Source organism: Ptychodera flava, chromosome 3 (assembly GCF_041260155.1).
Source record: "Ptychodera flava strain L36383 chromosome 3, AS_Pfla_20210202, whole genome shotgun sequence".
NCBI lineage: Eukaryota > Metazoa > Hemichordata > Enteropneusta > Ptychoderidae > Ptychodera > Ptychodera flava.
In genome coordinates this window covers 49,334,388-49,406,476 of record NC_091930.1, presented here as the reverse complement: position 1 = coordinate 49,406,476, position 72,089 = coordinate 49,334,388, and the positions used below count along the sequence as shown (strand labels likewise).

Below are 72,089 nucleotides of genomic sequence, written 5' to 3'. Positions count from 1 at the left end.
TTTTGGGTGCCCATTGAGCACTGCACTGAACTCTCGTGAGCAGACTGGGAACTGACACAGCGCGTCCGCTAAGCACACAGAACGAAATTTCAACCCGCGCAGCACAGTGCTTGAGGTAGAAATTGTAGGTCAGCAGCGTCACTTCACTCAAGTTCAAGGTTTTGAATTCACCAATATTCACCTCGTGAAGTATTGAATATTTAGAAGTATGTTTTTTTTTAAAATTTAAAATCATCCTTCAATTTTCTGCACGTTGACTTAAAGATGTTTTGAGGTCAAAGGTCAAATAGCGTCCAATAACACCTTAAGTTACTGTACTCCACATCAAAGTTATTGGACTCCTCTGATACCAAAACTTACTGTACGATGAAACTCCCTAGGTTACAGACGCAGCCGTATAATAATATTTATTATTTAGGCCCTATGACTTTAATCATGGAGTATGCATCGTATGGTAATTTGAAGACCTACCTGAAAGATAATCGTCAGCATTTTACACCTGGTAAAAACGAGTCTGCGAGGAGACAAATACTGGGATTTGCTACAGACGTTGCTAGTGGGATGAAACATCTACAAAGAAACAAGGTAGTGTCATGAGGACATGTTCTGTTTGTGTTATGTGAATTATCATGACCGACATGTTATATATTGAAACGCGAGTCGACTAATAAAAGAGAAACGCCATGTTTATTACATGCCTCGAGGTGAATGCAAATCAGTGCATTGATTTGAATAGGAACATCCTGGATGTTAGCGGGCCGGTGAACGATATACTACACACCAGTGCTAACCAAATAACCCGAAGAGAGTGAAACGTGCAAACGGTGGATAATTTTTGGTTTGCAAATCTTGACTTCACCAGTATTGCTTCAAAAAAGTCCTACCTAAAGTTGTAATCCTTGATGAGAACACCTTGATATCTTAATTAAAGCTACATCATTTTCTGATTGATATTGTTTGACCCGATTTTTGTTTTTTTCCTATGGTAGATTGTACATCGATACCTGGCAGCCAAACATGTGTTGGTGTGTGAAGGAGGTGTCTGCAAGATATCTAACTTCAGTTACACCACCGGTGTGATGAGTGACAAAGCGTTTTTCGATACCAATACAGTAGGCATTTCTTTCTTTCTTTCTTTCTTTCTTTCTTTCTTTCTTTCTTTCTTTCTTTCTTTCTTTCTTTCTTTCTTTCTTTCTTTCTTTCTTTCTTTCTTTCTTTTTTTTCTTTTTTCTTTCGTTTTGTTTTTTCTTTCTTTTTCCTTCTTTCTTTTTTTCTCTTCTTTTCATTCTTTCTTTTATTTTTTTTATTTATATTTTTATTTTATTTATTCACTCATCCAGTTATTAGTTACCTATTAACTTGAATGTAGTAGCTGAAATACTTAAATGCACCATATTTAATTCGAAAATGTATGAAATTTGTTCATCACATCTATCTATTATAATATATTATAATCATTATTAATATTATCGTTCATCATCTTATTTGACGTATTCTTTTTTGTGTTCGAGAAACGTCACCGTACGGGCGTTTTATTGACAGAGCATTTGCAAATGACCGTTTTGTGACTAAATATTGAATGACTCAATACTAGACGATGAAGACGCTTAGTGTGATTTGTCCCAATCGAAGTAATGAAAAAAATTATGGTGTCAAGCAGAAAATGTAGTGGATAAAATAATTATTTCGTCAAAGAGACTAAACAGCGTGTGCGCATATATCTTTATTATTAGACACACAACTTTCCTCTGAAGGGAAGAAAAGCGTTACAAAAACAAATTAGGGCGTTACTCAAAAGAAACAAAAACAGTGTTTCAAAGTAATGATAAGGGAAAAAATATAAGTAATTGTCTGCATCAAGTTTTTTCTTTCTTTCTTTCTTTCTTTGTTTTTTTGTTTTTTTGTTTGTTTGTTTGTTTCTTTGTTTCTTTCTTTCTTTGTTTCTTTCTTTCTTTCTTTCATGCAGACAATTCCATACCAGTGGATGGCACCGGAAACGTTAATGAATAAAACGTTCACGCTTGAGACAGATGTGTGGTCGTTTGGCATCGTTGTTTGGGAGATATTTTCTCTTGGTAATAATCAATTACAGAAATGATGTTCTTGCATTCCGAATGTGGATTTTTTTCATAAGTCTGATGTGTCGTGAGAATCGGTCGGTAAAAATTAAGCACAGCTTGGCATTGCACTGCATACAATTGTATGAGTAGGATATTCTGCCGACATTGTGTGTAAAATATTCTGATATAGGTTGTTACAAAATATTTGCACAAAATTTACTCCAATTTGTTTGCTAAAGCTTAAGAGTCATGTTATTGTTCAATACCATGTTATAGCAAATCAACGTTGTGAAACACTTGGTTTCAAAGGCCATTCATTTGATCAAAAAGAGTAAGAGGTACACCTATTAAGAAAAGTAAAATCATTGCGACCTTTCATTCTCTTCGCATAAGTGTTGTTATCCACACGCTCACTTGATCCTTGGGGGAACTTTATGACGGCAAGAATAAGGACTTAAATCTCTCGCAATTTCTCTTTTACTGTAGGTCGATGTCCTTACAAAAATACACCGCAATGTGAGCTCATATCATTGTTGGAGAAAGGACATCGTATGGTGAGCCCGGACTGCTGTGAAGACAACATGTAAGAAATTAAAATACCAATCATTTTGATTTCATTCGTATGTTTATGCATGACAAATAATGTCTCCATTAAACATTGACATTATGCCCATTATTCAAACAGATACGAAATGATGTTGTCATGTTGGAAATGGCGTCCAAGTTTACGCCCATCCCTGCAATCCATGCACCAGGAGTTGAGGAACTTAAGAGACAATTGCAAGGTGTGGTAACTGTATTAATTATCGTTGTAATGGCAGATTAGACATTAACATATATAATGCATGGGAATATATGTTGGTGAATTATATTAGCATTATAGGAAAAAAATCATCACTGCATCGGTTGGGACAATAATGACGATGTCGAAACTATAATGGTAATGTTGTCGGTGTTGTTGTTTTTTACTATTTCTTAGTTTTGCCATAATTTTCTTTTTATCCTTTTTAGACAGTAAGGATCACAACTGTTGAAACTTTTGACAGGAGAATAACATCGCAGGAATGTTTTTGTTTCAGGATTACAAAGACGCAAAATAACGGCAAGCAAAACGAAAGATGCTAAAATGTGAATAGTTTCTTGCAAGTTAATTTAGAAGTATCTCATAAGTTTAAACCATGATAGTTTGTCCAATTACTGCAAAATGTTTACTCGGTTGAGTTTTTCCCGCTTTATACATGTCGCAAGAATCATTGCCCATGTTCTATGATATTTGTATCGAGTTTGAACTCACACCGTACGTGTTCAGGTATTAAGTAGATAATCGACCAAAACGAACAAAACCAGTACAGCAAATAGTAATAACGCAAAATCTGAACCACGTTATTACACTACTAGTCGATTGATTTTAAATCGGCTGCAGCTTATTCATGTATACACACGATGATTCCTAACAAATTGCAGAGATTATTATACATGTTAATGATTTCGTGGAAGAGAGAGACGTAAAAAGAAAAGAGTTCCCTTGGAAACGACAAATAAGGTTATCTAAGAAGCCTACCTTGTCTATGTAGATGTGACATTTAGACAATACGCAACCTTTTAAGGAAAGGATAAGCAGATGTGCATCTTGTCTCATGATTGTGATTCGCAATGGTCACTAAATTACCATGTTGTTTTGTAATGTTCGGGGATACTGTCATGTGAAGCGTACTAGTGGATACCTGCTACCAAATACCTAGCTGTACTATACCGTCTATCAGCTGTCCAGGAGTGTCATCAGCCTTCCATTTTCGTTATCTCCAGTCTCTAACATTATTAAAGCAATTAAATACATTAAAGAACACATCGGTAAGAAATTCTCTGCCATGGATACTTGGCTAGAATATAAATACATCGTTCACAATAGTTACTTTACACCATTTTCAGTACATTTGCTAGCAGAAAACCTTAGAAGTACGGGGCAGGATAACGTCGAAGTATTTCATTGATAACATATTAAATATTCATTCGTCTCCACCGCTCAATCAGACAAACTGATCAAGCGTTGTTTTTTGTAGAACTTCTAGGTAATACAAAAGACGCTATCAATTGGTTTAGCAATCTTGTTATTTCTTTTAAAAAAGATATTGAAATTAGCTATTTGCTATTATGATAAACAATTGTGCGATATTGAAAGAAATTGTTTTCTGAACATTAAAGCAACCAAGTTCTACTGCACATATTTAATTTGCTTTTAAGCTTGCTATGAAGGAGTATCTGCTTCATATTAAAAAGTAAAATTATTGGTCACTTAAAATGTAACCTTCCCGTTAGTGCTGTAGCGTTTGCTTTTTTGTATTACTTTTTAGAATAATGGTATATTTTATCGCCCATACAACGACTCTTTCTACTTAGGTCGTATAGCTACTTCATATACGTATGACATTACTGACTATAACTTCACCGTTTGAATTTAATTGTTTTTTTGGATGACTTTTATGGTATATTCGATCCTAAACATGTATATGGAAAATTCGCTGTTGTACGCTAGAAAATATAAACCTTCAAATTTGTCTGTCATTTCATTTTTATTCTATTATCGTGTTATTGTTTTGACTGTTCTATATTTTACTCCAACCTTCTGTTCATTGCTTTGTACCTGATCTTGTTTAGATGATTTCCACTGTTTTATAAACCTGATTATCTGTAGACTCTTTTATTGAGTAAAACGGATAAGTTATAATAAATGAATGAAATTAAATGAAGAATGTAATTTAATGTATATGATCATATCAAGTTAGCAAAACATTTAAAAACGATACTTACTATAATATAGAAATAACGGGACGCGCTGACCATTAACTTTTGTTTATGGGCAAGGGCGAGAAGAAAGCCAAAAAATAACGGGCGAGGGCTTAGCGAGTTAGTTAATTTTGGCTTTCCTGTCGCCCGCGCCCATAAGTAGACGTTAATTGTCAGCGCGGAGTCTGATATTTCAATTATATTATCAACAAACCCCCGAAACCGTCAAAATTTACGAACATTTCCCACGCGAAAGACGACGGGGTCCCAGAACTTGTCAGAGAGTAGTGCGCGCGCTGTAAAAATTTTGCAAATCCGGAGATTTTTTATAAAAGTGTCGAAACTTGGGCCAAAGGTGTTCAATTTTATTTTGTGATTGATTATGATCTTTGTACAATTTACAATTTACCCGTAAATTTACAATGTTTACGATATCATTCATATACATTGGCCAATAAACAAACCATTATTGCGTATTTGTGGTTGGTCACATGGTTCAGCTCGACCAATTAAAATGCGACGGACAGGGCATGGTAATATATTATATAACGATGCCTATCCATTGCGTTTAATTGGCGTAGCTGAACCACGTGACTGCCCACAAATACACAGTAATGGTTTGGTTCATGCCCGTGAATATGAGTAATATCGTAAACATGGTAACTTTACAGCTAAAACGAAAATTGTGATTTGTACAAAGATCATAATCAACCAAAATATAAAATGGAGCATTTGTTGGCCTAGTTAAGACGCAATTTTTTGCAGCGCGCACTACTCGCTGACAGATTCTGCCGCCCGGTTTTCGTTTGCACGAGAAATGTTCGTAAATTGTGACGATTTTTCGGGGTTCCTTGATAATATAATTGAAATAACAGACTCCGCACTGACCATTAACGTTTATTTGTGGGCGCGGCAAGCCGAGCCCGTTAATTTTTGGCTTTCCTCTCGCCCTTGCCAATAAATAAACGTTAATGGTCAACGCGTCGCCCGTTATTTCTATAATAAATTCAAAATTCTAAAACAGTGATGATAAATGGTGGAACTGTAAAATCTACACTTTGTGCACAACGAATATGGAGAGATGGACAGACAGAGACAGAGAGAGAGACAGAGAGAGACAGACAGACAGGTAGACAGACAGAGTGTGTGCGTGTCTGTGTGTAAGGGAGACAGACAGATAGATAGACATGCATGTTGTCAACGATTTATGATCGGCGACGTGAGATACTCACATCGTTAGACAAGATCATTTGTAACATTTGTGATGCTGCAGGTTTTCAATGTCTCGTATCGCCAATTGCATAAATGACACTCATGCTTATTCGACACAGGATCAGGCGATATTGGGTATTATATCATACTAGTATATTGATGGCGCAAATACAGCGATCTGAGTGGTCGAGACGCAAAAAAAACCGTGATATATTGGCGATATACCACGGCTAGCATACGCGCGAGCTCTCAGTTTGAGCAAAAATCCCTTTTTTGACGTTCCAAGCCAGAATTTCAATGTACTGTTAAGATATAATAGCAATAAATCACACCAAGCGACGGTATACCAATCGATTTTGACTAGTTCACTCCATCACTCCATATACGCACTCGCTATAGCTCGTGCACATATGTCATGAACTGGTCAACAGCTCGTGGTATACTATCGCTGGGTGTTCATTATTGCTTAGGCCGCGTTCAAAAAATATGGTGGGGGGTGGAGGAATTCAGGGGGGAATTTGATAATTTTTGGGGTAGTCGAAGGGGGACTTGAAAGTTTTGCTCTGCCTATAGAGGGGGGGGGACATGAACAAATTTTGACTCCTAACATTTTGATGTCATCCAATGGTTCTAAGGTTAGTAATAATTAAACAAAATCTAGAACAGTTTTGTCACATTTTATGTCTTTAATCTCAAAAAATCTAAAAATGTTTGAATGCCATTAAATTTTCATAAAACAAAGTGACCTTGTTAAGGGGTCTGAGATGCAACTTTTGATAATTTTTCAATATTTCTATGCAATGTATCAAACACAGTTTCTTGGTGTCTCTCTAGAGCAGGCTGACAAACACAATATTCAGTTTGTCAGCAAAGCCCGTTTGTCTACATATTGGTGATGTGATAATTGAATGATACAGATGCACGGTACACGTAGGCTGTGTTGGCAAGCTGAATACTTGACAGCTCAACATGCTAGAAAGCAATTGTATAAACTGAACAAAAATATTGTCAAAATAAAAAGTTAATACAACTACGGCCCTGCTACTACATACTGGCAGTGACAGTGATACATGTAGCTCTGACTCTGATGTAGTTTAAGAAGAGTTTCGGTCATAGGACGCTCAATTGACAGTGAAACATACATCTACTTGTACACAAGATCCAGCCAGAGAGCAACACATAGAAGGCTAGGGGACTAACAGTTACCATGTTTTTTAGAATTCTGGCATATGAGAACAATCAAATATTAGAGAAAAAAGATTGTGTCACCATACTTTATCTTATACAAATGTACGATGAAAAATCAGTTTTTCTAAAATCAATTAAAATCAATATATAAACCGTTCATTTCAAGTTCGTGCAGTGAATGCAATTTTCACATCTCATTGTACAATAACACAAAAGTAAAACTTTGAATGGTAAAGACTCTAATTTAAATGGAAAAATGTGTGACTATATAAATGAATCAATTTAAGAACTTGTCCTAGGTATATGGCTCTACAATCTGCTGATAAGAGGTAGTGTTGAACATCTGTATGCAGAACGACACATTACATGTTTATTTTTACTCTGCGTGTATTCCTAATAAATATCCGGTATATGGTAATTGGGGGGACTTGAAAATTTTTGAGGGTATTGAGGGGGGACTTGAAAATTTTTGAGGGTATGAAGGTTGATCTGAAAAAAAAAATCAATCGCGATTTCTCCAGCCCCCTCACCATTTTTTTTGAACGCGGCCTTAAATAACCTCTAAATATGATATGATATGAATTATACGGCTAGTTTTCAACCGGGTTCGAACCCACAACATACGGCAGGATAGAAAATACGGCTAGTTTTCAACCGGGTTCGAACCCACAACATACGTTGTGACGTTATGGAATGACGTTATATTGAGGTTATCACCAAATATCGTCTATTCCTATGTCGTATAAGCATGAGTGTCATTTGTGCTGTGTCAGAAACCAGACGAAGTCTACTGTCTGAGGCAGCACAAATGACACTCATTATTGCAGATACGACGCGAGGAACAGTCGACATTTGGTAATAACAGATTTATCATCCCCAGAATTTTACTAATGATAGAAAAACCATAAATTTTGAGGCTTTATTTTTATTACGCCATCCGCATAAATATGGAATTTTTTGTGCGAACGATACGAAGAAGTCAACATCACGATCGACATTGCGATGAATCCTCCAAAATTCACTGAAATCTAAGAGAAATAACACTGCGATTAAAAATATGGCTGGATGTTCTGTAATGTGATATCAAAAGATACACTGTAAGGAATTTTATCTATGCAAACGTCACCCTACAGCGCCATCTGTGGCATTGGTCACAGTTGTCCCAGTTCTGTCCTCTTTTTCACGAGCACGTCCGCCAGACAACATGGCCTTTAACCGGCTCTACCCTTGGTCAGTTTTAACATCACCCGCCTCCTCCCCACACCACCTCAGACGGCCTGTAGCCAAATTCCATACTTTGTATGAAATTATATGATATAATGTGGTTATGTGATACGTGGTTTTTACAGAGTGTCTTCGAACATTAACACCTAGCGATAATCTTGTGATAAACAAGGCATTTATAGAGTGAAAGACTTTTCCGTAATTTCTTTTTAGGATTTTTATTTTTTGCATGATTTGTAAAAAAAAAGAATTTTCTTGTGACCGTTTTTAAATCCCGGAATCATCAATTTGAGAACAGTTCTGGTTCATCCTCAATCAAGTGATAACTATGCGGCCCGCAACGTCATCAACAAGTTACCATTCGATCATTGAAGCCAACGATCTTTGATATACGAGGCAGTAAGCAAAATAATATGTATTTGTCATGTTGTGATTTCCGTTGGAAACAAAATCACCCTTCGAGAACACTGCGCTTTGCTGTCGTAGATAATTCTTTTTTTTTTTTTTGCTTTCGCCGAAGTACTAAGGTCGACAGCGATAATCGCGTACCGTAAACTACCCGTGGGCCGGACTTTCGATAAATCAAATTTGCATTCCATTGTACTGAGCTAAAAACATCACATTGTCTTCATGAAACATTACGGCCACGGTTGCATGTTATAGAGAAAGAATCCGGTATAACTGACAGGTATGTCTGCAAATTTATTCATTTCTTAGTCTTTTATCAACACATGAGTTCAACACGTTTGAATGAATCAAACCCATTGGCAACTCTTGTACTTGTAAAGACGTCCAGTAAAAATCAAAGCCAAAAGTTAAATAGTGTCCCTGGTAACAAATGAACCATAATTATGCGATTTTCAAATTGTAAATTGTCACACGGTACGACTACTAGCAACAGTTCTCACTTCGAGTATAGTAAAGTATCTCCTTTTTGATAATCGTTCGTAAAAGCAACAGATATGTAGAAGTGCTCGTAAGAGAGTTTGATCACGTAAAAGATTTATACAACGCAAGATGCGAGGTACATGACTATGCCAAATTGAATAAAGAATCATTCGTATAAAACCTTAATATCGAAACAATGCTCATTGATATAATTTGCATAAATAAAAACTAATATATCTAAGATCATTTTAGTGTTAAAGCGATTATGGAGACTACACTTAAGACGATTACAAAATAGCAGGAATGGTAAGCTATGCTTACATGCCGGGTTAATGGCTCTTTCTGTGACAGGTTTTACAGCTGCGAATTATAACAATAATTGGATCAATGCACCATTCCCTAGGGAATCTGTTAAGGTACGGTGGCCCAAAACTACCTGTTCTCCGCATTCAAAGTCTGCGTCGCAATCAAATGTTTTTCTCTCACATATGTCTCTGCATTCAAAGTCTGCGTCGCAATCAAATGTTTTTCTCTCACATATGTCTCTGCATTCAAAGTCTGCGTCGCAATCAATTGTTTTTCTCTCACATATGTCTCCGCATTCAAAGTCTGCGTCGCAATCAAATGTTTTTCTCTCACATAAGCTTATGTCTCCGCATTCAAAGTCTGCGTCGCAATCAATTGTTTTTCTCTCACATATGTCTCCGCATTCAAAGTCTGCGTCGCAATCAAATGTTTTTCTCTCACATATGTCTCCGCATTCAAAGTCTGCGTCGCAATCAAATGTTTTTCTCTCACATATGTCTCCGCATTCAAAGTCTGCGTCGCAATCAAATATTTTTCTCTCACATATGTCTCCGCATTCAAAGTCTGCGTCGCAATCAAATGTTTTTCTCTCACATATGTCTCCGCATTCAAAGTCTGCGTCGCAATCAAATGTTTTTCTCTCACACGTCTCCGCATTCAAAGTCTGCGTCGCAATCAAATGTTTTTCTCTCACATATATCTCCGCATTCAAAGTCTGCGTCGCAATCAAATGTTTTTCTCTCACATATATCTCCGCATTCAAAGTCTGCGTCGCAATCAAATGTTTTTCTCTCACATATGTCTCCGCATTCAAAGTCTGCGTCGCATTCAATTGTTTTTCTCTCACATATGTCTCCGCATTCAAAGTCTGCGTCGCAATCAAATGTTTTTCTCTCACATATGTCTCCGCATTCCAAGTCTGCGTCGCATTCAATTGTTTTTCTCTCACATATGTCTCCGAGGTATGCCTCAGTGTACGTTATTCCGCGAAGCATAATTTCTATCGAACAGCGCTCTCAGACGGTCGCTATTGACAACGACGAACATTGTATCAAGTTATTTTCAATAGATTATCGATCGAAAATTTGTTTGGACGGGCCGGGCGCTCGTGTGTTGAGGTCACGTCATAAACATTTCCACAATAACCCATATATTGACTTATACACTTAAATATCAACATTGAAGGTATCCGTTGGTTTCCTGTACTGAAATTAAATCGACGACAATTTTTTTAGTTTTGGTGATACTTTTACGTACGTTTCGGCACATTTTGGCGCACCTCGGCGTAGTTTGGCGCCATTGTGAACGGGGGGGGGGACTACACGCGAGTGAGCGAGACAACAATGTATCAATTTCGGACAAAAGGATATCGATCGATAACGTTCACTGCACGATTACAGTGGAGACTCTACGCCCGTTCGCCTCTGTTCTGTGTTATTCTTGCAGTTTACTGGGATTTTCATAGTTAATATTCGCCAAAATTTGGTATAAATTACAACAACCTGACTGGTATTTGGTCTGTATAATTTAAGAGACGCTAACCGATTAAAATGGGTCAATATTAGACCCTGATTCTGCATATGCAAACGCTGTAAGATCGCCATTTTATTGAGGGCAGGAGCAAAAATTCAGCGATCGGAAAATAAATAAAAATAAAATGCAACTAAAACAAGTTTCGTCGAGAAATTCAAAAAACTAAAACGACAGCAATTTTGTATATATATCAAGGAAACACCGTGCCACTTTTCACTATAATTGGTTCAGAATTGAGAAATTTGAACGAGCGATAGTTGTACGGTCTGTTCAGTACATTAAACGCAATTGTTTTCTATGGGAAATCGAGCAGAGTAGACACATCGTAAAATGAAAAATACATCTGAAAAAAACCGTTGGTTTAACTTTTTCATTTCGCTGTTATTTTTTATAATATTTGGTATGACACATATCATGAAGGGTAACTAAAACTATGGTTTTATTTTTTTTAGTTTCCCTCTTTTTTTATGAAATGACGAGTTGAAGATCGTTTTGCTGTTGACTGTGTTTTTACTTGATTTTGCATATGTCTCTTATCGCTTACGTATTTTTGGAATTCCCTTGTGAAATTCTTCCCAAAATATTATAATTGTAAGGGCAGCATATACGGGAAATAGGACCTGTTGCTCTTTCATTAATATTTAGATGTGCAGCAAGGAAATACGGCGAAATTTTCAACATGACGCGGGAGGTGAAATTGACTCTCCGAACGCGCACTCCACGTATGTGTGGCAAAAATTCGGGACGCTATATACCGTACAAAATGGGGCGCCTTTGGGCCGTAGTGCACTAGCGTCTCTTAAATTATACAGACCAAATACCAGTCAGGTTGTTGTAATTTATACCAAATTTTGGCGAATATTAACTATGAAAATCCCAGTAAACTGCAAGAATAACACAGAACAGAGGCGAACGGGCGTAGAGTCTCCACTGTAATCGTGCAGTGAACGTTATCGATCGATATCCTTTTGTCCGAAATTGATACATTGTTGTCTCGCTCACTCGCGTGTTGTCCCCCCCCCCCCGTTCACAATGGCGCCAAACTACGCCGAGGTGCGCCAAAATGTGCCGAAACGTACGTAAAAGTATCACCAAAACTAAAAAAATTGTCGTCGATTTAATTTCAGTACAGGAAACCAACGGATACCTTCAATGTTGATATTTAAGTGTATAAGTCAATATATGGGTTATTGTGGAAATGTTTATGACGTGACCTCAACACACGGGCGCCCGGCACAAGGCGTCCAAACAAATTTTCGATCGATAATCTATTGAAAATAACTTGATACATGTTCGTCGTTGTCAATAGCGACCGTCTGAGAGCGCTGTTCGATAGAAATTATGCTTCGCCACTGAGGCATACCTCGGAGACATATGTGAGAGAAAAACAATTGAATGCGACGCAGACTTGGAATGCGGAGACATATGTGAGAGAAAACATTTGATTGCGACGCAGACTTTGAATGCGGAGACATATGTGAGAGAAAAACATTTGATTGCGACGCAGACTTTGAATGCGGAGACATAAGCTTATGTGAGAGAAAAACATTTGATTGCGACGCAGACTTTGAATGCGGAGACATGTGTGAGAGAAAAACAATTGATTGCGACGCAGACTTTGAATGCAGAGACATATGTGAGAGAAAAACATTTGATTGCGACGCAGACTTTGAATGCAGAGACATATGTGAGAGAAAAACATTTGATTGCGACGCAGACTTTGAATGCGGAGAACATTTGATTGCGACGCAGACTTTGAATGCGGAGACATATGTGAGAGAAAAACAATTGATTGCGACGCAGACTTTGAATGCAGAGACATATGTGAGAGAAAAACATTTGATTGCGACGCAGACTTTGAATGCGGAGAACAGGTAGTTTTGGGCCACCGTAGTTAAGATTATCTTTATAACTTTGACTTGTTTTTATCCCGTTTACAAAAGCTGTTTCATAATTGTGGCAAGTTTTTCCAACAAATATTCTCGTCATTATTCATCATTCATGAAGCTGTCAAAATAACATATGGAACAATGTTTGAGGTTTCGACACTTAAATCTAGTCTTGCTGTTTATAATTGTAATTTGTTCAGTGTTTAATATTGACATACAAAGCCAACAGTGCTGTCTAAATGTTTGGTCATCAAGAATTGGCAATTTAAAAATGCTTTGCCTTGAATTTCAGATTCATGAAGTGACGCTGGTCGCCACCAATGTGAAACTTAGAACAGGAAGTGTAATAAATCCGTATTAACCGTGTTTACGTTATTAATGAAAACAATGCTATTTTGATACGAATACATTAATTCTGTTCCGATCGAAATTATTATACTGGTCGCATAGTACTGTACTACATAAAATTACGACAACAATGACATGGTACTGCAGTAAAATCAAATAATGCAAGGAATATCCAATGAAATTTGACGAACGCTTTATCTTAAAGTTTCCCTATTAATTTTCTTTATGTGCCTTAACCCGGCGTCCGACTCTATTAAACTTGATTGCTGAGACCATGGTCATGGTCAGCAGAATGCTTCACTTCATGTGCTATCGAACTAGCTCTACGTATAGCAGGGCTGTGTGTTGTTAACGCTCGAATCCGCATCAGTTTAGTGGAGGAAGGTTTTCATGCAGTAAACGGAAGTGTATCCAAAACCCGCGTCGACCTTCGTTTTCGAGCACAGTTACCTCGTCTAGGTACACTACGTGCTGTTAAAATGTCTTGTTAACTTATGTGTCGATGCACGGAAACCATCCGTATCCAATGCCGGTTATAAATTCAGTAAATTTACGATGGAACTCTAACTCTCTAGCGAACACAACACAGTCAAAACTATTCGGTTAATCCCCCCCTCTAAAGTTGTTCACTAACTGTCAGCCCAGCTACGCTGAGCTACTGTTGAATGGTTCTTTTTGGCTCATCATGGATGAAAACTTGATATGTTTTACAAAATGCAATACAACCTCTTAAATGAGTCAACAAACTGTTTCAGTGAAGTGAAGTGAAGAGAAGTCCAAAAGAGGATTGATTAAAATGACAGCACGCTTCGTAGTAAAGGATTGGACAGAAAATACTGGGAGTGTTTGGGTTTATTTTTTGATTGGTGGCCATTTTTCGCGCAAGCAAGTTGAAGAGAAATTCACGTGCATATGTTCTGCTATCGGCCGTTCCACTCATTGAAAAGAAGTTAATCCCGATAAATAATAACGTTGTTTTTCATTTAGATTCTAAGGAAATATTTTGTTATTCTTTGTTGTCAGACTAAAAATCAACTGTATGTTGTTCTACTTTGCCAAATAAAAAAATCCCACAACGTCAAACTCAGAAAACATTCATAAAATCGATATTTATGTTGAATTGCATAACAGACTTTCGGAATACACGTACACTTTGCCGTTTTTTATGATAACACATAGCAAAACCCTTATTGTGAAGTTTGACTGCTGCAATAATTAAGATATTAATAAAAAATACAAACAAAATAAAATGCAGTAAAAACCTCAAAAATCAAAAAGAAACAAAGTGCTGTGTATCGTTGTCTGTAAAGAAATTAGCAGGCCTCGCCGAGCTTCAGTCTGTAGCGTTAAGGATTGTAATGGATTAAACAATAACTCGATAAACAATCTCTGAACTACGTTGCACCATCATAAAGATCGAAAACATTGATAACATTTTTAATGAGAAAATAAGCCTTATCTTAAGTTACAGGCATATGCTCAGTACAAGCCGGCCATTGCCATTGAAATTAATTACCAAGGTTTCTCTCAGGAATGAAACAAACATTTACGTTGAAAAATGTTTCAGGCACTGCAGGTCAATGGTACCGTTTTCTATGTACAATTATCTGACAATTATCACTCATATGTGGCATTTCGGAAGAATACAAACATCCCTTTATCAAATAAAATGTGCAAAGACATTCACTGGAAGTAGATGACGTAAGAAAATCCACCCTTTGCTTAATTTCAACAGATTGTTTCCCAATGGATACTGTACATTTACCAAGCATAATATCACTGACATTACTTGTGTTAGTCTGTATCACCAGACCAGGTAAGCACTGTGTAAATTTTCTCTCTTTCGATACATTTTAGGTTCAGATGACACGGGGAAGCTTGCTCGTAGGCTTGGTTGCTAGACCTATACATACGGCTATAGGGCTGTTCAATCAAACACTGGTATCAAGTTTCTGGGACTTTGACTGTAGCGTTGGCTAGGCCTTCCGCATTTTTGAAGAATGTAAATAGTTTAGGAAGGTTAAACGGATTAAGATAATTTTAAATAAACAGCAGTTTCGAGAATTAGAGGATTATAATTAGATCAAATTAAATGAATAATAATATTATTAGACAATTCAGTAATTTGTCGATCGTATTCGAACTCACAAAGTATGGTACCAAGTAACTTGGCGAAGACATCATAGTCAAAACCACTCGGCCGTTACATTTTTGACCACGACCCGTCCACACGCTGTAAAGTTCATGAAGCACTCGCACTCACATACTCGCTATTACACATCTCACACACACTTTATCAGAGCAAAAAAATCAGAGAAAGGAAATGATTATTCTGCAATATTACAAAAAAGGAATTACAAACCTGCACGGTTACTACCCAATATATCCAATGCTATATTTGCATTTAGTTGCTCTCTTTAAGGGTGCATGTATGAGGAGCAAATGTATTGTCATAGCGATATATGCTGTGACACATCGTTTTCAGAATAGGTCGAAAAGGTAATGCTCTTATCAACAGTGTTCGGGGGAAGAAAAATATATATAATTGAAAAAACTAGTAACATTTAATCAAAATTAAAACAATTTTAATGTCTAACATGCTGTTTCTCACTCACACTGTTTTGAAAAGGCCGAATCCAAGGCTCTCAAGCAGATGAGAATAAATCGATATGATGATATCTCTATTCCTATAGTCTCTACTTCCGATTTGCATCAAGCATATGAGTATTGATTCGAGGGGAAAAGAAAAACCAAATGGACTTTTTGTAAATCTTTTCATCTCAAATATTTATTAACTAATTTTATAACAGTGACGAGTTCGGTTTCCTGGGCAGTTACACCAAAAGATGCATACGTCAGAGAAGGAGATGCATTAACACTGAATTGTTCGGTGCATGACTCTGAGCACAGATCGCAATTTCTACTTCCTGAATGGATAAAACGTTCACTGAATGGTAAACCAATTGACGATAAATTGTTAGCCATCAATGGTACATCAGTCAATGATTGCTGTGACGTAACTGGTGATAAATCAAAGGGAGAAAGTAATCTGGTCATCAAGAGAGTGACTAAAGAGAGTAGTGGACAATGGATTTGTGTACATCATGCACTGGGATCTGCTTTTGCAACCGTTACCGTAATTAGTAGGTACATCCTCTTCGTCTAATGTAAATTACTGGCAAACCGTAAAACTCCAAAGAGAGTAACACATTTTTAGCTCCGCTGTCAGCGACGTGGAGCTTATCAAATAGGTTGATTATCCGTCGTCGTCCGGCGTCCGGCGTCCGGCGTCCGTAGTCCGTCGTCGTCCGTCAACAATTGCCTTTTCCTCTGAAACCACAAGTCCAATTGCTTTGAAATTTTATATGCAGTTCACTTGGGGTGACCTTACTTCAGTTTGTTCAAATCATGGTGAAATTTGCATATTTGTATTTTTGGGGCATTTTTTGGCGTTTTTTGTAAAAAAATCTTCTGCTCTGAAACCACTCGTCCGATTGCTTTGAAATTTGATATGCAGTTGCTTAAGGTAACTTAAATCAGATTTGTTCAAATGGTGGTGAAATTTGCATATTTGTATTTTTAAGGCAATTTTTGTCATTTTGGTAAAAAAATCTTTAAAAATCTTCTTCTTCAAAACTACTGGTCAGATAGCTTTTTTATTTGGTACATATGTCCCTAGCGATGATCTATTTCAGATTTGTTCAAATTGCGCAGAAACATGCAAATTTGCATTTTTAAGGCAATTTTTGCCATTTTGGGTCAAAAAATGTATTTCTCAAAAAGTACTGGTCTGATAGTTTTGAAATTTGGTATACAGGTTTCTATAGATGAACTAAGTAATATATATTGAATTTCTGATGAAATCTGTAATTTTGTATTTTTTGGGACAATTTTGCCATTTTTGGTCAAAAAATGTGTATTTCCAAAACTACTCATCTGTTAGCTTTGAAATTTGGTATACAGGTTTCTACAGATGAACTAAATGATATATATGGAAATAATGATGAAATCTTCAATTTTGTAATTTTGGGGCAATTTTTGCCATTTTTGGTCAAAAAATGTTTTTCTCACAAAGTACTGGTCTGATAGCTTTGAAATTTGGTATACAGGTTTCTACAGATAAGCTTAGTAATATATTTTGAATTTCTGATGAAATCTGTGATTTTGTATTTTTTTGGCAATTTTTGCCATTTTTGTTCAAAAAATGTGTATTTCCAAAACTACTTATCTGATAGCTTTGAAATTTGGTATACAGGTTTCCAAAGATGAACTAAATGATATTTATTGAAATAATGATGACATCTGCAATTTTGAATTTTTGGGTCAATTTTCCCATTTTTGGTCAAAAAATGCGTTTCTCAAAAAGTACTGGTCGAACAGCTTTGGAATTTGGTATACAGGTTTCTATTTATGAACTAAGTGTGATATTTTGAAATTATGATGAAATCTGCAATTTTTAGCTCACATTTGGTTATACCAATGTGAGTTTATCGTATAAGCTGAAGTCGATGGCGTCTGTATGTATGTGTGTATGTATGTATGTATGTATGTACAGTATGTCCGTCAACATCAAAAACACGCAAACCGCTGCACATTTCAGCTTGGTATTTGCTGGGTGGAAGCATCCTGGGCTAAAGATGGGATTTTGTTCAAATAAAGTCTGCATTGCCACAATTATGCAAATGAGCTTACAAAACGTGAAAATGGTCAAGAATTAATATCTCGAGAACCTACTGTTTTGATTGCTTTGAAAATTTGTGTGCAAGTACCTTAGGTGAACCTTAGACAGTTTTATGAATATTGTGAAGATATCCTTAATTTTGTATTTATTACTGAATTTTTTGGTGAGTTTTCTCATTTTCAGTAAAAATTTTTCTACTCTGAAACCGCCAGCCCAATGGCTCTCAAATTTGGTTTAGATCTTTGCGAGGGTGTTACTCTTCTAATTTGTTGAAATTATGACAAAATTGGGAAAATCACTATTTTGGAGCAATTTTGTCATTTTTGGTCAAAAAATCTTAAACAGTATTTTGTTTTAAAAACCCCCTGGACAGACAGCTTTTGTATTTGGTACACAGATGTACAAAGATGACAATAGTTGGATATGTGGAAATTGTCCTGAAATATACAAATTTGTATTTTTAAGACAATATTGTCATTTGGTCAAGAAAACTTGATCTCAAAATTACTTTTTTGAAAAGCTTTGTAATTTGGTATAAAGTCCCGAGGGATGTTATTAGATACATTTTCTGCTCAAAGTGTTGGGAAACCCCCAAATTTGTATATTTTAGGTAATTTTCTCAGTTTGTGACCTTAAATGACCTACACCAACCAAGGATATGTTGTGAGACAGTTTTGAAGGCTGTGAACATAATTTTGTCATATATGGTATCAATTTGTAGGAAAATTTGATCCAGAAAACAAAGCTTAGGTGATTTTTTTCATTGTGGACCAATTTTTGCAACTTTTCTATGTAAGACATACAAGAACTGATGAGAAATTTGGATCCGGGATAATTCCAGATGTTGTAATCACCATCCACAGTGGAAGGCATTTCACCATCTGTAACTAACTTAAGTGCTGTTTACATTAGAATGATAACACTCATGGCATTAATTAAAAAATCCCCAAGGTTGTAAATATATTTCCTGTCATCTGGCGTTATGTAATACCAAGGGATGGAACATTTGATATTCAGGAGGGGGTAGGGTCTAGAAGATTGATGAGGTAGCATTACTTTTTTACCATGTTTACCAGATCCCTTGTACATTTTTTTACCCACTCCCACCTTTTCTTCTTATCAAACCTTCTCTGTCTATTTTTGTTGTTGACATTTGCTTATGTATTTAGGATCTGCTTGTCCCATTGCTATAGAAGTTGATATGCATGTTCCTGAAGATGACCTCCAGTACCTAAGTTGGAGACCTAATTTGCTGTTGTTATTCTTTGTTTTTCCTGGTTTAAATATTTCTTGAATGGACCAATTCAAACTGAATGTGAGCACACTGTCCTTGACAGTATTTTTATTTTTGGGGGCAATTGTTGCCATTTTTGGTCAGAATATTTTATTCTCAAAAAACTACTCATCAGATAGCTTTGGTTGACATGTTCTTAGGGATGATCAGATGTGATATATTCAAAGTATGATGAAATCTTCAATTTTGTATTTTTGCAGCTTATTTTAGCCACTTTTTTCTGGCCACTGCATTGAGTTATCAAAGATTCCCACCTTCTTCATCAACATGTGTCAAAAATAGTTATTCTGTACATAAACACAGCGGAGCTATATCGGCCGCTAGGTCGCTTGTTTCAAATATATGTCAGGGAAATATTTGATAAAACACGTCAAATACTATCAACGCAAACTTACTTTCGCTGCAAGTACTGGCTATCTCTATCAATGGACTTCATTAACTGACGAGTCACATATTTTCGTTAACAGATCCCGATGACCCTGTCTGTACAACAATCAATGGAATAGGTCAACATAATGAAGTCATCGAGAACACTGAGGTAACGTTACGGTGTCGCCTTCATACTGAAAGTATCATTCCAGTTGGCAAACTAGTGTGGTATAGAAACGCAGCTGAAATCGACAGTGGAAACAGTCCCCTCGATATCAAGACAACAATAACAAGAGACGATCATGGTGTTCCTTTCAGCTGCAGATTAGAACACAGTAGAAGTTCCTCGTCCATTTCATGTTTAAATAGTATTACACCAGATGTCCAGTGTAAGTTCATTCCGAAAAGTTTATTCTTGTAATACAATCCCTTAAAAGTCGCCGGAAACTTGTATTATTTTCTTCTAAATAACTAATAGTATATAATTTCGATGCAAAGGCAGGAATTCAGCTCCTCAAAAGAAGTAATGTTTTTTAATTTTCTGTCAATGCTAAATATTGCACAACAGCGCTTTGCTTATTTCTACCGTCGACGAAAACGACAGTTCTTCGCGCTCATTACTGGAAATTTTCCGCGCTGTTGGAAATTTATCTCAGCGCTGTATAATTTTTTCTCTACAGTTTATAATTATCTGCGCTGTTGGAAATTTCTCTCTACTCTTTCAAATGTTTCTACTGTTTGAAACGTTTCTCTGACCTTGAAAGATCACATTGGATTTTGTCGATAAAGTGTTCTCATATATTATACCATGATTTTTTCTCTGTTTGACGTCACCGTCTCTTCGTACACTTCTCGCTTTCGACTCGAAGTTGTACCGCTCCGCGAAAAACAGGAGCATTTGATTACCTCAAAAAGAGAAAAAAAAAATCATGGGATTTTATATTTATTACATGAACAGTCTTCTTGTGTTTCGGTTGATGCGGAGTGATCAAAATTATAGTCAAGGATTGCAAAAATATTGTCACGATCTGGGTTTTATTTCCCTAGATTACTTTCATTCAATGAGTAAAACGGTCCATCGCCCTGAAGATATGCAAATACTTACTGGATATATTCATTAATACATCCGATCAAGTTGAAATTTTGAAACACTAAATGCCATCTTAACCGAGGAGACATACGGATTACAATCATTGTCTTGCGCTGTCCCGACGCCAAAGGAAACCTGCCATCGGCTGATAAAAGAGGTTTCACCGCGCTAGTGCGCGACAACCATAGGACTATAACCAGATTTATTTAGACTATTTTCAAATACATTTGTGTAGGGAAGGCAACAACAAGATCGAAACAGTAGTGCTTATTCTAGGAGGTGTCGTGGCTTTCAAAATATCACAAGCTTACGATCTTGGCGAGCCCGGAAAGTTCAGTTCTATGGCACCCACTGTGACCCAGACTAAGTTATATGTACGTGGTCACAATTACAACGGGTTGTCACCACCGGTCTCCGCCGGTGTCTCTCCGCCGGTGTCAACTCGTCAATCCCGATCCCGGTCGTCAATGTTTGCGTCTCACGAAGTTTGATGTCTGAAGTGACACACATCTCGCCCGCAGAAACCTCCACATTTTGTCACTTGACGGGAACTCTGTTATGTTGTCCGAGTCAACTTTCGATAACATATCAATAGCGCTGCACTGCAGACTTCAGCTACTGCCATAGCTTACAGCTGATATCTTTGCTACAGCGCGACGCTGCAGGTTCGATTCCGATCGAGAATTAACGGAAATTATTAGATAAGGAAATTCATAGCTGCTCGTCGAATGATTTAATGATTTTGCCTTCCATCTCGCTCTCTGAATATCATATGGTACGTATTTATTCAATTGAGGGGTTTCACCGCGCTAGGGAAGGCAACAACAAGATCGAAACAGTAGTTCTTAGTCTAGGAGGCGTCGTGGCTTTCAAATTATCACGAGCTTACGATCTTGGAGAGCCCGAAATGTTCAGTTCGATGGCACCCACTGTGACCCAGACTGAGGTATATGTATGTGGCCACAATTACAACGGGCTATCACCACCGGTCAATAGCGCTGCACTACAGAGTTCAAGCTATAGCTCTAGCTGACAGCTGATATCTTCGCTATAGAACTACGCTGCGGGTTTGATTCCGATCGAGAATTACGTAAAGTATGTGATGAAGGAAATTAACAGATGTTCGTCGAATGATTTGATATGTTTTGCCTTCTATGTCGCATTATGTCGCTTATTTATTGAGTTGAATGTACTTTGAGGTGCAGCTTTCGGGTTATCGCCAGTATCAACGTCTACAATGAGCGTCCGAGAGCTAACGACAAGACTTGAGCGCTTCTTTGGAATTGCTAAGAAAGCTTTAGCGCGACTCAAAATTTCGTTGGACACGCCTTCCATGTTTCCATGTCTGAATGTATCGCATTTAAGAATTCTTCGTAAAAATGTCATGAGAGCACGGCATCGATCGCGATAAATAGGAAAGGTCGTGACAGATTGAGGAGTCCAACATGCTGCATCCTCACCCAAGCGGCACTTTCAAAGGCTTCATTAAAGGTGAACTCCTCCGATATGCTCGCACATGCAACAACAACAACACAGACTTCACGAAAATGGTCACCTTTTTCACACGAAACGTCAACATTGAGCTTATGAAACAGAAAAATCACGTATCAGACAAAAAAAATTAAGCTAACGAAGCGTCAGCTATACATCACCGATAAAGATACGAGGAATGACGTCACAAGAACTGGTACACCCAACGACCTGAGTCAGTCCTTTCGTCTTAACCAGCCTAATCAAACAATGTTAAAATTAACTGGGAAATAATAGAGGCCGATTAAACACTGGCCAAAGTCTTTCCAGTACAAACTGTTATAGCGTTTAAAAAACATTTATATAGCATATAAAAGGAATAAACATAAAAGACATCCTCGTTCAAGCATCCTCGTTCCACTCAGAGTTTGGCAATGAACTTGAATCTTTTTGTGATTCTCTATTAACAGCGCGTCGTCTTGATCCACGGTACATTTCACTTGTGTTTATAACGGTATCATCACTTGCAACAACCACACCATTTGGGACTGATATACTAAAATTATGGTTGTCCAATGTAACAACAACGTTAGTTAAACGTATGGTCCTTCCAGGGCAAAAATACTTATCGCGTATAAGCTTATTTCTTGCACCTTACATCCATTTGTGCAGTGCGCCCTGAAATATAAATTAAGGTAATCGAACATTAAATTTGCCCGCAACAGGATGAATAGGACATCAAGTGAATCTAATAGTGGAAAAATAATCTTTTACACGACAGCACCGCTGTTTACTACATCTAGGACATGATATGTTTGTACGAAGTTTATGCATTTCGGTTGATTCAATCGAAAATGCAATATATTTACCAATTAATATGATCGCCTTTTCTGTGTTACCGAGTAATAAAGTTATGATCACGTGTGTCTTTTGAATCTTGGAGAGAGTATCAATTAAGGAACATTTTATATTTATTTCATCAATAATAATGGATCACAAAAGTAGCAAGTCGCTTTTTATTTAAATACTTTTTCGTATTCTTATTGATCTTTTGTTAAAAAAACAGACCCTCCTCAGGTGACAACTCCGTTAAACTTATGTGTACAGGAGGGAACAACATTTAGGATCAACTGTGACAATGTACCGGTAACCCGACACTGACTGCTATTCAATGGAAAATTCCAGGAAGAGAGTCGTTTACAAGGCACAACCCTATTATAATAGACAGAGTTAATTCATTGAAACATAGCGGAGTCTATACATGTAAAGTGAACAACACATATTTCAATGGAGAGCAAGGAGAAAGTTTAAGTAAAACTACTGTACGTATTGAGTGTAAGTACAAACCCATTATCTTGTTTGCAAACAGTCAGCAACTTCAATCGCTAAAGATACGAGGTGTGTTTACTCTTATACTTGGGATAATAGTGAGTTATAAGAAAGGACTTAGTGTTACGTGTTGTGTTTAAGTCGTCCTAAAGAGACTGTTTGTACTTTTAGTACAGTTATCTTAGGGCATACAATTTGACAGTAATTTATGTTATCTAATAAAACAGGTGATTGACGGTCGTTTATTGCTGCAATAAAGTGTATGATTAGAGCTATCATTCAGACACACCTTGACCATTATGACTCATAGCATCAAAACAGTCAATAAATTATCACGCCCATATATACTCGTACGTTTTCTTTGACGGTGTTTCTTTTCATGTTGCAAGTGATTATGGTATCACGACTCATTCATCTAATAGTAGTTATGGTGTTGTCAAAGCGGTTGATTGACCCGATAAAACAAGGGTCAACATACAACATCGTCCCTCTAAAATATGTCTCCAATGAACGTTAAATTCAACGGTTTTGCCCACTACCCACGCTGAACACGTTGACATACAACCGTGCTCTCCTGACTTTCCTCATTAACGTTGATCCTAGACATTCAATGAGTTCAAATTGACTTATGTCTCCAGACGTTCAACAAGATTAGAGCATAGACATATCAGCAAAATGCGTACCTAATTTACCAAAGTCAAGGTTGCGTCATGCGGAAATATATTAATAGCATTTCAATATCAACTGTACTTTTATTATCAATTTTATAACTTATTGAACCGGCATGTTTATTTTAGATCGCAACAACGGAAAAACCCAGGACACAAAATTTCAACAGGAGAGAGATGCGGTGGCAAATAAATAAATGTTTGTAATGTCTAGCATAGGGTGGAAAATACTTAGGAACATAATCTTGTACAATTACATGCATATGAATGGCTTAAATAACCCCGAGTGCTTGCCTATACCCACATGCTTGAAATGTATCGTTGGAACAGTACGGCTATTGAACATGTCATCGACTTCGGAAACGTATTGAATGATAGAGTTTGTACAAGTAGAGAGAGAGTAATAATATTTCTCGTACTTGTAAACAACAGATCTTAAATTTCATTTCAACTGTTACAGACAGATTTCTTCTGTTAGGTCACCTTGATAACAATTTTGTTATTGACAATGTAATTCATAAGTTGTGGAAAATGCACTTGGGACTAGCTGGATGTCTGCACTAGGTATTCTCATACAACGCAGCAATTTAATAACCGATGTTAGACCAATTAAAGCACCTAAGAATAGATGGGCACTGTGTAATCTTCAGATAACCACTTGTTTCTTGTTTTCCTTACTTTATGTCTTATCAGATCACCCAAAGGTGGAAACACTTCCGGTTCAACGAGTGAAACAAGGAGATGACACGTCATTGCAATGTGATGCAAAGGCCATTCCGGATGTTGACATGTTTCAGTGGATTACGCCAAGTGGTTCTGTGATGAATGGACGTAGGCTTACACTGCAAAATGTACAAATATCAGATGGTGGAAAGTACAATTGCACGGCAAGAAACACTTTTTGTGATGAAATTGGTGGCTACGGATACGGTTGGAACTATACATACCTTGATGTATTATGTGAGTATTTGAGTTTGAGAGAGTGTGAGAGAGTTTGAGAGAGAGAGAGAGTTTGAGAGAGAGAGTTTGAGAGAGAGAGAGAGAGAGAGAGAGAGAGAGAGAGAGAGAGAGAGAGAGAGAGAGAGAGAGAGAGAGAGGGGGGGAGGAAGAGAGGGAAAGGAAGGGAGGAGAAGACATACAAATTAAGAGAGGAGGAGGGAGGGGTAAGCCAGCAAGATTGACAGAGGCAGGGACACACAGAGAGACAGACAAGCGAACACACTGGGTACAATACTTAATATACGTCCAAGTATATTAACGTATATTTCTAACTAGTGTTAACTACAGTTAGTGAGAAACATATTAAGATGACAGAAAGGACACAAACACTTAAACAGATAGGCATAAAAAGACAAATTCAAAAACGTATTATTGTAATTTCCTTGAAATTATAACTAATTCAGACAATGTATAAACTTACGTTTTCCGAAGGGAAACGTAACATTCAGCACCTTTCCTCTAGAAGGCTAGATTTGTCTCCTTTTCAATCTTATTTATTTCGTTTAGTTTTATCGTCATGCAATTATAACATACGGGCCGATGGTATGTGTTTAAAAAAGTATTTCGAGTGCGTTTTTCACGCTATTATTAAATAATCATTAATATTTGCAGAAATTTTGTTTCGGAACCACCATTGCTCTCAAATGACTTTTTAAAGTTTGTTTTACGAGTTACCAATTTTACTGATTTTAAAATGCTGAAAAAAAGTCATTATTTACTTATTATTTACTTCATCTCATTGTTTTTAAAGATTGGCCAAAGGAAGTCTTTCTGACTGGTAACACGACTGAAAAGACAGACGAGTATATGACGCTTACATGCTCAACAAGCCGGAGTAATCCAGATTATATCGTCACGTGGTATAAAAACGGTTCACCTTTAAATGGACATTCTAATGTTATCGATATTACGACGACCACCGAGGAAAGTAGCGGACACAGTGCATTTATAACGAAAGAACGACTGCAATATAAAGTTACACCCGGCGACAATGCAGCAAAAATACAATGTTTAGCAAGTCTTGATGATTTCCCTAAAACAGCAAGTGTATTCTCAAGGAAATTACTATTTCTATTTTCTGTAAGGATACTTTTCAATTATTATTTACCTTGAAAGATTTTGTAAACGTGATGGACAAACCATGTTTCTTGATCGCCTTTTTTGCCTTAAAATCATTTGTGATCATCTTTTCGAAATGGTGATTTTAAGTTACTAAGTAAGCAAATCGAGTGGTTTTGAGAAACAATATTATTTTTGTAAAACTACAATACCCGTTTTGATTTTCTATTCTCACTTTTTTACAGTTCCGCCGAACCATACTGAAAACTGTCTTACTAAGCTAATAAAAACAACCCCAGGAACAGAATTGATAGTAGATCAATTGTTGACGCTTCAGTGTACTTCCTGTAGCAGTAATCCGCCCGCCGATATATTGTGGTACATGGACGATCGTGAAATGAAGTCATCGAGTCAAGCAGAACACAGTGATGGTTACTTCAACGGTACAATATCTGAAGAAAAACTTCTTATCAATTTAACCTATAAGCACAACGGCCTTTCGATAGTCTGCGTAGCAACCAGCCGGATTTTTTCAGGACAGACATATGAGTCAAAGAAGATGAACTTGGATGTACATTGTGAGTAAAACAATGAACAGTACTAGTATTTATTTAAATATATGTTTGTTCCTTTTTAGAGCAAGAAAAACTGCGTATATGGTAAATGATTTCTTTACAAATCAGTAAACTTTATTTCTGAAGATGCACCGTTTCCCGCCGATGAAAGATTTAACAGAAGAGTAGCAGTGAGCGTTGGTGAAACTGCTTCTCTACAATGCCAGATGAAAGGCAATCCAACCTTATCTATCAAATGGTACGACCAAGACAGAAGTGAATTACAACCTGACGATAACAGACGGCATGTCGAAGAAGACCCAAAGAATTTAACGCAAGAAAGCACGCTGTACATTAAAGATGTCAGAAACAGTGATTATGGGATATATTATTGCAGAGGTGAAAATAAACACGGAGATGTCGAGATTGTCATAATTCTCTCAGGAAAATGTAAGTTTCCTGTGCGTATTTCTCCCCACAGACGGAATATACATCGTATATTATGTACGATTTTGTTTATTGTTGTATTTCTGTGTTTGTGCCCGCTTCAATATATAAGGCTCATTTTAACAGCATGTAGCATATATGCAGTCTTTCAATTATGAATGGCATTGTCTTTACGTTTCATACATCGCAAAGCTGTTCCGGATGCTGTGACTAACATTGAAATCCACATGCAAGCGGGCGTCGCCAACGTACATTGGAAAGCGGGTTATAACGGTGGCGACGATCAGAAATTCTACGTAGAGTATGTAAAATTGCCTGAAGGGGTAAAGAAAACGACGGAGCTGATCAACGATAATGAAGTTGGAGAAATATATGTCAATATTAGTAGTTTGGTTGAAGGGTCACGTTACAGCATAACAGTTGTAAGCAAAAACGATATCGGAGAAAACAGAAGTCGAACGCTGACGCTAATTGTAGAAGGTAAGGACAGCAATTACATTATAATGACTTGCCCCATCTACGTATCGATATTTGTAACTTTTGACAAGCCCTGCGGAATAGGGTAAGTAAGGCGTGTATGGTGTCAAATTTCTAAACACTCAACTACACAAATTGCTGTGATTATTTACAAACACGATCTGCAGGCTGTGTAAAACTGAGATTGCCTCAGTTAGCACTCAGCTTTCTTAAATTTTCCTCGGATTTTTTTTAAAGGCGACCTTAACCATGCCAAGCTTCTACAACCTTATTTTGCTTCTGACCTTACTTATTTTAAAATAAGAGGTTAATGACCATTTGATCAGTCTTAGCCTATTGTAGAAGCAGCTTTCTAAACACCAGTCATCACCCTGTACCTTTTGTTACGCAGCTGTGTTACATCGAGCCATAGTTATGAAAGCATCAATATAACATTCTTGTTAGTGTGACGAAAAGAGCAAGTCTCTTTGTCTACGGTGAAAAACTTTATTTTACCAATTTTTCGACAACACACAGGAGGCCTTCCTCAGGGTCTAAAACATAAAAACGAGATGATAAAACAGAGTAAATTGATTATAAAATCTGGATACAATGTGTAAAAACGAAGAGGACTGTGTGAATCTAACAGGAGTACAATAAAGTGAGGCGGATACCCCAGGTGTTAATTTGAAAAAAAAAAACTAAATGAAACAATGCTGGATACAGGGTGATGGATGTATATTATTTAATTCGTCATCAATAGCCTATGTAAAGTAGCTTAAACTTTAACCAATTCCTTGACGATGTCTGTCGTAATGCTAAGAATGCCTGAACTGTTATAGTTTTATCACTCTATTTGACCTCATCGAAGACAAATGTGATTTAGACCAACCCTATGCCATAAAAAAGATTGAAACAAAAATTGTTTATCTGTAGTTTTTCATATCAAAATCTGTGAAAAAAAGCAAAACGATTACCATACCCTCATGTCGTCAATGTTTCTCTGCGTTTTTGTCGTGTTTTTCAGCGAAATTAAGCTGTGCAAGATGGCTTATGTCCAATCAATGTTATGCAATCGATCTATTCAAGCAAGATCTTTCGTTCACATGGTTAATGATCGGTACACCCTTCTGAATAACACGATGTTTAATGTTGATAGCAAACATATGTATGACCTGGACAATGTGTCAGTATGCCCTGGCAGTGTGCACATTTATTAATGGGAGTAATATTAAAATCGGAATTATGCTTAAATTCAACATTTTAGTTTTGAAACGAAATAATTTGTTTATAGCCTTAGTGTAAGCCTTCTGCAACACTTTTGCATTCCTTTTGCCTTCTAGAAGGTAACAACGCAACCACAGTAACTACGCAGCCAGGTATAACGGTACTCATTATTTTGAGCTCCTGTGCTGTTGCTGTACTTGTGGTCATCGTTGCAGTTCCGGTAGTTTACGTTATCCGACGTCGCAACAAAGCGAATTTACGTGAGTAAAACAATAAATAAAATAAAGTGTCGAATATATTGAACAGACGAAAAGAAATACACATAGCACTTAATTGTAAAATAATTTATCAGTCATTTCTTCAACTCTGTCTCTCTTGCAGGACACATGACATCGAGCCATAGTTATGAAAGCATCAACAACGGTAAGTTTCATATTTTTGTGCTGTCGTAGTAGGCTCTCTCTCTCTCTCTCTCTCTCTCTCTCTCTCTCTCTCTCTCTCTCTCTCTCTCTCTCTCTCTCTATCTTTAGGGTTTTTTGTATTACTTTATTTATATCATTAGTCAATAGATTCATTCCTTTAAACTGTATCAGCAACGACATAAGTTGTTGGATGCCTACTCTATGAGTAGATATTACCTAAAGGTAATGAATATAATGATTGATGTTTTTTGACATGATGATAAACGTCCCTGATGTTTGATTACATTTAGTTTCAGATCCACATCTCATTCGAACACCAATATTAACCAAACAACTACATTGTTCCACGTAGTGTTATGCCTTCTGCATGTTGAAAACTGAACTAAACACAATTACAACTAAATTGGGAGAATTGGAACTATCAATTGTTGCAATTTATCAAAAGTGTTAGGTGCCCTATAGGTGAAAGTTACAATATTACAAATTACCAATAAAAAGAAGTTTATTGCAAAAAAGAGAGCCCGGTATACGATGAGCTTACATGTTCTTATTAAAAGTTCACTACTACGATATTCAATTATCCCAAATTAGTTGCAATCATGTTACAATACTTTGATGAATACCCAGTGAAAGGTAACGGTCGATGTTTTTACCTTAATTTCAATTTACATTCTTTCTGATTTAAATCACTAACCTAGAGTACCTACAAAGCCAGCACATTTGTCAACGAGAACAAAGTATTAATTTGTAAAAAATATATTATCTTTGCTTTACACTAACGTTTATATCAAAATATTCTTTGATAAAATCGACAGAAGGCAGATGTCATGGTGTATCAGAAAGATCTAATGATGAAATGGATGAACCCGTGAATTATGAAAGTATTCCTTTAAACAATATTGTTACAGAAGACAGTGAAATCGACTGTACATCCTCTGGTGATCAAGTAAGTTATTTAGGGGTTATTACACAAATCTTGGGCGATACCGCGTCGTATTCGAGTGATGTGTTCGTATTTTGATGAGTTGCGAAGCAACGAGTCAAAATGCGGACACATCACGAGATTACGACGCGGTATCGCCCAAACTTCGTGTAATAACCCCTTTACTATACATGCGTGCTTTGGTTATGACTGTTTTTCTACGGACGTTCCGAAATTAGCGACGAAATCAACTGAATTCGACCTTGCTTGCTCGTCGCTGTACTCATAAAAAGTTGATTGCAAGGAGTGATGGCAACCGTATCTCTTCTCGATATTATTATATCACTGTTGGGCCATTCCACTTCAAAGGAGGGTTTATGGCACACTTTTAAAGAGAACAATTTAAATCTTAAGATGTCGACACAGGTTTCTACACTTTGAAGAAGGTTTAATTTTATCTTGAAATGGCGGTGGATGTGAAAAATAAGCTAGAGTGTGTAAAAATCAGCTCTGCGACATGCACAGTGGATATAATAGCCGTACCAGTCATTTTATCTCCAAGAATTATACATGTCCTCAGTCGTCAAATATGCCGAATTTACCATCTTAGAACGGAATTTGTGAGCGGATTAGGGACCACGTGAAGTGAGTACACTGTAAACTGTAGCGTCGTAATTCGTTCGTGATTATGTTGCTGTACGAATAAAACATTTCAAAGGTATTTGCGTCGTTTGCTCGTATATTTTCGTTACTGGCTTGCCTAAATAGAACTAAATTTCTATCACAACAACCTCAACGAAAGTTTTACTTTCCCTTATATCTTACATTGTCTCTGAAACCCGCACCGGTGCCACCGGACAACTATCATGACCTGTGAATCTCACTGACAGGTACAAATCGGAAAAATAATATATGGGCACCTTGTCGGTCGCGAGTATTTTCAGTGCGGTTGGATTTTTGAGGCTCATTTATGGCTGTAAACGATTTAATTCACCACTCAGATACTTAAACTCGTCAACAGGAAACTTTTCATATAGCTGTTCTGTCAACCGAGATCGTAATCTTCGGCGGCGCAGAGTAGACGACATGTAAACACCGCCGTATGGGACTGGCCGTGAACGATGACAGGTGTCGGGTCGGCAAAACATACACATTTTCAATGCATTCGTTTGTATGTTTTTGGTATAAATGTACTTGTACCTAAGTGCAATGCCCGTGAACTGACTGCAAACAACAAAATTTTGACCATAATCACATTCACAATGACGTTTCGGAGTGTCACAAGTCTATTTGCTCAGCAGTTTTACATGTATGTGAACATCCCATTGAAGGTCACGCGTACGCGTCGCTGTAAGTAGTTCGGTTACAGGGAAGATATATTTCGTATTTTCACTAGTTAAAATACGGGTTCATATTAGTACCGTCTAAACAATTGGAGAATGGCAATACAGGCATAGCATGTACGATAATATTTTAGATTATCGTTAACGTCATGTTTTACAGCAAGCTGAATACAAAAATGAATAACGTTCGCTCTATATAATGCCAAAACTAGATTAAAGGGTTTATACGTAGCTCAACTGAGTTTCATGCAGAGTAAATATAATCAGATATTATTCCCTAATATTTTTCTTCGTTCAGCGAAGGAAAATACGAGTGACGTAATGACCGTGTCACCACGAGTCGAAGATGAGTGGTGACACGGTCATTACGTCACGAGTATTTTCCGAGCTGAATGAAGAAAAATATTAGGGAATAATATACTTATCACATGCACAAGCCAATAATTCGTTATTTTTTGCAAAAGAAAATAAGTTTTCCATGACGATTCCGCGTTTAAACTTTTGAACTACTTTAGGAATAAATATCAGTACGACGTGCACAAGTTGTCAATCACTCCCAGTCGTCCGTCGTGTGCATTTGCGCTCACGTTTGTTCATGTGTGGAGCAAATGACAGCTCTCGGTCTACATGTAGGCTACCTTCCGCAAAGTTATACTCTATTTCAAAGATAGCATAGTCCTAGAAATTTATCACAGACGAAGATACGCTATTTTTCGGGAACAAATATCGACTGAATCTCGACGGCGCGAACACTGTAAACGTCGCGCCTGACCCTGTTTGCAATGTGTACGGAACCCACGGTATACGCGACCAGCTTCGAGTTCGTTGTTTCCGCAAATTATTCACGTAATTCCTTCGGAATATACAGGCGGTACACTCTTGTGTTTACATTGTTCGGATTAGTAATGTCGTAGTCTGTGAAAATATCGATTTCATTACATGACTTTTGATCGTTGGAGAAACATCGGCCACCATGTTGTTTGTTTACATATTTACGAGCACACCGAAGATCGGCAAAAAAAGTCCGACGCACCAAAATTGATGACATAGACGCGGGTTGTCGTGACGTAGAACGACCAGAGAATAAATCCCGTATTTTTTGTTCGGAATCGACAAACTTGGCTTGTGCATGTGATAATAAATCGTATTTAAATCATGGTCAGCATTCATCTATATAAACCTTAAGCAAAATATGTTTATACCGATGAAACGTTAAAGCACAGGAGGAAAATTTTCGAGTTGGAAGGTATTAAAGTTTTGATCGTTAATGTGTTTATAATTAAAACTGCTATAAATTGGATTGGTCTTCTTCAAAATGCTCTCAAGGATTCATTATATATCCATTATGCATCACGTAACATACATTTCTTTTATATTAATAGTCCGGGAATATATTTTCATCACATTTCAGACATCAGATGCTTATAAAGACCTTGAAGTCAGGAAGACGTCGCAAACTTACATGAAACCCGGAGAGTTTCCATTTGAATTTCCAAGTGACAGACTGCATATTACAGAAACCCTATACACAAGTACATTCTTTAGAATTGTGAAGGGCATAGCTTGGTTTATAGACGGCAAAGATGGACCAAGTGCTGTTGCAATTAAAACTGAGATAAGTAAGAAATGTGTAAATGTGAATTTCAATATGCTTTAGGACCTATATGCATGGTGTCGAAATGAGTTAATGAATTGGCTTGTGTAATTGCAAACGTAATTTACGGTCTGGGAACTTACTTAATATCGTAGATATCTTCACGCGACGAATGTTTTGTTCCTTTCCGTCATTGGCCCGGAGAGATACATTATTGCTTAAGCACTTGTCGCTTTGAAACATCCTTTTTTCAAGGTCATAGTTAAGGTTATAGCGTCATTTTAATGACAAATGTACTACATATAGAAAAAATATTTTACTATATTCGTAATGCTGTTGTTGATTTTTTCACATAGAGTAAGCAGATCCTGAGCATCAGACTGATAACGTATATATCATATATTGCGACTGTCCGATAATTCGTAATATCGATTTGTTCACACAGAGTCTAAAGATCCTCAGCATCAGAGCGATTTGTTACAGGAAATACAACTGATGAAGAAAATTCACAGCGACGAAAATGTGATAAGAATGTTAGGTTACTGTGCTGAAGAGGGTGAGTGTGCACAAAATAGACTCTCACTTGATCATGACACGGAAATATTTGAAACAGAATATGTTGCTATTTCGGCTTTTTAAAATAACTTAATTCTTTTATACTTTATCACGTTCAAAAATGAGTGTTTAGTCATATATCTGTCATTGTCGGTCATAATAATCTTAACGGCCCTGATATGTTTTTTACGGACCGAGTTTGTACGGCTGAATGGCCCGTGTGAGGGCCCATATGACGTACAACCGAGATTTGCAAAAAACCGTATCAGGGTCTTAAAGGTTTGATTATATACCTTAAAGGTTTGGAGGTGTAATAACTAGAATGATGCTAGTCTGAATTATACGAGTTTGCTCATATTCGGACAAAGCAAGCCTTGGCGCAATAAGGTACAATATGACACAAATTAATGTGGCAGCGTCTTTTCTTATAGTGTTACACAGGAACGTGGCTCGACGTATTTCATAATACTCAATTTGTAGCTGTTATTTTGCATATTACGCAGTGCCAATTGTTTTAATCATGGAATATGCATCGTATGGTAACTTAAAGACTTACCTGAAAGAGAATCGTCAGCTTTTTACACCTGGTAAACACGAGTCTTCAAGAAATCAAATGCTGGCATTTGCTACAGACGTCGCTAACGGGATGAAACATCTACAAAGAAACAAGGTAATGATTCTAAGGAGAGGTAACATGTTTAATGCAAAAATTCAATGTCTACGTCTTTCACAATAGACGAAGGATTGATGGCTATCAAAAGGTAAGTCATGTGCAAGGTACTACTGTACCATCGTGTCTTGTACCTACAGAATACCAAAACACAATACGAAAAGTAGATAGTGTTTTGACTAAACGCTTTGACTTAAGTCATGTTGCAGCCGACATATTTCGCCCAAACGAGATAAGGGTAGAGAAAAATAAAGGCTTATTAAAGCCGGAATGTTAAGTTTCAGCCAGGTTTTATTTTTATATTGTGACAGATTGTTCATCGGTACCTCGCAGCTAAACATGTGTTGGTATTTGCAGGAGGTATCTGCAAGATATCAAACTTCAGCTACGCCACTGGTGTGATGAGCGACGAAAGGTTTTTTGCAACAAAAATGGTGATTACGTACTTAATAGTGATTCATTCATTCATTCATTCATCCATTCATTCATTCATTCATTCATTCATTCATTCATTCATTCATTCATTCATTCATTCATTCATTCATTCATTCATTCATTCATTCATTCATTCATTCGTCCATTCATTCATTCATTCATTCATTCATTCATTCATTCATTCATTCATTCATTCATTCATTCATTCATTCATTCATTCATTCATTCATTTATTCATTCATTCAGTTAGTTTGTCTGTTGGTGGATGAGTACTCGTTTGTTGGTTAATTAGGTAGTTACCAATTGTCAGTCAGTCGGACAGTCAGTTAGTTAGTTAGTTAATTAGCCAGTTGCCAATGTTAGTTAGTTATTCAGAATGCTAGATCGTGTGTTTGTTATATTGCCAGTTTTCAGATTCTGTAATTTCTGTGCAAAATTATGGAATTTGTTTATGCAAAATAAGCATCATCCAATTGACTAGTCTACATCTTATTGTCTTTTCTGTATAATCTGCCTTCAGCTAAGTTATAAATTGATATTGTGGTTCAGAATTGTCGCTTTCGAAGCGTACCACTAATTAAGCATGAATTGCAGAAGGGTACTAGAGCTTGCATTAGATTCTTTGAACACTCAAAGTTAACACAAGGGGCTCGCCGCTTCTACTTCAAAAGAAAAAAAAATAACTGTTGACTGTTCTGGAAGTTACCAAACTTAAAACGTATGTACATGTGATTAATATTTAGCAAATAAAACATGCTCTCTTCTTAGCAGGAATATACACGGGTTATGCGAAATTTAGTGAATTCATACAAGTTTAATGCACATATTGTAGAATAAAGCGTATAACAATTAGTTAAATGCGATTCAACTTTATAAATTAGGTTTCAGAATAATGAAGTGAGTCATTTTCTCATTTTGTTTCTCACATAGAAAACCCAATATCAGTGGATGGCGCCTGAATCATTGATGGAGAAATCGTTCACCTTGAAGACAGAAGTCTGGTCATTTGGCGTGGTTCTTTGGGAGATATTTTCTCTTGGTGACAAATGATTGCAGAAATGACGTTCTTGCATTCTGAATACAAAATAGCTCATGTTTGTAATCTGTCTTTTGAACCAGGGCCGACAGTTTTTAGAATTTCACGCAGTATAGTTTTGTACTACATACTGCCCCAGTTCATTAATTTGCCGACCTTACAGTGGAGTACATAATTTCGGCATTCATATATTCAATGTCAGGAAAATTAAAGAGGTTTGCACGCTGGAGTATTGCCGTTATTTATAGTGCCTAAACTACCAAAAAAAACCAAAAAAAACAAAAAAACAATGTTCAAAATTGATAAAGAATCGCAAGAGTAAGGTGGCCGAGTGTCTTAAACTCACTGACAATTATGAAATTAGGCAATGTTAATTTGCAAAGGAATTATATTTTTTGATAAAAGAGATTTAATTGTTTTCCTTGGGTTGTGTGAAACATGATTTAACTGTGTAATAAGTGTACCATAAGTATATATGCATTGAATACGTTGTTTAAGGACGACGTTTGTTAGACAAAACAGTATAGGGAACATGTTGTAAGACAATTTTTAGAATGCATATTAGTGTAAATTCGTTATAATCTTTTATTAAAAGCCCTTGAAGAAGTATATATCAGGTGAATTCATCTAGTCTCTGGTGCGGTTTTCAGTTAGTTGGCCTAGTTAGCCCTACTCAGGTCTTTGTTTCGAAGTTTTGAGAACCGTGACACGGGCGTGGAAACAAACTAACACCTAATTACTGATATGTAAACCAGTTATTAGATCTTACTGATTTGCAAATACGTAATTATATTTTAGTAACTACAACCGAATCCAAATCATCCACTCAGTTTGTATAACAGCGTGATAGAAATCACCTCATCACTGTTGAATATCATAGTAACGGTAAGAATGATAACCAATGTCTGCTGTTAAATCTTTTCGATTTTAGGTCGATATCCTTACAAACATACCACTAAAAGTGACCTCCTGGCATTGCTAGAGAAAGGGCAACGTATGGTCAGCCCGGATGGTTGTGAGGACATCATGTAAGGAACTTAAAAATATCAATCGATTAATTTTAATTTGTGTGTTGCCGCTCGATAAATATTTTTTCTCTTTAAAATTGAAATTATTAACATTATTTAAACAGATATGAATGGATGTTGTCATGTTGGAAATGGCGTCCAAGTTTACGTCCATCCCTGCAATCTGTCCACCAGAAATTGAGGAACTTAAGTAAGAATTGTAAGGTATGGTAGCTTCAGACCTATTGTTGTAATGCAGTACTGGATATAAACGGAATCCACAAACGTATTTGTCTACAAAAGCTGTAAAATAAATGTACAAAACCTATCATGATGACATCGATGACGACAAAGGTGATGATGAGTATAATGATCATTATGGCTATCGTTGTTGTGGTGTTTGCGTTATATAATGTAGCTGTTACTATTTGTTACTCGATAATTTTATCCCGAGACTGTAAAATTGAAACTTTTTACTTGACAGTGATATAAAGAACGTTTTACTTGCAGGAATACTCGTATTCTGAGGATGCTTAGGGGAAAAGATCAGCAAGTAGATAACAACGAACGTTTCTTAATACTTACTGCAGCTCAATTTTCAAACATCATATGTTTGAAAGGTTATGCGTGTATTTGTATCATCTTGAGTTTCCAACCAGTTCAGGAACAGAGTCAATATAGTTTATCTCCCAACGTGACGAATATGTACCAGATATAGCTTTCTAATTACAAAGCTAAGTAGACGTTCATCATTGTAATGATAAGGGCACATTAACCCGAACGGCAGCTGCAAGGAAAAAAAATTATATTCATGTTGTTATAGAAATTAAAAGGAAAAAAATCGCTATTTTTATGCTAGTAAGCAAAGTACGAAACCCCGGTCGAAATTTGCGACGGGCTTACTTCGAACTTACGACTCTAATATATATGACGCAAAGGCTCTACTTGTCAATACACTATTTCCAAAGTCGGCCATCTTCCTTTTGTAGAGGTTAGATAATCTTGAAAGTAAAACGATACAAACACATTTTAAATATTGGGCATAGATTCTATGATATCGTTACTTTTTTTTGCGATCACAGCACTATATGAAGACATACGATAGAATTAAATTAGACAAACGGTGATTTTCATACTTGTTCCACTTCTAGAGATAAATTCAGGTGGAGATGTATGATGCCAAAACAGTTTTTTCAAAGAAATATTTCTGATCAAAGATGACAAGGAAACCCTCATACTCTATATTTTCAAAAAGCAGAGACTCTAAAGTTTAGTATGATAGCAGTAGTTAACTCGAAAAATAAAGTGGGTGTAAACTTGTGGTAAAAAAAACCAACAATTGTTTTATTATTGATAAAAATTACTTAAGTCAAAAACTTGACACTATTTTCTGAAATGTAATATTTAACTTAAAGGGACATTAGCTGCATCTTTTGACCTTATATTGTTGCAAACGAGTGGTTCATGATGTTGTTCTACTCATCGACTGATGTCTGTAAACGGTCGCCCATTGACAACTTCCATACCGTTTGCGTATACTGTATAGACAAAGCTTGGGTCAGAGGTTAATGGTGGGCTACTTTTAACCTCAGAGTTAGCAAGGGTTGACCCGCGACCAGGCCATAGTGCGCATGCGCCGTGAATGTACAAAAAACTGAGACGTCATCGTCTGACGTCATGCACACGGATAATGCATGTACTGCAATGCAATGGCGACTGCCGAGAGTCCTGCGGATAGCACTCGTCAACGAAAGCGTTCTGGTCGCCCGTTTCTCAGTGATTCGGCTCGAAAGCGTTCAAAAGCTCAACGTTCTGCAAGTCGGATAAATATCTTTTCAGAATTTCAGCGTTGGAACGAAATTAAACGTTCATTGTCGTTGGAAACGCACCGTCAAGTTGCAACATTTCTGATATCAGAACATGTGAACCCTAACAAAAAGGCAGAGGTAGTAAGTACTCCACATATTCAGGTAGGTCATCGCAGCCCGAACAAACATAATGAATATGTGTATTATACGATGTATATAATATATATATATCTTGTGTACGTATGCCAGCGGACATCCATGGTTAGCTCAGCTGCCCAGTAGCGCGGTTTGTCGCTTGGTACATTTTGACATGGTAGCGAGACTCCGTGAATTTTGATGATGCTACATAAATACGATGTCTCCGACCCTATGTCGCGGGCATCTTCAAAATTTACAGACCATCATGGGCGTTCATTTTCGGCCTCAGATGGTCTCCGCATTAGTGTCTTTACATCACGTACTGCATGGAGCTAGAAACGGAGTGACGTACTGCATGGAGCTAGAAACGGAGTGACTACATAGATAATGATACGAGCGGAACTTCAGTTCAGAGGCTATAACTCGACAATGTATTCCATGATTTTCTGTGCATTTATGTTGTGTGTTTGATTTTACTAGTGGCTAGTTTTTATGTGTGTGAGTGTGTGTGTGTATTGAATTTGGAATGATTTTGTCAATCCTCCATTCCTTATAAAGAAATGCAAATGCATTGATCAAACATTTTCTGTGCAGGTACTATAAACATCCAGATGTTGAAACAGAAAAGTCTAAGACTTTACATGAGAGCCAAGACAACGAAGGACAAGAAATTGCAGTGTCAAGAGGAAAAGGGTAATTCTTTTTTTTTTATTTTTGAATATTTTTGAAGTATTTGTAGATAATATTCATGCAAGTATGCATGGAGCTAGAAACATTCAAAAAGCTGGCATGTTTGATTGTAGATTATGCAGATTACACTATGCATAAATAAACAAATGCGTTGATCACAAATTTTCAGTGCAGGAACTGCTCTTTTTAGCTCCATGGTACTATTAACATGCAAATTTTGAAACTGTAAAATCTAAGACTGTACATGACAGCCAACACAACAGAGGACAACAAATTGCAGTTTCAAGATAAAAAAGGCATTCTTCTTTCAGTTTAGATATACTTTTGAAGTATTTCTAGATAATGTAAGTGCCTGCATGCATAGAACTTGATACCAAAAAGCACATTCAAGCTGACCCTGGTATGTTTGTTTGTATATTGTACAGATTATGCATAAATAAACAAATGCACCACAGATTTTTCTGTGCACTATAGACACTCAAAGACTACGCTTAGTTTGAACACAGTCCCTCTATCCACGAGGGACTGTGGTTTGAAAATAATTTAAAATCAGATTTGAATTGTTTGCTAACACTTATATGTATTTGTTTCATTGCATGTGTTGAAGGTCTGATAAGCCAAGCCCTGCCACTCAAGCTTTTCCTGTCACATCAACCCCATGGCAAGGCAGGTCTTCTGATGCACGGAAAACCAAGGAAACTCCATTTGTGTCAGAAATATCTTCAGTTGAGTCAGACAGGTAGATGCACAGGAATTACTATGGCATTCATGTACTCGGCTTTGACTGATATGTTTACAAATGTTTGTCGTCTCTTTCTACAGTACTCTCATGCATTGTAGTTTTTCAGTAGTTGATTACAATATGTCAATGGCTTTAAATGTTCTATAGCGTTTTCAGAATTATTGTTTTTTTACGCTCATGTTTTCCTTCTTACAGGGGTGCGTCAATATCTGGAATTGAGGAGCTCAGTGGTCAAGAAAAATCAATTGTGCAAGATCCACCTGTAGAGTCCGTGCAGAACTCACCCAAACCTATTCAAAGTGGAAGGTAAGCCTTTCTGCAGTCAAAAGCCAGTATTTACAGGTTGAAGAATTTAGTGTATATCATTTAAGATTATAATATGCTGTGCCTGAATCCATAAATATGATTAGCTGAAGACTTGGTTCATATTTTCAGTAAGATGACCTGGGCCCTTGATTGTAAACAATCAACAAATTAAGACTGTGATTGGCCTCCGTAATCTCATGCAATGTATGGAATTTGAAAAGTTCTTCAGGTCACTATTTTGGCACAACATCTGAATTCTTGCACAAATTACTATTTTGTGACAGTTATAATTTGCACCATGCAATGGTTCCAAATGACAAATCATGGTTACATGATAAAAGCCAGGAACTAGCATAATTTACTCTAGGATGTTGAATGGTCGCTGTAGTTTTGTCATTCATAAATAAAAAGCACCCTTCGTAAATTGGCTGATCGAACAGATTTGATAGCATTGTAAGAATTTTCTGTTACATTGTATATTACTTGCCTTGCCTAACAACTTGGTTTGTTTTGATTTCAACAGAACCTTTCTTTCTCTGGAAATGTTCAGTCTAATGTTCAGAGTGGCACATCTCAACATTTGCTGAAACCATGTATGCAATCTAAAGAAGACACATCCAAGCTTGTTCAAAGTGAACGGTAATGTGTGCTTTCTCATCATTGTAACAGTAACTGTGACTAATAGAAACAAATTTAATGTTTTCATGTAGCTGGCAGTATACTCAAGCTTCTTGTATGTACTTTGAAAGCACCCATCTGCCATGTCTCAGTTAATGGGGGATTGTGAATGCTTCATGTGTCTTAAAATAATAATACACAGGATTTATGTCTAATTGAAACATGGTTACTACTTGTCAGACCTCATAACAGATCTGGTGACTGAACATGGCATACACCTTAGCCCTTGGACTGACATTTTATTCCTATGGTTACAGTGGTGTACCAATTGCAAAACTGTTGGACTGACTCTTTTTAGAACACTCTATGTAAACAGTATTTACAGGCCTGATACCTATATCTTAACAAGGCCTTCTGTTCTGATCTTTGTCTGTTAAAGGAATGCCCTGTAATCAGCCTGTAATTTTCTAAGTGTGATATTTTGTTTATGCCATTTTGTACATTGCGTAACTTACTCCTATACTACCTCAAACATGCATTTTCAAAGATATGGTTCAGTACATGTAACCGGTATGGCAAAGTATAATATGTTTTTTTTTTTTTGATTATTTTTATCACAGTCGTGTGAGATGTCCTAGAAGTTTTTCAGAGTCATTCTTGGACCCATTTGAGTAAGATTATTTTTCCAAATTTTCTCTGTCATCCTAGCCTATTTATCATCTTTGAAATGAATGTGCCTGTTTGTTTTATATTAAATACTTACTATTTTCATGAATAGAAAGGCCTGAGATCCCTTCTTCATTTTGCACTTTTTCCATTACATATAGATTGAGCATTGACATATCTGAGCCTGAAGTGAATTCAAGTGATAGTGATGATGATGATGATGATGATGATGATGATGAGGACTATGAGCCAAGTTTTGATATGTCTATTTTGTAAGTAAATACTTTCATTTATATTGTTAATACTAAAGAACAATACCAGTTCCCAATTATGAAGTGTGTGCCCCTGACAATCACTTGTTTGTAGTGCATTTGTAAATTACTAGAAAACACCTTTTTTCCCTGTTAGAGTTTTGTCTTCTATGTCACCTTCCTGAAAGGATAAATTAGACAACTGTTTGTCCTTTATCCCTATATTATGGGTTATCGTAAACATTTGCTATGACTACTGTCCAAGCTGTCATAAAGTCACCAGCAGTGTTTCAGTTGTTTTACTTATACTATTTCTCAGGATTGATGGTGTAGAATTTTTTCCTGCCTTGAGTGATGATGAAGTTGTAGAAGATGGTGGTACATACGATGACGATGAAGAAATCGAAGATGACATAGATGATATACAACTGCCAGGTCTACGAAGAGTTCTCACCGAGGAAGATGGAGCACGCCTTCTTGATGACAGAACATGTCTTGTGTTCCTGGAACAACTCATTATCTTAGGCAAACAAAGTATTCGCCGTATCTGTGCCGTCAAATCGTGTAATGGTGAGATTTCACCCACTTCATCGTTTGTTGGCTCAGCTTTGTATTTAAAGTGGGTAAGTCTGTACTATCAATGTATGCCTTTTTATACTTGCACATAGAAATACTGTTGATGGCTTGTATTGAGTTCCACATATAATTGTCCATATATGTTCACCTTACACTAAGATAACTGTGGGCTTTGATAGACACAACAGCACCAGGTAGCGTCTTCCTTTCAATGTCTTGGTATGCCATACCGTAATAGGGGTGTTGTTATTTTTGACTAGCCTTAATATGTATTAATAGCATAGAAGGAAATGTGACACTTTCAGCTGGTACACTACAGTGATGCATGCAGAAAGTAAATTGGTATTTTTACCGACTTCCTTTACATCAGTACTGATTGTGGATGATATGTGCTGTTACAGACATGTCCAGCTGGGCATCTTGAATATGAATGGTGTTCCCAACCAATCCTCAAAAGGAGGCTCCATAGTGGTGATTTGTTGACAGCTGCTGCCATTCTACTCTCAGGAAATAATTATGGCAAAATTAAGTTTTTAGCTGATATTTTATCATTAAAATTTGTAGTCCGTCAACATATTACAAGATCCAAAGTACATACCTTCTGCCTGCTATAGATGAATATTGGAGACAGCATCAACTAGAGGTATTAAACTCATTTGACGGCCAAGAACTTGTGATACTAGGTAACTGTTGTTTAATTCAGATCAAGTTTTGTTCCTTTAATTTTGCCATTGTAATTTTTTCCACCATTTTAATAAAGTGCAAGCCCTTGTTCACAGTTGATGAGTAATATATCTTTAGGAACACAATTTATTCTGGTCAGAAGCAGTGCTTGGGTACACTTTTATATGTTTGACCAATATCTTTTCTGCTCTTTGTCGAAAGGGGATGGACGAATGGATTCACCAGGGTTCTGTGCCCAATACTGTTCATACACAATGATGGAAGACACCAGCAAGAAGATCCTGTCTATAATAACAATGGACAAGAGGGCCACAGACAAGAAATCAACGAATCTAGAAAAGGCATGCTTTCAGTTAAGTCTTGATGCACTACAAGAAAAGGGTCTACAAATAAAAGAAGTGGTCACCGACGCCCATATGCAGGTTACATCACTGATGAGTAAGGACACCATTAATGTTTCAGCTTTGACATGTAGACATGTTTTTGTGAAGTAATCATTGTGCAAGTAGTAATTACAGCTATGGTCATGGAGATATTGTTTCTGAAAAAATACTGATTACACATGATTTATGTATGAAACTATCATGATATTAGTGAATTTTTATTGTTCAAGTATCAGTTTAAATAGAACTTCCTTGCTTGGTATTACAGAAATTTATAAAATCATACATTCCCTATCTTACAGAGAAGTCATATCCTGGCATCAAGCACTCACATGATATGTGGCATGCGGCCAAGAATTTATGCAAAAAGATTGTGAAGGTTTGTAAGTTTTTCATATGAACCAATGCCTTTCCAGTGATGTAGATGTTGGCAGACAGCAAAAGCAATCAGGTCTGAGCAAAAATGTGCTGGCTGTCAAAAATTTTACAGTGTTCATTAAACATTTGTAACATTTTCTGGCGACAGCAGGTTTTGACACAACTTGTAACAACCTATGATTTTACATGTGCTGCTTGCAACAAATTTTTCTACGTCCATGCTCTCTGTTTTATTGTTTTAATTTGTAATGTGTAGATTTGTAATCATCAATCTCTGGGCATTACACTAAGATGATATCACACATGACAATTTTAGTGCACAATCTGTGTAAAAACAAGTCTACTTTTCTTTCAGCCTGCTGTAAAGACATACAATAACATTGCACATCATTCGGTGTCTTCAACATCCTGAGCCACTCACATTTATTACATCATTAATTTGTCTCACCTAAACCATTCGGATATGTACAGCTGACATACATGATAAGCTGCATATAACATGTATGAACAAACATGACAAATCAGTGTTGTTTATTACATTTCTTCATGTTTTTTAAATCATTAGGCTGGGCAAAATAAAGAATGCAAAGGGCTGCTGAAATGGACTTCACACATTGTAAATCATTTTTGGTATAGCTGCCAAAAAGCATCTGGCATTGACGAATTTCTGGTAGGTTAAAATGATTATTGATATGTTTCATTGTTGATGTTTCTTTGCTCCTATTTTGAGTGTATTACACGGCCTGTTTCAGATATTAGTGTGTGGTTAGACCTGAATAAAGTCTACATATTTCAATTTGTTTTAAAAAGAACAGTAGCTAGCACACAATAATGCAAGCTACAGAAATCTATAGCTGCCAGAGCAATGCCCACTCAATCTGTTCCGTAGTCTGTGTGAACGTCCGTGTCAAGAGAACTGGATATATGGCACGCCACACTCGCTTTTGGAGAGTCGTACTCCACTACAAAAGTCCCCCCCCCCCTGGTTTAGTGCAAACAGAAATTCTGAGTACAGGTATCAAGTCAAGGGAAGGACCTTTCATATGTCTTTTTTGTGGAGTTATCTCATTTGAACAAGGATTCAGACCTGCTGAGCTATCATGAGGTACAGCAAGGAAGTTTGCCTAGCAGACCAGTAGCGTACACTAGGCTGTTCGATCAATGTTATGACCGCTGTAGGATCAGTAATGGTGTCATGTTCGGTCTCTCGACATCTCCCTTTGCTTAGCCATGCGATTTTCCAGTCAAACACTGCGAAACCCGCTTGTTTTCTCTATTTGACTATTTCTTGCCATGTATTACAAGAAGAAGTTAGCAAGTGGTGGTATCAAGAGTGGGTCGTGGGTCAAGTCTGTCGCTGGGCTGGTACATTGTTGGACTGGATTTTCTTATATCAGTGTAGGTCAACACGGCGACCATCTTCCCTATGGATACAACAGCATCTCCCATGTCCTGCTCTGGCTTGCTGATCATGGTCTTGAGTGTAATTTTTGTGGGGCATTGTGCTTGTTGCTGGCCTATGAAAATACATGTATATATACAATGTTGATCATTTAAGTGATGTTTTATTGCTGTACTGCACATACCATTGTGTACAACCAATCTGAACATCTGCGATCAAAGCCCATTTTGTTCACCGTGACTGTGTGTAGGAGCTCGTATCTCAGCATTTGTCAGAGAAATGCTTCTATTTCCTATCCAGTACTCTGATAAGTATTCTGATGGAGACATTTTTAACATACTAACACTTTGTTGTTGTTTTACAGGAGATCTGGTGTGGTGTTATTCACCATACAATAAATGAACACACTTGGGGGGTTGTGTATGGTAGAAGTAACAGAATGCAGTGTGACCATGGACCCCTTGCAGAACTAAGTGATGATAGAGAGTACCTCCAGAAGAACAGCACTGCGCACCTGGCTCTTCGGAATATTGTCTTTGACAAGGCTTTCCTGAAGAAGATTCACTACCTCTTAAATTACAGGTAAGCATCATTCAATATCTAGATTGTCCACAGTACTTTGGTAATCTTACCTGTGCTTGTTTTGTTTATTTGTATCTTCAATAAGTGAATCGATGAACTGCTATGGCGATGTTTTTAAATGTGATAACCCAAAATAGTAAAGACCTTAGGTGATGCAGGTTGGTAAGTATGGTGTGTAGACTTTCTGACAAGGTTCTGAACGTTAGGGACACAAATAAGTCAGTCGGAGATGCAGCCTTACATGTATTTTTGCTGGTGTGTGTAGAATGGGAGGATTGAGGTAATTTGGTATGTAAAGTTAACATTTTACTGTGTTTTTCTTGTGCAGATCAACAGCTGATTTGGAGTCATTCCAGCAGCATATTTTGATGTATGCCTCTAAAAGGAATGCATATACACCACCAGCATATAGAGCCAGGAACATCTTAGCAGCATTAGACCATAATGCACACCATGACAGGGGAATGAGCAAAATAAGGAGGGTCAAGATATGTAAGTCTGAAAAAACTTTATTGTAACATCATCAAACGTAAATGCAGACTAGAACGTATCTATAAATACAGATGTTTTGTGGTGCTGCTGTGTTCTTAAATTAAAGGCCCTTTTGGCAATCTCTAGGGTTATGTCTTTCCAATTTTAAATTTGTCTCCCACTGTTCATTACATTATGCAAAAGACATCAAACACAAACCAGATGGATTCATTGGTCATCATTTGGTACTGATAAGCATTTATGCATACACATGTAGTTATCTCAGGTCATTTTATATGGTTGCAAGGAAAAATGTACAAAGAAATAGCATATTTAAATACAAGGGAGGTATTCCTTACATACTGATGTTATGAAAGTATAATTATTGTGATAGTTGTGCAGTCAATAGACCCTCAAGCGTCAGTGTGGTGTAAGTTTGTAAAGTTGGCATTTTGTTGAAATTATGTCAAAGTTGTTTCTACTCTAAAAGCCAACATAATAATGAGAAACAAGGCAATAAGTAGTCCTTTCATAGCAAGAATAAAAATGGCATTTGGTGCATGAAAAATTTTGAACAGCTTATTATCTAATCTTTGCATTGTTGTATATGAACCCTGGTACTGATGGCAAGGGATAGAAAAAAGAAAGAGGAATTCAGTATGATATTGCTAAGCAGTAAGGTTGGTTTTCAGAATAACAGTGGAATTAATATCTTCATTTATACGTCACAGATACCACAGGAAATACAACAAAAAGAGCAGCAGATGGTCTGCAGCTCCCGTTAAAGCGCCTAAAACCTACCCATACATTGCACCATTGAAGAAACTAATATTGGACAAGCGAATGCAGGATACACACGGAATGCAGAAAAGAAAAGAGCTTGAGGCGGATGACCCAAGAAGAATTTCACTTCATCTTGCACCAACTGCACCACCATCCACTGCCACTCTAGTTCAAGAGAAAATATCCCGAAGAAATTAAATTCAAAGTTGACTGACACTGAAAACCAAAATGAACACTATTCTAGTCTAGACGGAACAAACCCAGTATATCGGCTGTAGGGGTCAGGATATCTGTCCCGAATTGCCCAGACACAACAACTGGGAATCACCATACGGTTCCCTGTTCCAAGACGGCCATGTTGCCACATGACATATTGTCTGTAAGCAGCATGTCTGTTGGCATCATTGTTGTCATCACTGTCGTCTGTGGCAAATATCTCTCTTCTGTATATCCTCATCATGGCTAGTACTGCTTCGTTTAATATCAGCACATCAAATTCCTAATAAAGAAATGAAAAAATAACATGTCTGTATCAAGAAAACAAGAACAGACACCATCAGTATATAACAATTGGCAATATTTTTCCCTTCAGCTGGATTACCCACCCACATACATAGTATCAACACACACCCCTCCCTTCCTATATTTTGGTGGATAGCACCAGTTCATGTGTTCTTTTGTTCCAGTCAATTCTCCTGTGTGCGACAGTGAGTGATATCTCATGTAGCTTAGGTCGCCCCTCTGACAATCATATCAGTAGAGCAGAGATTGACCAATTACCCTAACTGAAACATTCAACTAGCAGCATGCTAGGAGCTATGCAGTTAAGTACAATCATTGTGCGCATAAATTTTGGAATTTTAAAAGATGTTTTTCACCTAGCAGTGTTTTGCTTTGTTTTTTTCTTTCCAATTTTTGACAATGACAATCTAAATAAAACAGTTACCTGGAGTTCATTCAGTCCTTTTTATACAGACCCTCAAATCATCAGGTAGTTGCAGTTGTCAGTTTGCCAAATCAACTCAAAATAGCAACAATTCAGTGTACAAAGTACACTAGTTTTGATATGAATTATGTTTTTATGGTCAAAAATTGATATCCATACAGTTTCATGTTATGAAGCTGTAACTTACATGTCATATATCACAGAAGAGGTGTATCGATTGCTGAGTTGTTTTTATAATTCAGAGTGAACTCTGTAAGGCTGTATCTCTTCAGAAATGTTTATGTCAGATTCACTTTCAAATTGTTACAGTTTATCTGAACAGCATATGTGGTAAGATTATGTCTGTATTTCAGTCAAAGGTGTAAGACTAGTACTGTACTGTTGTCAACATTTACACAGGTTCTCAAGATTACTAAATCTGAAAATATCAATTTATATTAGTCCTTGACAACCAGTTCCCTATTACTTTTTAGTCAACCAGTCAAATTAGTGAGTTACAACAGAATTTCAGCTGAAGATTTGTTAAATACGTACTGGTGTTCTTGATTTACAGTTTTGTGGATGCATTTCACAACAAACCCGCTCAACTTCTGTTGGCATCTGCCGACATCTTGTGCATACACACCAGTCAGGAGGTGGGGTCGTTGGGGGGGGGGGGATGGTATCCCTGCTGTTCTGGTACAACCGGAAAAACTAGGTCATGCACCAGCCCAGGATCACGATCCACCATCCTTTTCACCAAAGTTCGTAACTCTGGAGCGTCCATGCTTTCAACAGCTGCCTATACAGAAACAAAATTTTGAGTAGTTTACAATGAGAATGAATGAGCTTTATGTTTATGGATTATTGAATTATATTTTATATCAATATTAAAAATATATAAACATGTTTATACTTTACCTCTAGTCTTTGGCTTCTTTGATGTAAGCGGGCTACAGCATCACCTATCGAAACTGACAGAGCCCCCCTACTAGTGCCTCGCCCACGTCTTCCTCTTGACCTTGTAGCTCCTCTCCCCCTTATGCTAGTGCCCCTGCCTCTTCCTCTACCTCTGCCACGACCCCGACTTCTATGCCCTCGTTGACCTCTGTCTCTTGAACTTGAACTTGACTCGTCAGTTGAACTTGCCTGAAATAATGACATATTAGATTTACCGTCTGCTACTGAATGCTAAAATTTTTCAAAAAAATCAAAGGAAAACAAAGGCTGACAAATTTTCAGTGGCCATGTTATTATAGGATAAATTGACATTTCAATTTTTTGGTTTTTGCTAGAGAAATTAGCCTTGCACTATAAATTGAAGTAATTTACCTGATTTAGCCCTTCGCACTGGCAAAAGACTATGAAAACATTCAATTCCAAAAGGAGGATGGGACATTGACAAGGCTTGTTATGATCAGTGTTCTCCCCAGAGCTATTTATTATAGAGTGGTGGCCGCCACTCTATAATTTTTGGTAAACAATAGGAACTCATTACCATAACAATTACATTTATTGTTATGCAAATTAGCCGCTACTCTATCAGAAAATCCTGGGGAGATCACTGTATAATTGATGTAAATAATGCCAATCCTGCCCTGAACGTGACCTTCAGGTATAGAAATAGCAGATTTTTGCCAGAGTCTGACAGATTTTTAAACAGGCTCGTCATGCCGTTGAAGGACAGGCCGCAAAACATAAACTCTTGTTTTTTAACATGTAAGGAATTTTACCATGATGAATCCATAATTCTGTCATTCGGTAGGCTGAATATAAGAATAATTGGGGTCTGATGGCTTTTTACATCGCTAGTTCAAGAAATTTTGTCAAATCGGTTGATCTAGTTACGACCATGGAGCTAAAATGTACCATGATACAACTTTCGCAAACATTTTCTGAAACCACTCAAACCTTTTCTTTGTTCATCATCTTCAAACCATGGACGTACCATGATCAAGCTTAGCTTCAAACAAATGTTGTTTTCACGGTTCGCTCATGAACAGTTTGTCTACCCTCCATGAGTTTATAGAACAATAAAATTTATAACAAAGACGTAGATCAAACGTTACATTTTTTCGTACGCTGGATTTTTGGAAATAATTCAAGAACAACGCTATCACAGCTAGCTAGCCCTTGGTACGATGCTGTGTGTTCCGCTACAGCTAATCGCCCCGCTCACCACAGCTGTAGCGGAACACACAGCATCGTATGCAGGGCTAACAGCTAGTAAACTTGGCCAAATTCAGATTGAGGCCGTCCTCAACACTGTATTATGAACTGTATTGCATGAAAAAGAACGTTAGCTTTATCGTTGGCGATCGGTTGTAGCGTTGTGATTGCAAGCATGCGGGTATCGCCATTCAATCACATCGACTTCCTGTGTAATAATGTTTACGCTTTTGGCGTTCATTAGCTATTGTTTCGACTTCGCGTGTGTACCGGTAATGATACATTGCGAAAGTGCGTAACTTCTATCGATCAAAATTACGATCATTATGATGCTCGAAAAAAGTTTTGCTGGTAGTTTTTATACTAGCGATTCCACTTTCTGCTGTAATTGTTCAAGAAAAAAATATATGTCAGAAATCACCTCGCTTCTACGGTGTTTGGAGAAATACACAAACGAGACATAAGAGCATAGACTGCCAGTCTGCAGAACGGAAAAGTCATTTTGCCGGTACCGGGATGTCATCGTTGTTGTTGTGTCTTACTTTTAGATAAGTTTCTTTATTCTCTGATCGATGCAAGTCAATGCGGTTACGATTTTCATGGACTATTTATTATTGAAAAGAACAACTTGTTGTATTTGTACTTACCTCGTAATCCATTGTGCTTTGTAAATTGCTCGAGGTCAAGGAGATTACGGGCTTGCAAATTCAGGCTTACGCATGCGCACTCTTGTCGACTGACGTAATTACAGTCTGTGTAGTTCGTAAGCGCGCTGTTCAAACATGGCGACTTGTGCAAATCGCGGCGATGACCGAACGAACATTAAACGGCGGCGTATGCCTCATTTGGGTAAATTCAAACACTCTTATAATGATACATTGACTTTATTGAAGTTCCCGGTCACATTCGAGTAAATAGTTTTGGGTTTTTTAAATCGAAAAAATGTCAAAAGATACAAATAATGTCCCTTTAAAAGAATAGTATATGTAGAAAAACGACTATTCTATTTGCATTATCTATCTTCATTCAAAAAATGGCAAGGGTTGAAAAACTGACATTCAAAAAAGTGATTAAAATCATGATTAGTAAAATTCAAATGCCTCTTATTTAAAATGTAAGAATTTTATTGTCATACAAAATAGTCTCTTTTTCAAAGAGCATTTAAAGAACACAATTTGAAAATTTCAAATAAAAATGACTCTGCCAGAGTGGAGTTACATTCTTTGGAAATTTTAAAATTGGGAGGGAAGAGAAGCCAGGAAATCAGGCGATTTGCATTCATTTGAATAAATAAACACTTCATTATCACGAAACGTAATGACTGCTTGACAAGCTAAAAGATAAACCCCACCAACATGTTAATCTTGGGTCAACATAACCATTAAAATTGAATTAATATTTGAAAAAACGTGATTGTTAAGCAAAATATGCTATGTTGGGTGCAGCACCCCTTAAGACGATAATTCAACAGGGCCGATTTTTTATCCTCTACGGAAGGGGTAACACGTTTGTTAAGCTAAGGTTGCATGCCATGAGGTGTTGGCTGACATTATTTTTCGATTACTCATTATGCTGTCGACAGGAAAGATTTTTTTAAAGGGGGAATCCTTAGAGTTAATTATTAACACATAAAATATACAAGGCATTGTAAGTAAGATGAGTGTAATCAAGAAATTGTAAGATTATTCCACTAGAGCAAGCTCTCATGTGTTTGTTATTAATGTACATTAGTTTTGGAAAACAGTCTATCGATGTTGACTTTGAAATTTATGTCAAATAATTCTCATACATGTGACTAAATATCTGAAAAATATTTCACGCAAAGTTGATGCCAATATTTGACAATACACGTAGCTAGTTGATGTAATGACAAATATAATTATTGCATTTTTCGCTTGCTAATAAAGCACTTCACTAGCAACTCATGAAATAGACTGACCTTGTGATTACATTTTAATAAACATGCGTATATCATTATTGACTGATTGGAATATTGGTTCATTTCAAATATATGCTAGTCACACTGCTAACAGGTTCATGTGGTTCAATCAATGCCAATTTGGTCAATACGACTTAAAAACACTTCAATATATAACCAATACAAACAGTGTGATGATGTACGGTAGAACTAATAAATATACATCATACATGTTGAACACCAGAGAGAGAGAGAGAGAGAGAGAGAGAGAGAGAGAGAGAGAGAGAGAGAGAGAGAGAGAGAGAGAGAGAGACAGACAGACAGACAGACAGACAGACAGACAGACAGACAGACAGACAGACAGACAGACAGACCAGCAGGAAGGCAGGTTTAATAAGTGTCGATAATCTCATTGTATGGTAAACCATTTTGATAAAGACCACTTTACAGGCAGTTTGCATGCCTCCGTTGAAGCTAGTCATTTTCTGTGTGGTGTGTTACCGACATGCAACGTAGCTTTTTCATTTGCAAACAAAAATAAAAGGTTCAATTATCCATCATCGCTCCAATAGTGACTCAGCAATTAGAGTATACTTTACCGGTGTCAGTGATAGGAAATGTGTGTGTGTTTGTGTGACTGTAAGTGTGTGTGTGTGTATTTTTTGTGGTTTACCTTTGTACCACTAGGGCAAACTGATGTTATTCTCGTCCATGGCAGCGAAGTCTAGTGTTGTTTTTCGTAGCCATACTTCATTAACTGTTCTAATTGGGTATAGGTTGTTTTGATTCGAAACTTTACTTAGTCATATTTAAAGATAAACAAAATCAACGTATGTACTGATTAGATAAAGGGTCGTGACAGATTATGCTATTTTAATTTATATTACAGATACATATTTCCGCCTCATGAAAGGTGTAACGCATATATACCCTCAACGAGGTCACGGCAACTCGGATACTTTCTTCACAACTAGTACATGGCGTATTTGATAAACTTCCATTAACAGAAAATACCTTTCCTGTAGCAGCACAACTGTACAACTACTGATCTTTTGTTAGGTTACAACATGAAACAACTGCGGCTGGTATACAAAAAATTGAAACATAATGTTTCAAGTTGAATGCATCTGATCTGATCTCAGCAAATGTAAATTTGAATACGCTTATCTTTTCTGTACAACTTGCCATGTTAAGAGTAATTAACTGTAACATTCCAATTCAACAAAAAAACAACACAGCATAACAAGAACTATCACCCAAAGCCGAATTTCATTTTACATGATTGAATATTTTTATATTCTCATTTTTTTTTCATTTTTATACTTCTTAACGATGATTGTCGAAACATAAAGTATGCTGAATGTTATTTACGGCGCGCCAAATGTTACAAAAATATTTATCGATTCAGTGCAAAAATAAACTGTCTTTCTCAATTGAAATAAAAATTCGGTCTCATTAGGAAGGAAAAAGTAAGAAAAGTATAATTAAAAAACAAAAGACAGAAATGTCATTTAATACTTCATTTTAACTTGAGAAAAAATCTTTAAGCGTAATTAGGAAATAAACAATTTTCAACGATTTGAAAAAGTCATACATCCATACTTATCGACATACATACACGTATAATAGTTCGCGAAAAAGGTGCAATGAGTGCTGATTTTACAAAAAGAAAAAAAGAAAAATATGTTATACAGTGATACGTCCACAAAATTCACAAGAAAATCACTAAAATCACTACTACCACCCGAAAAAAATAGTACAAAAAATAAAAACGTGAACCACATACAGAAAATAATTGTAAAAGAATCAGACAAAAAAAGCCATGCATACATAAAATTATTTATGTACTTAAGAAAATTAAAAAGCACTACGTCTCATAATAAACGTATTATAGATAATCAAAAATATAATATGAATCACCAGCCGCTTTGACAGTAAAGAGAGAAAATCGGTGAAAAAATTCGGCAGTGATGGCTCTAGACAAAAGTGGATCTCATCTACAAAAAATAAAATAAAATAAAATAAAAACGAAAAAAATAAAAAATGCCATGAACAGAGATACAAAAAAACGCGTGGGCCTGTGGAAAGAAAAAATAAATGAGGACTCGCCACAGCAAAAAAAAAAAAAAAAAAAAAAAAAAAAAAAAAAAAAAAACGAGCACTCGCCACAGAAAAAAAACAACAAGCCCGAAATTACAATTATTTTATTCAAAAAACTCATGGTTCACGTTCAGTTTCCTTCGATCGATGAATCCCCAACAGCGGGGAATCCGATCACCACATACTCCAATGTTTGACGAAATATTAATTGAGCATTTCAGTGATAACGTGACATCTTGAAACCTAGCTCTGTTTGGCTGGGCCTGCTCTACTTGAAACCATACTTGATGAAATGAAGTGGGCAATATTTTCTAAAGAACGTCCAAGTTAGCAGTGAATAGTTCCAGCGAGTCAAGTTAATTTCAGGCAGTCCACAGGTCAGATCACGAGCGAGACGTACAACCCATGACCCTTCATAGCAACACTGCGAACAAATCGATGCCTTAGGCGCGGTATGGCAGGTAGCCCACTGCAGGCCTTCCACCGAGCCGCACTGTCATCGCCGTTTGGCCTACATGATTTCTACACAGTTTTATACGTATGGTTCGATACATCGGGTTCAAATACCACGATAATAAACCACCTCGTTGTTTGGTAATTCCTCGTCTATCCTCAAAGATCACCCAAATCATGATAAAATGAATAGTTTTGAAGAAATCTGCCGCATGTTGAGAGAACGTCCATCGTTTTCCGTGTTCGACAAGACGAGCGACGCAACTGTACAAGCCTTACGACTACGAGTATGGCGAGAGTGTCCGGCCTTCGCAACGCCAGACACTCTCACTATACTCGCAGGGCTATACACGACATGTCGATCCCCATTGCAGAAATCTTTATATCCACACAGTCCAATATATGGAGCTACGATATTTGTGCAGTAGCCTATACATAGCTCTGGGTGGCAGGGCAGGGCTGTGAGTTACCGGCGTTATACGGCCTGGCCGTATCAGGTAACTCACAGCCCGGCCTTGCTGCGGATCCGTAGCCCTACCACTCCCTTTGCTGGTTGTGTTGAGCTACAGTGTATAGAGAAATAGCGGCTGCTTGATCAGTGTTTGTCAAGTCGGGCGCGTTCGCGTTCTACAGGTACTACTACTACTATATATAGTGAAAACGTTGCCTCGAATTTAGACGGAGTGTTTCAGCCCGATTATTTTTGCCTTTGCCACACTCCGTTTAGAGGCTAAACCCACGGGATACGTGTGTGGCTCAATACATAGCGGCCGCTGCTAGCTTTGCACGGCAGGGCTGTGTACGTGTTACCGGCGTTATACGGGAGGCCGTGTCACGCCGGTAACACACAGCACTGCCATGCAGAACTGGGCCACAGAGTGCTGCGTAGAATGCAATTTTACTATGCATACCCACACGGCGGCCGCTGTGTATAGAACCACACGTAACCGTGGGCTAGCGGCAAGCCATCGTTTTGTTGGGGTTTGGGCACAGACGGTCTATGATTTGGGAGAGGCGGTGTTCTGCCATCTATACTCATTGCCATCTACACTCCATTTGACCTTTGACACATACACTGGCATATCACGCGATTGTTATGCAAATAAAATATTGCATTCAATCTATACTCTGCCCTTGACATGGCTCAGGGAAATCGGGAGGAAACATCTTTTACAAGTTGAATTTACGATCAACGGGCTGACTTGCCCAAGCTGAACCATGACAACGACTCAGAGCGAGGGCTAGTATAGTCTATGGCCAGAAGAAATGGTTGCAGGGAGTAAAGATGGCAATGGATTGAGTATAGATGGCAGGAGTATAGATGGCAAGTGCACTTCCATTGCTGTCAACAAATATACTTAATTGCTATCTATACTCCATTGCTATTTCTATTCATTACTATGACAAGAGAGAGGTTTTTGAAAGGTACACAATGGATTCTAAACTTAATTCATTTGATCTAAGGCCAATTCATTTAAATCATATACTGTTTTTATTCAGAACAATGAAACTTCAATAAGGGTGTTTTTTTTATAATAAATAAAAAAACTGAGAAGAGACTTCTTGGGGCCGGTACATTATTTCTTTGTTCATTATATTTCACTAGGATTTAATGAATTTTGGAAATAAGTTTGACAATAACTCGACAAATCGAGGGCAAGTATAGTGTATGGCCGGTAGAAATGGTTGTACAGAGAATAGATGGCAGGAGTATAGATGGCATGTGTACATGCCATTTATACTCCACTGCTATCTACACTCTTTTGCTGTCTATACTTTGTTGTCATCTATAATCAATTACTACCTATATATGATAGGTTCTGAACTAAATTTCTGATACGGAGCTTCATTGTAAAAGCTGCACTGACATATTTTATACACCAGAGGGACAGTGAATAAAGACGATTACTGCTGTTAAAGTTAACGGAATCATTGACAAATTCTGCCAGTCAGCGACTATGGTAAATGGATGCTTGGAGTACAGTTGGCAATTGCTTCAATAATCAAGACTACAAACTACGGGCGTTTTGCAAGGAAAAAATGTTAGAAATGGATCTGAAATATATTAAAGCATTAGTACATTACGGAGACAAAACAAAAAACAAAAAAAAAACAATGAAAACATGACTGACAACACAAAAAACTACCAAACTTCAGAATGTGAGTTCACACAAAAATATCATGATTAACCAATCGCCAGTATAGCTACGAGACCCGGGCACTAGCCATGCACTGTACACCCTATGAAGTTCATACAGATCCGATCTGGAAACTTGTGAGCTTAGGTGTGCACAGTGCAGTGGATTCTGCAATGAAATCAAACATTTATATCCCTTGCAATTTCTTTAACATTGGGAAAATGATATTTTTTCTGTTAATAAAAGTGGAGTATAGATGGCAAGAGAGCATAGATGGCACCTTACACTGCCATCAACACTCACACTGGCAGTTATTTGCATAACAATGGAGTGACATGCCAGTGTATGTATCAAAGGTCAAACGGAGTGTAGATGGCAACGAGTATACATGGCAGAACAGCGGCCCTACACTTTACAGCGAGGGGATCGCTGGTTGCCGGCGTGTAGGCCTACTGTACTAGCGACGGGACCGCCGGCCGCTGGCTTACCACCTCGAGTGTACATTGGAGCGAGGGGACCGCTGGCAGCCGACGAACCACCAAGAGTGTTTTGTCCATTTTTAAGCAAAACTGGTAACTGTTTAATATAGAATGGGACGTGTCGATAGCTTGGACGTCCATGAGATGATATTGAAGACTAGAAGCTGAGAGTTATCGCTGAAATACCCCAAATATCATGTCCAACATCAGAGTGTGATGATCCAAAACCCTCTGGCATTAAACTGTAACAATCATGACGTTGACAATTATTCAATTTTCATGCTGGGCTTTTTCTGCGGGGTGTCCCACTCTGTTTTCTTTTCTGGAACGGGCCTCTTTTTTTTCTACTGAGGGTTTGTTTTTTTTTTTTTTTTTTTTTTTTTTTTTGGTAACCCTTTTTTTTTGTAACCTCGCTTTGGTTTTTTTCCCAAGCTGACCTCGTTTTGGTTTCTTTACAGCCTCAACGCCGGCGCGATCTCGGTCGACTTTTCAATTGTGATTCTCTTTCTTTTTTTAGTCAGACCTGATGGTGGTTCGTTTTGTTTTTTGGTAGTAGTGCAAGTACTATTTGTGGTTTTGTTTTTAATCATTTCAATATTTTGTGTGTGTGTGTGTGCTTGATTTTTTTTCTTTTTTCCCTTATAATCAGCATTCATTGCACCTTTATATCAATAAGTATGGGAGTGTGGTATTTCCAAATTTTTGAAAAGTTTATCTTCTCATTACGGTTTAAAGAATATTTTACAATTAAGCATTACATAACATTCTGCCCTTTTTTGCAATAATACTTTTCTCGTTTATTTTCTTCCGTAATTCCATCGAATTTTTATTTCAATCAAGAAGGACGGTTGCATGTAATCTTTATCTGTACAGGCACATTCAAATATTTAATGACACGTATTTTCAAATGAATGCTATTTTTATGAAAAGGTACATTAATAAAATGCAATGATATGGACGAAAGAACTTTTTTCTTTATTATTCATACACGTTTAAGACTTAAATTTTTAGAAAGAAAATTTGACAGTTTATTTTTACTCTATGACGATAAATATTTTTGAAACATTTGGCGCGCTGTAGTTATTGCTGACGTATTTATTCTAGTGTGGACTGAAATTCAGTCTTCAACAAAGCATAAGCCATGACACACAATAGCCTCGCTGCTGTGTTTTCAATATAAACACAATGCATCTCGACATGATTTATTTTCTATAAAATGGAGCTCTAGTTTACAGTTGTGATAAAATACATTGAATACGTAACTATAGAGCTGAGAATGACTCATCTTTCTAGTTTAAAACCAATCAGGTTAGTGGGGCATTAGTAACAATGATGCCTTCAAAGGCGTCACATTTGGTAAAGATTACATCGACTCTTGACCCCAGTACCAGTCACCCTGTTTCTTACCATTCATTGCAAAGAACACAGTAGAAACTGCAAGCCCTGTCGTGAGGTTGTTAAATCTTGACGTGTAACTTGGCGGCTAACTGATGTTTCGATTTCTTAATCTGGACGATGGGAGCGCCCCACATATAACCGCAAGTATGCAAACCAACTTAATGTAGCGACAGAGCAAAATATACTAGCATCACTATTCTCTTGATCAGGTTTATCAAAATTGCCTGTGGCTTAATCGTTTAATGCACAAAAACTATCGTTGACGCATTCGTGACCACCACACATCTAGATACATCATTATTTAGCCTCATATAATATTTGAGATTTTCAAAAAAATATTAAAGAACAGAGTGATCTTTGTCTCTGCAATCGTGCGTAAGATTTTCCGTACTGTTTCAATCACCTTTCACTGACCTTCGCAATCCCGGGTATTAAGTTTAAATAGCGAAATATTGTAAATAAAATGACATTCAACGTTTGGACAACAAAGTCCACGTTTCTGATGGGAATACTGAATCCCAATTCATCGATCATTAATAATAAAATCATCAGAGAGGCGCGAGGAAATAACTATTACCCAACAAGTTATTTTAGGACAAATTGTTTGAATTAAAGATATAGGATAAATGATTTGTTATTAGGATAAGCCCTCGATCGTATTAACAGTAGGGCTGTTGCTGAATTTGTCGTCGTGTTGAGAGGGTTATTGTAAAGAAAATAATAACAAAATATGCATTTTTATCCCTAATAGTTAATGATCGATGGAAAAGGGGTCATTTTCTGATGACATGAAACATTTTAACCAGACTTTCTCGGCATGAGCTGTCCGTATGAAAAGTATATTGCTACTAATTTGGCAGGAAGACGGCCTTCGCGACGGTTGCAATTATGAAATCGATATTTCTCATTCGATCATGGGACTATTTTAACTGGGTCTTCTCTTCCACTCCTCTTCCATTACACAGCTGTCACTTGCACAGCTTTTATCGAAAATTAACGTGTATCGTCAGAGGGAATATATAAGGATGGGACGCTTACTCAAGATTCCACATAAAACGTAATCTCATTGACAGCTACTTTATACACACTGCAAAGTCATTCTTATTCCTTGCTACTAATTGACGCAACGATGCATACAGATAATAGTAATTTGTGCAATTATTTAACGTTAAAGGTTAGGTTAGGTTAGGTTAGGTTAGGTTAGGTTTTCAAAGAATTCCAAAATTACTTAATCGGTCAGACTGTACTTTATATAAAAATAGGACCCTGTGATTTCCAAATGCGCTTGAAGAATTTTCACAGTGAGTAGTGACAGCAAGTGGTGTGAAGTCAATTTATTTTCCAATACTATCGAACAATCTATCTGCCTACTTAATATATGTAGCACTATCTGATTAAACAACGCTCAATCACAGTGACGCTTTAGCTCTCGAACGAAATGAAAATGTCGTTTGAAGATATCAGCGGTGATGCTTATTTTTAAAGAACACAGTATGGGACAGGCTTTATCACCTCTAAAAGCATAGTGCAATAAAGTACTGAAGCTATTGAAGAAATAGACCTACGGTCGTGGGAAGCCAGAGTCATTTGTGGTGTTTGAATCAGGCAGGCCTACATCAAAATGGAATTTTAATTAATTTGTAAATTGAATTTAAAAAAAAAAAAGTTTTTTCTCTTTGTGCGATAAAGTATAATTTTGGTTTAGCACGAACATTCTGTAGTTTAGATTAATGTTGTCTTGTGTTTTCCTTGTTTGATATCACAGTCTTCATGCAGATTTGTAACATTTGAAGAATGGTTATTTAACAGTAATATTGAATCACGCGCGACCCATCAGATGGTTGGACGGAGCTATCTAACAACTAGCTCGAGCATTGAGAATGGGCTGAGAGAAAACTCACCCTTTTTGCAGGAGTGTGGTTTACTGTCTGACTGTTTCTTCTTAACCGAGTTTTATACTTTGGTTGCCGCATCCTGAACGAGACTGTGTGTGAGACACATTGGGAATACCCTCCTACTTGATCCACTAATGTAGCCATGGCAATCAGCCTAAAGTGGACTCTGACCTCAGAGCAACGGTGATTGTGTAACAATACGTAGGTTACAGAACTAAAACAGACTCTCGTCATGTACTCTCTTGTAATTGCCGGTTTTGGTTATCGAGATCATTTGACTTTTCTTTGTATTATTGAAGCTGGTCCTTGTAAAGTGTTGATTCTTCAGATAATGGAGAGATGGAATGAAGGAGGGGAGATGGATATGGAGAAAACAATCAGAAAGGGATAGAAGGGTAGGGGGAAGGAGATAGGAACAAAAAAAATCATGGCACTCAACGTCTTTAAACAATACCTGGTCACCAGTCACATCGGATTCCCCCTTGAACGGTGACAAAGCGTACTTTCTAAATAACTAGCCTAAAGCCCTGTAAAATGAAACCCTTTCTGCCCAAATTCTCTGCGCCCTACGAATGAAAAGAGCAGTATATGATCAATATATCAACAAATATCAGTAAATTCTGGGCGTGAAAGATTTTATGAGGTCTTTTGTTCGTTTGTTTATTTTTTGCAACAACCTAAAATCAAGGTTCTGTAACACAAAGTGTTACTAACAATATCCCATAATAACATGCAAGAGACTTTAGGCTTCCTCTGTTCTTAACTTCCGGGATCTCCAGTAAGCATAATTATTTTTATATGTAAAACAGAGACTCGCTTATTGAAATCTTTCACGCAACGAGATATTCTGATGGATCGATCTTCCTATTCGAAAGAGTCCTTTTATTTGATTTGTTTTTCGGGTGCCGTGCCAATTTTCATTGCGATAACGGCAGTCATGTCGATTCTCTTCAAAGACAGCAATCATCACGTGTCTAGCAACAGATTACAATGCTTTAGTTTCGATAAGACCAAAAGGGCAATAGGGCATAGCGAGTAACAATACTACGCTACTAGAACCATCCGCTATGATTTACTATATATGTGATTGTTGGTAATTCAGTTTCAACGAGGAACATATTTTTCATTCTACTGACCACAAACACTGTCTTATACAAAGTAAGATTCACAGAAATTTCATAAAGAGTGCTCAAACAGCCATTCATGGCAAATGTCCCTACTTAAGACCGATTAGCCGTGTGTCAAGGCTTAACAAGTCCTGACCTCACATAAAATCACTCAAAGGACTTCAGTAGGGCATGCTGCAGATGACCTGTGATCATTGAATACACACAAAATGTCCTTATGTGCACGTGTGGGCAGTTTTGTGGTGTATTCTTGGGCTACATAGTCATTCATATGAATAAACTTCGGAGCTGCAGTTGCGAAGGCCATTACTAAGGGCTTCTGCGGAAGGTGTAAAATCTGAAGAAAATATATTCTCAGCTACAGGAATATTCGCAATAGTCAACCCCTTTGAAAACACCTCCTGTCTGAAGAGAGTGTCTAGACCAGATTGTACGCCATATTGTACATGTAAAGCTTCCTAAGGAGGCTCATACGCATGCACATCTTTTATTTGGGCAAAGACGGAGTCTAAGAAAATTGATTTAGTGACCATTCCAGTGCACCTTAAATGGTAGGTGAGGGGCGCTTTGTTTCGAACGCAACATTATTTTGGTGTACAGCTTTACGTAATATTAATGAAAACGGTTTAACGGATGACTTTGTTGCTACCATGCAGCCGTTTAAAACTGCAGTAAGAGTGAACGGAAGCAAAGAAAGCTTGCGTTCCGCTAAATGATCAAAATCGTTCTTGCGGACCTTTCCATAAACTTTGTTTGGTGTGTTAAGTAAGCAGAGACCGTCCCTAGAATAACCAGTTTTGCAATACAACAAAAAACAGCCTGATACCTATCCCTAAATCACCGCCCATTATCCCCGTCATTTTGACTCAAAAATGCCATGTCCTTACGCTTTAAGATTCTACACAAATCGCAAGCATGTATACAAGCGATACAAATATTAGATATTATTCCCTGATATTTTTCTTCGTTCAGCGAAGGAAAATACGAGTGACGTAATGACCGTGTCACCACTCGTCTTCGACTCGTGGTGACACGGTCATTACGTCACGAGTATTTTCCGAGCTAAACGAAGAAACATATTAGGGAATAATATACTTATCACATGCACAAGCCAAGAATTCGTTATTTTTTGCAAAATAAAATAAGTTTTCCATGACGATTCCGCGTTTAAACGTTTGAACTACTTTAGGAATAATATCAGTACGCCGTGCACAAGTTGTCAATCATTTCCAGTCGTCCGTCGTGTGCGTTAGCGCTCACGTTCGTTCGTGTGTGGAGCAAATGATAGCTCTCGGTCTACACGTAGGTTACCTTCCGCAAAGTTATACTCTATTTCGAAGATAGCATAGTCCTAGAAATTTATCACAGACGAAGATACGCTATTTTTCAGGAACAAATATAGACTGAATCTCGACGGCGCGAACACTGTAAACGTCGCGCCTGACCCTGTTTGCAATGCGTACCGAACCCACGGTATACGCGACCAGCTTCGAGTTCGTTGTTTCCGCAAATTATTCATGTAATTCCTTTGGAATATACAGGCGGTACACTCTTGTGTTTACATTGTTCGGATTACCAATGTCGTAGTCTGTGAAAATATCGATTTCATTACATGACTTTTGATCGTGGAAGAAACATCGGCCGCCATGCTGTTTGTTTACATATTTACGAGCACACCAAAGATCGACAAAAAAGGTCCGAAGCACCAAAATTGATGACATAGACGCGGGTGGTCGTGACGTAGAACGACCAGAGAATAAATCCCTTTTTTTTGTTCGGAGACGACAAACTTGGCTTGTGCATGTGATCAATACCTATAATATCATCAGGTATACTCTGCCATCACTACGTCCGACCAGCCCAAACCTTGTTTCTTTTAATGTGGCTTAAAGAGGACATGCAGTGTGTGTACATTTGCTCAAAACAACATGTCGGGAAGGATAAGACATCCCTTAAACTACTTTTCAATAATCATCTTTCAACAACACGTGCACTCCACAAAAAGACACCACTGTAGCCCCTCATTTCAATAATGACCACCACGACATCAGTGATATTAAAATTTCTGCAATAATAAAAATCAATAAATTAGATGATCTCTTCCGGAAACAGATTGAATCTCTGTGAACCCAGAAATTAAATACACTTTCACTCGTTGGCTTGCACATCCACTTAACATTCAAATAAATTTCGGACAGGATAAACAGCCGCTCAACTGCCTATACGCACGCCAGATTCCAAATGCCCTGTTGCACTGGTTTTCTTTCTTACTTACATGTGTATTTGAAGCATTTATTATTCAGTGCATTCTCTATATTTTGAATTATTTAGTTCAGCTGAAGAAGCTATAGTTTTGGAGTAAAATGTGTGTTACGTTTTGACCATACAACCCGGTGTGGTGCTTCAACCAAGTTCACTTATCTCATGCCACTCCAATCTTCACTAGGATGTCATTTACTTCGAATCTCTTCAGAGTTGCACTTTCACGCAAGTACATCCATTCTGATGATAGACATGGCATTTAGAGTCGTTGACTACTCGGTAAAATTGTTTTACTTATTATATTTTAGCGCCTGGCAAGTCATGACATGGTCCTTAAACTCATATTGTGGTCAATATTTCTTGCATAAGTGTGAAACACAAAATAAATATAAACCATGGCTTTGATAACTAAATACCTTCCAGCATTAAATCAATGCCTTGTTAGATTTGTGATACTCATACTTATCTATTTTTCATCAACTTTTTCGTCTTTTTGACCAATCGATATTTCTTATTATAATAGACACATTTCTTGTCACATTCACTAGGTATCTCTTTCATCAATGTTTTCGTCTAAATGTTTTATATCTCAATGGCTTACTATAGAAATATTTCCTGTAACGTTCACTGGTTTCATAATTTTTATGACACATCTATGCGGCCGTTTATAGAATTAACTACCTCTAAAGCAATAAACGTATTTCAAAGGACTGCTGTGACCATAGACTGAATATGCAAGCGAAACATTCTCAAGGGTCGATTTCTGTATTTTGAGTACGATTTGCTATAATAATGAGTTCCATTCGATATAAAGACAAGCACGAAAGAGGTCATAGTTCAAAGGAACTGCAAACGTCGTAATGATAGTAAAGCTGTGTTTGACGATTTAGCCAGCGTATGCCGGCGTATCAAAGTTTCTCTAAAACGCTGTCTTACGTTGAACTATGATGCATTTTGTAAATTAGGGTGTATACATAGCGTATTCATAACATACTCATAGGTTTAAAATACGTTTTAGGTGCGCTAGACAATTATGTCGACACATTTCGACTTTTGAGTTACTTACAAGTAACGTGTCTTAACCTGTGTCAACGTGCGCATAACCTACCTACAACTTGTGGACTGCGTGTGCGGGACGTATTAGCAATGCATACACTGGCATATGTCGAAAAGTTTTGTGCATGCACAAAGTTTCGACGACCTCGACGTACTACGACGTATACCAGCGTGCTTCAGCGTGCTCTTACTTATACAAAACTTACTCATAACGTATTTGACGTACGCAAGAGTATTCGCCACATTGTTCATACCATGGCATACGGTGGCTAAATCGTCAGGGTGTGACAGGGTCATAAGTTATAAACTCCAAACTAATCGTTCTTTTTGGAGAGTGCTATTTTATGGTTTTCGATGTTTGCGTGGCAATAACAAGGTTGACGGCAATAAACATCGATGTCAACACGCGTAACGGTTACCGTGGCTCTTACATTTACGCGTGGGTCGAGTTTGCAATAAATCAACGTTGCTTTCCACTGTAGTAAGCTGAACGTCTAATATTGTTTGAGTGAAGACGTAAAGGACGTGTGTGTCATCTGGATAACTGACAGGTACGTCTTATAAGAATCCTAAGTCTTGTATCCAAATAGGAGTGTATCACTTTGAGTCGATACAAACCCCGCCCTTGTAAATGCATAAACGTCAAGCCAGGGAACCCGAAAGCGAAGCAAGATAATCACGAAAGATAACAAAGCAACGCCATATTATTTTCAATTTATCAATTATAATGCAGTATAACTAATAGCAAAATTTTTTAGTCCAAATGCTTTAAAGTTCCTACTGCACGATCAGAATTTGTTTATGTATCATAAATAATCCTTCGTAAAATTAATAGATATTAAGTAGCAATGCTTTACAGGGAGTTTGACCCGTCTACTGTTAGCTTGACGCACAGTCTATAAAAAGCCAAATGCTGTCAAAGTTCTCAACTTAACGCATTTTGTTATGTCATATACCTAGCTGTATGTAGTTTTTCATCCTTTTTCGCTTTTGTCCGTGTAACTTCTAGAATGTACATCTGACTTGATTTTATGGTAGATAACGAGATTTCATAAAGCCTACTCTTAAGGCTATTGCATTTTAGCAACATGTATAAATGATAATATGTTTACATGCCCGTTTAACAGTGATTTCCTTAACAAGTTCAATAGTTGCATAAATTAACTGAACAATTCGGAGAAGACTTATTACTATTTTCTTTCTTACCTAATGGACACTTTATCACTTGACATCGGCAATCTCGTTTAAATATAGCGTATCATAATGGTAGCAAGGTTAATGCAGTAATTATTTACACCATTGTCCAATAAAGCTGTCAGAGTAACATATAAAACTGACGCTTGAGGTATCGAAACTTAATGCAAGTCTTGCTGTTTCAATAATTTTACTCTGTTCAATGTTTAATATTGACGTACATGTCAACAAAACGAGCAATCCAATCTATGTCTAAATGTTTGCGGCCATCAAGAATTTCCCATTTAAAAATGCATTGCATTGAATTTGAGTCATTATCACATGAACTGCCGCGAATGGCCACCTGTTTGACATATACCAGCAAAGATAAGAAATCCACTTTACCCCGTTGTACGTCATCACCCGGCATATTGTTCCTGCATGGTGCCGTTCATACATGCACGTTGATCGCGAGACAAACCGATTTGTCGTGATCGATGCCGTGCTCTCATGAATTTTTTACAAAAAGTGACCCGATAAGTCCAGATGTGGAAACATAAAAGGCATGTCCAACGAAATTTCGAGTCGCTAAAACTATGGTTATTTCCGGGAAAGGAATGGGGATGCCGTCGATCGTTTTATTTTCATAGTTCAGTAACGTCGCGGCTTCAGTCGAGTCGTAAGGCTCAATGTGGACGTCGTACCTGGCGATCCAGGTTGGTGATAAACCCGAAATCTACACCTCAACGTAAGTTCAACTGAATAAATGAGTACGGTATAATTCTGGGGAAAGTGACATAGAATTCACAAACATCGAGTCATTCGACGAACAACTAACATTCCTTCATCACACAAAAAGTTTCGTAAATTCTCGCCCGTAATCAAACCTGCAGACTAAGGCTGTAGCGAAGACAAAGCTGTCCAGCTGTAGTCTTATGCAGCAAGCAGCGCTGTTGAATCCGATGTATTTCGAAAGTTGACTCACACAACACTCACAACAGACAGAGTCTCCGTCAAGTAACAAAAGAAGGATGTATTACGGGCAAGTCCGTAAGACGATGACGACGATTGACGAGTTGACACCGGAGGAGACAGGTGACGGCAGCGTTGTGGCCACGAACATGCAGTGACTGTACTACGCGTGTCGTCGAACGGAATCTTTCACGCTCGCCAAGGTCGTAAACTTGTTTGATATCTTCTGAATTTTCTTCATAACTTTATTTGTGAATATTCTAAATAACACTGAATACTATATGGCTACCCGTCGCTAGCGCGGTGAAAGCTATGGCATGTCCGCTGATGGTCGACTTGCTTTGGTAACGGTACACCGCGAGACAATAATTGACATCTTCACGTGACCGAATCCGTATGTCTGATTGGTGGAGATACCATTCGATGTATTGTTATGTGAGCGAACACGAACAAAAAGGTGAACTTAGCAATTTCCCTATAAACGAAATTTATAACGACAAATAAAACTAATCACTTTGTAAAGGGATAAAGTACACACTGTAAAAGTTTACAGGCTACTTATCTCAGCTGGGACGGCAAAGCTCCAAGTCAGACAATGAGACAGAATAAGCAGTCCTTTGGCTTGCTTGCAGGCTTGGGTTTGCACGAAGTCCACAGAATAAATCCAGCGTTGCTGTGAAGTTCTTGGAAATCTTGCAATTAATACTGCTGGAGTTTCCAAAATCTTGAAGTAACACGCAGGAGACACGATCCCAAATGTCTGACTACAAGCTGTTCCCTGTCTCCTATTTATACACAGGTGGTTATATAGGAGACAGTAAGAACAATCTAGAAATTATATTGATATGCCAATCACTGCTCTAAAATTGTCGCCCTTACACGACAAATTACATTTTAAGAACATTCTAATCATGACTAATTGAATTCAAGGTCGTGAGGTCGTAAAGGACAGTGACCTGAGAAAGTTCTAGACGAATTAAACTCAGGTCATGAGTGTTGGGGAAATGACCTACATAACAGTATCAAAAATTCAATTTGATTGGATTTATGAATGAAAGCATCTCATGAGTTACGAACCGCTTTACTTATTAAATGTAAGTAATCCGCGTAAATAAAACACAAATCCCGACGAAATTCATGCAATTTGTTAGAATAATTTTGATCCATTTACGTCAAAAGAAAAATAAGAAGACTGTTCATGTGATAAATATATAATCCCATGGAATTTTTCTCTGTTTGACGTATAGGAATAACTACATAAACTGCCGCGAATCGATACCTGTGTGACGTGGAACATGACTAACCCCAGTTCTAAGTCATCAACATTTTTTCTGCGTAAATACCATTCATACGTGTACGCCGCAACGCCTTCGTGCACAGATCAATATGTCGCGATCGATACCGTGCTGTCGTGACATTTTTACGAAAAGAAGATGCGATAAATTCAGAAAACATGAAACACATATCAAACGAAATTTTGAGTCGCTTAAGCTGTATCTTACCCAAAAATAGAATGGAGCTGCCGTCGATCAAGTTAATAGCCCAATTATGTCGAATGGCTCAAAGTAGACGTCATACCTGAGTGATAAAACCCGAAATCTACATCTCAAGGCAAGTTTAACTGCATACATAAGTACAGTATGATCTTCGGGAAAGCGACATGGGTAGGTACAAAACAAAATATAAATACCGTAAATTCTAAATCGGAATCGAACCTGCAGCGCCTGCATAGGGCTGTGACGTAGCCTGAACTCTGCTTTACTGGAGTGCAGAGCTTTAGATGTATTACAGAAAGTCGGATCGGACAATAGATAAGAGCTTCAGTCAAGTCACAAAACGTAGAGGTGTTTACTGGCAAGATATGTGTCACTGCTAACACTAAAGTCACTGTGTAAGACGTAAACATTGCCGATGGGGATTGGTTGGAATGAAGAGTTGACATCGGTGGAGACCAGTGACGCACAGCAAGTGAGGCTACCCAAAATTCTCCATGATCTGTAAACACGAAGATCACTCACTGAACTGAAGCAAATTTCTTCTGTACACAGAACAACTCGGTCCATATTTCACAATTCTGGCAACATAGTTCTGATAATCATAATTTTCTGATTTCTCACTGTGAATAATGAGAAGATCAACCCCTTTTCCGTGGAGGATATAGCAATTTTGTAATTTTGTCGACAAAGATTTTGACAGCCATATACAATATTTTCAAGGAAACTAAGGGAATAAGTTGCATCTATGTTGGCAAAAGAAAGGGTATTGACTTTTTAACGTTCGTAACAAAGGAAATTTGCATGTCTGACAGGTGGTATGATGAGACAATCTTTACGGTGGCCCCTACACGCCACGGAACTCTATTACTTTTGAATATAAACTCTAATTTTTCTTGACAATATCTTTAATATTTGTAAGAGATTTAATTTCTCCACCGCAAACTCTTAATTTCGTACGTGCAACTTTATCTTCACTTTATCTTAACTTTAACTTCTCGAAAGTAGTGTTAGTTTTAACAATAAATAAAACTTTAACTTCTCGAAAGTAGTTTTAGTTTCAACAATAAAGAAAATATATTTCTCATAAGTATTTTTTTTTTTGTAAAACAAAAGTGAAATTTTTTCCAGACAACAGACTCCCCTACACGTCATGGAAATTTATTACTTTTGAACATAAACTCCTATTTCTTGGCAGTATATTTAATATTTGTAAGAAATTTTATTTCTCAACAGCAAACTTTGATTTCTGAACGGGGAAACTTTATTTTTTGGGTAAACTATTTTTAAAACTTTTAACAAAAACACTTTAACTTTTAAAAATAACTTTAACTTTGAACAAAATATTTGTTTCTCAAAACCGTTTTTTTTTATTTCGAAAAGAAGTAAAAATTGTTCACAGAAAGAGTTTAAGATTTTTGCTGAGCGCGAACTGTGTTACTAAATAACACAACCTTATGTTTTTAGAGCAGAAAACTTAAATTCTTTAAGACAGGTTTTATTTTTTAAGAGTAAAATTAATTTCTCTATGGAAAAAAGATTTTCTCAGCGCAGCAAATTAAAATGTAGTGAATAAAACTTTTTTCTCAATGGAGAGAAATTATTTTCTGAAGACAACAAATTTAATTCCTTCAAGATATATTTTCGACATATGAGTGTGGTTTAAGAATTTGGTAAAACTGAACTGACAAAGAACGTAAATGGAAGCATGAAAAAGTTACACTTACTTTTCTTCAGAGCCAAATTTATTTCTGAGAGGAAAATATTTCATGTGAGGGCGCAATTACCTATAATGCATAGCAAACTCTTTCTAGCGAGAGTAAACATATTTTGGGGAAGAGTAAAATATTTTTCCGACGAGCAAAACTTTATTTTAACGGCGGCGGAAGTTAAAGTATCCCACCATGCAACACCCAAGTTTGATGACCCAGAGTTTCCGAGTTGGTAGCCGGTATCAGACAGTTCGTGTTCGTGTCGGCTACATGGACGATCTGCCCTCCGAGAAAACCATAACTGACTTCATCGGCGATAAAGGCACGCCAGCCCGGCCCTGCCCTGCCTGCGTACGATGCTGTGTGTCGGGGCCGTATAACGCCGCGAACTCACAACATCGTACGCAGGGCTACGGGCACGCAAACGGGTCAGTTGCCACTTGTCTGAGTCCCCGAAGAACGGTTTTATGTTTGAGTGATTCGTCCTGACGGTAGACGGTGTATGGCGGTACCACATTGGGGTTCTTCATTAGCTCTGCATGGCATAGCCCTGCGTACAGGTCTGTGTGTTCCCGACGTTATGGCGTTATATGCCGGGAACACACAGACCTGTACGCAGGGCTATGCATGGCAGGGTTGTGTGTTACCGGCGGTTATACGGTCTCCCACCATATAACGCCGGTAACACCGGGGGTCACACACAGCAAATGTGTGTGATTGTCATCTTTTCTAAGAGGAGAAGCCAGATTCGTAATTTATAGACACTGAAACTGAACCGAGCCCGCCAGATTTGACCACAGTCGCGGACTGGTTTTGACTTTCACATGTGGTTTGCGAGGTCAAAAACGTGAAAGTCAACCAGCCCGTAAAAGGCATATCCCGTCCGAAAACACCACAACTGTGGACCCACAACTACCGTGTATTGAACCACGCTCGACTGTGGTCAAATCTGGCGGGCTCGGTTTCCCAGAGTTTCTGTCGAAGACTCTATCAATTACGAATCTGGCTACTCCTCTTTATAATAGAAAAGATGACAATCCCACAACATAACATTAACAACACAGCAACTGATGAAGGAATAGCTCTGCATGGCAGGGCTGTGTGTTACCGGCGTTATGTGGTGGGAGGCCGTATAACGCCGGTAACACACAGCCCTGCCATGCAGAGCTAATGAAGGAACCCAAATGCGGTCCCGTCGCACAACGTCTGCCGTCAGGACGAATCACTCAAACACAAAACCGTTCTTTGGGGACTCAGACAAGTGGCAACTGACTCGTTTGCG

At 37.4% G+C, this 72,089-nt stretch overlaps 3 protein-coding genes and 2 long non-coding RNA genes across 5 annotated transcripts; 4 read left to right on the top strand and 1 right to left on the bottom strand.

Moving 5' to 3' along the window:
- The first annotated feature begins 435 nt into the window (after nt 1–435).
- LOC139129371 (tyrosine-protein kinase CSK-like) lies at nt 436–3,432 on the top strand. The gene is made up of 5 exons (XM_070695005.1): nt 436–585; nt 990–1,112; nt 1,967–2,075; nt 2,547–2,643; nt 2,746–3,432. Exons 1-5 carry the CDS (start codon nt 436–438, stop codon nt 2,852–2,854), a joined length of 588 nt encoding a protein of 195 aa, XP_070551106.1. The 3' UTR covers nt 2,855–3,432.
- Nucleotides 3,433–27,098: 23,666 nt separating this feature from the next.
- On the top strand, nt 27,099–34,813 carry LOC139130212 (fibroblast growth factor receptor 4-like). Its single transcript, XM_070695957.1, has 8 exons — nt 27,099–27,395; nt 27,585–27,872; nt 29,192–29,335; nt 29,457–29,498; nt 30,313–30,443; nt 33,174–33,381; nt 33,802–33,912; nt 34,415–34,813. Exons 1-8 carry the CDS (start codon nt 27,173–27,175, stop codon nt 34,645–34,647), a joined length of 1,380 nt encoding a protein of 459 aa, XP_070552058.1. The 5' UTR covers nt 27,099–27,172; the 3' UTR covers nt 34,648–34,813.
- A 78-nt stretch (nt 34,814–34,891) lies between these two features.
- LOC139130211 (uncharacterized) lies at nt 34,892–38,999 on the top strand. The gene is made up of 4 exons (XR_011551818.1): nt 34,892–35,015; nt 35,947–37,080; nt 37,185–37,284; nt 37,570–38,999. It is a non-coding gene; the product is annotated as an uncharacterized lncRNA (long non-coding RNA).
- A 2,271-nt stretch (nt 39,000–41,270) lies between these two features.
- LOC139130209 (uncharacterized) lies at nt 41,271–47,619 on the top strand. Its single transcript, XM_070695956.1, has 11 exons — nt 41,271–41,382; nt 41,982–42,032; nt 42,189–42,299; nt 42,598–42,901; nt 43,256–43,537; nt 43,740–43,976; nt 44,224–44,300; nt 44,865–44,969; nt 46,066–46,283; nt 46,612–46,775; nt 47,486–47,619. Exons 6-11 carry the CDS (start codon nt 43,751–43,753, stop codon nt 47,572–47,574), a joined length of 879 nt encoding a protein of 292 aa, XP_070552057.1. The 5' UTR covers nt 41,271–41,382; nt 41,982–42,032; nt 42,189–42,299; nt 42,598–42,901; nt 43,256–43,537; nt 43,740–43,750; the 3' UTR covers nt 47,575–47,619.
- LOC139130210 (uncharacterized) lies at nt 46,777–50,027 on the bottom strand. The gene is made up of 3 exons (XR_011551817.1): nt 49,384–50,027; nt 49,018–49,264; nt 46,777–48,036 (listed from the first exon to the last, which is right to left on the bottom strand). It is a non-coding gene; the product is annotated as an uncharacterized lncRNA (long non-coding RNA).
- Between the last annotated feature and the right edge of the window lie 22,062 nt (nt 50,028–72,089).

Bases quoted from the DNA above. Each gene is read 5' to 3' on its own strand.
- LOC139129371 (XM_070695005.1), top strand. From the start codon at position 436: ATGGAGTATGCATCGTATGGTAATTTGAAGACCTACCTGAAAGATAAT. The intron at 586-989 runs GTAGTGTCATGA...TTCCTATGGTAG, and splicing joins AACATCTACAAAGAAACAAG to ATTGTACATCGATACCTGGC. The intron at 2,644-2,745 runs GTAAGAAATTAA...TTATTCAAACAG, and splicing joins GACTGCTGTGAAGACAACAT to ATACGAAATGATGTTGTCAT.
- LOC139130209 (XM_070695956.1), top strand. From the start codon at position 43,751: ATGGATTCACCAGGGTTCTGTGCCCAATACTGTTCATACACAATGATG. The intron at 43,977-44,223 runs GTAAGGACACCA...CCTATCTTACAG, and splicing joins GCAGGTTACATCACTGATGA to AGAAGTCATATCCTGGCATC. The intron at 44,301-44,864 runs GTTTGTAAGTTT...TTAAATCATTAG, and splicing joins TATGCAAAAAGATTGTGAAG to GCTGGGCAAAATAAAGAATG.
- LOC139130212 (XM_070695957.1), top strand. From the start codon at position 27,173: ATGAAAGGCAATCCAACCTTATCTATCAAATGGTACGACCAAGACAGA. The intron at 27,873-29,191 runs GTAAGGACAGCA...TTTGCCTTCTAG, and splicing joins GCTGACGCTAATTGTAGAAG to AAGGTAACAACGCAACCACA. The intron at 33,913-34,414 runs GTGAGTGTGCAC...CATATTACGCAG, and splicing joins AGGTTACTGTGCTGAAGAGG to TGCCAATTGTTTTAATCATG.